The 66137-nt window shown below is 58.3% G+C and overlaps 2 protein-coding genes across 4 annotated transcripts in view; one reads left to right on the top strand and one right to left on the bottom strand.

Moving 5' to 3' along the window:
- The first annotated feature begins 7333 nt into the window (after nt 1-7333).
- On the top strand, nt 7334-38511 carry vps28 (VPS28 subunit of ESCRT-I). Of its 3 annotated transcripts, none has more exons than XM_085987223.1 (10): nt 7334-7400; nt 8437-8518; nt 9410-9438; nt 9759-9796; nt 14290-14379; nt 14969-15074; nt 15242-15343; nt 15449-15502; nt 36903-36994; nt 38102-38511. In XM_085987223.1, the coding sequence occupies exons 2-10, from the start codon at nt 8482-8484 to the stop codon at nt 38220-38222; spliced, it is 669 nt and encodes a 222-aa protein (XP_085843349.1). In that variant the 5' UTR covers nt 7334-7400; nt 8437-8481; the 3' UTR covers nt 38223-38511. The 3 variants fall into 3 exon arrangements, with proteins under 3 accessions (XP_085843349.1, XP_085843351.1, XP_085843350.1); XM_085987224.1 differs by lacking the exon at nt 7334-7400 and adding an exon at nt 7419-7437; XM_085987225.1 differs by lacking the exon at nt 14290-14379.
- Nucleotides 38512-58973: 20462 nt separating this feature from the next.
- Nucleotides 58974-66137, bottom strand: part of LOC147116801 (uncharacterized) — a 31786-nt gene continuing 24622 nt past the window's right edge. The window contains exon 5 of the mRNA XM_085987165.1: nt 58974-58979. Coding sequence (XP_085843291.1) covers nt 58974-58979 — 6 coding nt within the window. The remainder of the gene's footprint in view (nt 58980-66137) is intronic.

Here is a 66137-nt window from a genome sequence, read left to right as displayed (position 1 = left end):
GGCGGGGTCTGTCTGTCTCTGGGGGTGGGGTCTGGGGCTGTGGGCAGGGTCTCTCTGTCTCTGGGGGCTGGGGCTGCGGGCGGGGTATCTCTGTATCTGGGGGCGGGGTCTGGGGCTGTGGGCAGGGTCTCTCTGTCGCTGGGGCTGTGGGCGGGGTCTCTGTCTCTGGGGGCGGGGTCTGGGGCTGTGGGCGGGTTCTCTGTCTCTGGGGGCGTGGTCTCTGGGCTGGGGGCAGGGTCTCTCTGTCTCTGGGGGCTGGGGCTGCGGGCGGGGTCTCGCTGTCTCTGGGGGCAGGGTCTGGGGCTGTGGGCGGGGTGTCGGTCTCTCTGTCTCTGGGGGCGGGGTCTGAGGCTGTGGGCGGGGTCTGTGTGTCTCTGGGGGCGGGGTCTGGGGCTGTGAGCGGGGTCTCTCTGTCTCTGGGGGCGGGGTCTGGGGCTGTGGGCGGGGTCTCTTTGTCTCTGGGGGCGGGGTCTGGGGCTGTGAGCGGGGTCTGTCTGTCTCTGGGGTCTGGGGCTGTGGGCGGGGTCTCTCTGTCTCTGGGGTCTGGGGCTGTGAGCGGGGTCTGTCTGTCTCTGGGGTCTGGGGCTGTGGGCGGGGTCTCTCTGTCTCTGGGGTCTGGGGCTGTGAGCGGGGTCTGTCTGTCTCTGGGGTCTGGGGCTGTGGGCGGGGTCTGTCTGTCTCTGGGGTCTGGGGCTGTGAGCGGGGTCTCTCTGTCTCTGGGGTCTGGGGCTGTGAGCGGGGTCTGTCTGTCTCTGGGGTCTGGGGCTGTGAGCGGGGTCTGTCTGTCTCTGGGGTCTGGGGCTGTGAGCGGGGTCTGTCTGTCTCTGGGGTCTGGGGCTGTGAGCGGGGTCTCTCTGTCTCTGGGGTCTGGGGCTGTGAGCGGGGTCTGTCTGTCTCTGGGGTCTGGGGCTGTGGGCGGGGTCTCTCTGTCTCTGGGGTCTGGGGCTGTGGGCGGGGTCTGTCTGTCTCTGGGGTCTGGGGCTGTGGGCGGGGTCTCTCTGTCTCTGGGGTCTGGGGCTGTGGGCGGGGTCTCTCTGTCTCTGGGGTCTGGGGCTGTGGGCGGGGTCTCTCTGTCTCTGGGGTCTGGGGCTGTGAGCGGGGTCTGTCTGTCTCTGGGGTCTGGGGCTGTGGGCGGGGTCTCTCTGTCTCTGGGGGTGGGGTCTCTGTCTCTGGGTGCGGGGTCTCTCTGTCTCTGGGGTTGGGGTCTCTGTCTCTGGGGGCGGGGTCTGGGGCTGTGGGCGGGATCTGTGTGTCTCTGGGGCTGGGATCTGGGGCTGCGGGCGGGGTCTCTCTGTCTCTGGGGGTGGGGTCTCTGTCTCTGGGGGCGGGGTCTCTGGGGGCGGGGTCTGGGGCTGTGGGCGGGGCCTGTCTGACTCTGGGGGCGGGGTCTGGGGCTTGGGCGGGGTCTGTCTGTCTCTGGGGTGGGGTCTGGGGCTGTGGGCAGGGTCTCTCTGTCTCTGGGGGTGGGGTCTCTGCCTCTGGGGGTGGGGTCTGGGGCTGTGGGCGCGGTGTCGGTCTCTCTGTCTCTCGGGGTGGGGTCTCTGTCTCTGGGTGCGGGGTCTCTCTGTCTCTGGGGTTGGGGTCTCTGTCTCTGGGGGCGGGGTCTGGGGCTGTGGGCGGGGTGTCGGTCTCTCTGTCTCTGGGGGCGGGGTCTGGGGCTGTGGGAGGGATCTGTATGTCTCTGGGGCTGGGATCTGGGGCTGTGGGCAGGGTCTCTCTGTCTCTGGGGGTGGGGTCTCCCTGTCTCTGGGGTTGGGGTCTCTGTCTCTGGGGGCGGGGTCTGGGGGTTGTGGGCGGGGTGTCGGTCTCTCTGTCTCTGGGGGCGGAGTCTGGGGCTGTGGGCGGGGTCTGTCTGTCTCTGGGGTTGGGGTCTCTGTCTCTGGGGGCGGGGTCTGGGGCTGTGGGTGGGGTCTGTCTGTCTCTGGGGGCGGGGTCTGGGGCTTGGGCAGTGTGTGGGTCTCTGGGGGTGGGGTCTGGGGCTGTGGGCGGGGCCTGTCTGACTCTGGGGGTGGGGTCTGGGGCTGTGGGCGGGGTCTGTCTGTCTCTGGGGTGGGGTCTCTGTCTCGGGGCGGTGTCTGGGGCTGTCGGCGGGGTCTGTCTGTTTCTGGGGGTGGGGTCTGGGGCTGTGGGCGGGGTCTGTCTGTCTCTGGGTGTGGGGTCTGGGGCTGTGGGCGGGGTCTCTGTCTCTGGGGGCGAGGTCTCTGTCTCTGGGGGCGGGGTCTCTGTCTCTGGGGCGGGGTCTCTGGGCAGGGGGCGGGGTCTCTGTCTCTGGGGCAGGTGCTGTGGGCGGGGTCTCTCTGTCTCTGGGGGCGAGGTCTGGGGCTGTGGGCAGTGTCTGTCTGTCTCTGGGGGTGGGGTCTGGGGCTGTGGGCAGGGTCTCTCTGTCTCTGGGGGTGGGGTCTCTGTGGGCGGGGTCTCTCTGTCTGTGGGGGTGGGGTCTCTCTCTGGGGGCGGGGTCTGGGGCTGTGGGCGGGGTCTGTCTGTCTCTGGGGGTGGGGTCTCTGTCTCTGGGGGCGGCGTCTGGGGCTGTGGTCGGGGCCTGTCTGTCATTGGGGGTGGGGTCTGGGGCTGTGGGCGGGATCTGTCTGTCTCTGGGGGTGGGGTCTCTGTCTCGGGGCAGGGTCTGGGGCTGTGGGTGGGGTCTCTCTGTCTCTGGGGGTGGGGTCTTAGTCTCTGGGAGCGGGGTCTGGGGCTGTGGGCGGGGTCTGTCTGTCTCTGGGGGAGAGGTCTGGGGCTGTGGGCGGGGTCTGTCTGTCTCTGGGGGTGGGGTCTGGGGCTGTGGGCGGGGTCTCTGTCTCAGGGGGTGGGGTCTCTGGGCAGGGGGCCGGGTCTCTGCCTCTGGGGGTGGGGTCGCTGGGCAGGGGGCGGGGTCTCTGTCTCTGGGGGTGGGGCCTAGGGCTGTGGGCGGGGTCTCTCTGTCTCTGGGGGTGGGGTCTGGGGCTGTGGGTGGGGTCTCTGACTCTGGGGGCGGCGTCTCTGGGCAGGGGGCGGGGTCTCTGGGGGCGGGGTCTCTGTCTCTGGGGGCGGGGTCTGGTGCTGTGGGCGTGGTCTGTCTGTCTCTTGGGTGGAGTCTCTATCTCTGGGGGCGGGGTCTGGGGCTGTGGGCGGGGTCTCTCTGTCTCTGGGGGTGGGATCTGGGGCTGTGGGCGGGGTCTGTCTGTCTGGGAGTGGGGTCTCTGTCTCTGGGGGCGGGGTCTGGGGCTGTGGGCGGGGTGTCGGTTTCTGGGGATGGAGTCTCTGTCTCTCGGGGCGGGGTCTGGGGCTGTGGGCGGGGTCTCTCTGTCTCTGGGGGCGGGCTGTGGGCGGGGTCTCTCTGTCTCTGGGGGCTGGGGCTGTGGGCGGGGTCTCTGTCTCCGGGGGCGGGGTCTCTGGGCAGGGGGCGGGGTCTTTGTCTCTGGGGGTGGGGTCTCTGGGCAGTGTCTGGGGCTGTGGGCGTGTTCTCTGTCTCTGGGGGCGGGGTCTCTGGGGGTGGGGTCTGGGGCTGTGGGCGCAGTCTCTGGGCTGGGGGCAGGGTCTCTGGGCTGGGGGCGGGGTGTCGGTATCTCTGTCTCTGGGGGCGGGGTCTGGAGCTGTGGGCGGGGTCTGGGGCTGTGGGCGGGGTCGCGCTGTCTCTGTGGGCGGGATCTGGGGCTGTGTGCGGTGTCTGTCTGTGTCTGGGGGCAGGGTCTGGGGCTGTGGGCGGGGTCTCTCTGTCTCTGGGGGTGGGGTCTCTGTCTCTGGGGGCGGGGTCTGGGGCTGTGGGCGGGGTGTTGGTCTCTCTGTCTCTGGGGGCGTGGTCTGGGGCTGTGGGCGGGGTCTGTCTGTCTCTGGGGGTGGGGTCTGGGGCTGTGGGCAGGGTCTCTCTGTCTCTGGGGGTGGGGTCTCTGTCGGCGGGGTCTGGGGCTGTGGGCGGGGTGTCGGTCTCTCTGTCTCGGGGGTGGGGTCCCTGTCTCTGGGGGCGGGGTCTGGGGCTGTGGGCGGGGTGTCGGTCTCTCTGTCTCTGGGGGTGGGGTCTCTGGGGGTGGGGTCTCTGTCTCTGGGGGTGGGGTCTGGTGCTGTGGGCGGGGTGTCGGTCTCTCTGTCTCTGGGGGTGGGGTCTCTGTCTCTGGGGGCGGGGTCTGGGGCTGTGGGCGGGGCCTGTCTGTCTCTGGGGGTGGGGTCTGTGGCTGTGGGCGGGGTCTGTCTGTCTCTGGGGGTGGGGTCTCTGTCTCTGGGGGCGGTGCCTGGGGCTGCGGGCGGGGTGTCGGTCTCTGGGGTGGGGTCTGTCTGTCTCTGGGGGTGGGGTCTCTGTCTCTGGGGGCGGGGTCTGGGGCTGTGGGCAGGGTCTGTCTGTCTCTGGGGGTGGGGTCTGGGGCTGTGGGCGGGGTCTGTCTGTCTCTGGGGTTGGGGTCTGGGGCTGTGGGCGGGGTCTGTCTGTCTCTGGGGGTGGGGTCTGGGGCTGTGGGCGGGGTCTGTCTGTCTCTGGGGGTGGGGTCTGGGGCTGTGGGCGGGGTCTGTCGCTGTGGGCGGGGTCTGTCTGTCTCTGGGGTTGGGGTCTGGGGCTGTGGGCGGGGTCTCTGTCTCTGGGGGCAGGGTCTCTGGGCAGGGGGCAGGGTCTCTGTCTCTGGGGGCGGGGTCTCTGGGCAGGGGGTGGGGTCTCTGTCTCTGGGGGCGAGGTCTGGGGCTGTGGGCAGTGTCTGTCTGTCTCTGGGGGTGGGGTCTGGGGCTGTGGGCAGGGTCTCTCTGTCTCTGGGGGTGGGGTCTCTGTCTCTGTGGGCGGGGTCTCTCTGTCTGTGGGGGTGGGGTCTCTCTCTGGGGGCGGGGTCTGGGGCTGTGGGCGGGGTCTGTCTGTCTCTGGGGGTGGGGTCTCTGTCTCTGGGGGTGGGGTCTGGGGATGTGGGCGGGTTCTGTCTGTCTCTGGGGGTGGGGTCTCTGTCTGTGGGGGCGGCGTCTGGGGCTGTGGTCGGGGCCTGTCTGTCATTGGGGGTGGGGTCTGGGGCTGTGGGCGGGATCTGTCTGTCTCTGGGGGTGGGGTCTCTGTCTCGGGGCAGGGTCTGGGGCTGTGGGTGGGGTCTCTCTGTCTCTGGGGGTGGGGTCTTAGTCTCTGGGAGCGGGGTCTGGGGCTGTGGGCGGGGTCTGTCTGTCTCTGGGGGAGAGGTCTGGGGCTGTGGGCGGGGTCTCTGTCTCAGGGGGTGGGGTCTCTGGGCAGGGGGCCGGGTCTCTGCCTCTGGGGGTGGGGTCGCTGGGCAGGGGGCGGGGTCTCTGTCTCTGGGGGTGGGGCCTAGGGCTGTGGGCGGGGTCTCTCTGTCTCTGGGGGTGGGGTCTGGGGCTGTGGGTGGGGTCTCTGACTCTGGGGGCGGCGTCTCTGGGCAGGGGGCGGGGTCTCTGGGGGCGGGGTCTCTGTCTCTGGGGGCGGGGTCTGGTGCTGTGGGCGTGGTCTGTCTGTCTCTTGGGTGGAGTCTCTATCTCTGGGGGCGGGGTCTGGGGCTGTGGGCGGGGTCTCTCTGTCTCTGGGGGTGGGATCTGGGGCTGTGGGCGGGGTCTGTCTGTCTGGGAGTGGGGTCTCTGTCTCTGGGGGCGGGGTCTGGGGCTGTGGGCGGGGGTGTCGGTTTCTGGGGATGGAGTCTCTGTCTCTGGGGGCGGGGTCTGGGGCTGTGGGCGGGGTCTCTCTGTCTCTGGGGGCGGGCTGTGGGCGGGGTCTCTCTGTCTCTGGGGGCTGGGGCTGTGGGCGGGGTCTCTGGGCAGGGGGCGGGGTCTTTGTCTCTGGGGGTGGGGTCTCTGGGGGTGGGGTCTCTGTCTCTGGGGGTGGGGTCTGGTGCTGTGGGCGGGGTGTCGGTCTCTCTGTCTCTGGGGGTGGGGTCTCTGTCTCTGGGGGCGGGGTCTGGGGCTGTGGGCGGGGCCTGTCTGTCTCTGGGGGTGGGGTCTGTGGCTGTGGGCGGGGTCTGTCTGTCTCTGGGGGTGGGGTCTCTGTCTCTGGGGGCGGTGCCTGGGGCTGCGGGCGGGGTGTCGGTCTCTGGGGTGGGGTCTGTCTGTCTCTGGGGGTGGGGTCTCTGTCTCTGGGGGCGGGGTCTGGGGCTGTGGGCAGGGTCTGTCTGTCTCTGGGGGTGGGGTCTGGGGCTGTGGGCGGGGTCTGTCTGTCTCTGGGGGTGGGGTCTGGGGCTGTGGGCGGGGTCTGTCGCTGTGGGCGGGGTCTGTCTGTCTCTGGGGTTGGGGTCTGGGGCTGTGGGCGGGGTCTCTGTCTCTGGGGGCAGGGTCTCTGGGCAGGGGGCAGGGTCTCTGTCTCTGGGGGCGGGGTCTCTGGGCAGGGGGTGGGGTCTCTGTCTCTGGGGGTGGGGTCTGGGGCTGTGGGCGGGGTCTCTCTGTCTCTGGGGGCGGGGTCTGGGGCTGTGGGCGGGGTCTCTGCCTCTGTGGGCGAGGTCTCTGGGCAGGGGGCGGGGTCTCTATCTCTGGGGGCGGGGTCTCTGAACAGGGGGCGGGGTCTGGTGATGTGGGCGGGGTCTCCGGGGGCGGGGTCTCTGGGCAGGGGGCGGGGTCTCTCTGTCTCTGGGGCAGGGACTCTGTCTCTGGGGCGGTGTCTCTGTCTCTGTGGGCGGAGTCTCTCTGTCTCTGGGGATGGGGTCTCTGGGGGCGGGGTCTGGTGCTGGGGGCGGGGTCTTTCTGTCTCTGGGGGTGGGGTCTGGGGCTGTGGGCGGGGTCTCTCTGTCTCTGGGGGTGGGGTCTGGGACTGTAGGCGGGGTCTCTCTGTCTCTGGGGGTGGGGTCTCTGTCTCTGTGGGCGGAGTCTGGGGCTGTGGGCGGGGTCTCTCTGTCTCTGGGGAAGGTCTGGGGCTGTGGGCAGGGTCTCTGTCTCTGGGGGTGGGGTCTGGGGCTGTGGGCGGGGTCTCTCTGTCTCTGGGGGTGGGGTCTGGGGCTGTGGGCGGGGTCTCTCTGTCTCTGGGGGTGGGGTCTGGGGCTGTGGGCGGGGTCTCTCTGTCTCTGGGGAAGGTCTGGGGCTGTGGGCGGGGTCTCTGGGCATGGGGCGGGTTCTGGGGCTGTGGGCGGGGTCTGTCTCTCTGGGGGCGGGGTCTGGGGCTGTGGGCGGGGTCTGTCTGTCTCTGGGGGCGGGGTCTGGGGCTGTGGGCGGGATCTGTCTCTGGGGGCGGGGTCTGGGGCTGTGGGCGGGGTCTCTCTGTCTCTGTGGGCGGAGTCTGGGGCTGTGGGCGGGGTCTCTCTGTCTCTGGGGAAGGTCTGGGGCTGTGGGCGGGGTCTCTGTCTCTGGGGGCGGGGTCTGGGGCTGTGGGCAGGGTCTCTGTCTCTGGGGGCGGGGTCTGGGGCTGTGGGCGGGGTCTCTGTCTCAGGGGCGGGGTCTGGTGTTGTGGGCGGGGTCTGGGGCTGTGGGCGGGGTCTGTTACAGGGGGCGGGGTGTTGGTCTCTCTCTGACTGTCTCTCTCGGGCCGGGCTGAGGTGGGTGAGCGAGTCCCCGCGGGCCGGGCTGAGCGAGGTCTGTGGGTCAGGAGTGTGAGCGAGTCCCCGCGGGGCCCAGGCCGGACTCGGAGAGCCGCTCCCCGGGCTGAGTGTGAGGCTGGGCCCGGGATCCCCGCTCTCCCGTGTGCGGGCCGGGCCCCGAGTCAAAGGATCTCCGCCCGGGCCCGGGCCCAGAGAGCGGAGCCGGGAGCGGTGCGAGTCTGAGCGGACTCTCGCTTACTCGATCCGATGATTCTTGACTCTTTGAACAGCCGGAAGATCCGCTGCAACAACAGGCTGTTACTCAGCGTTAACCGCGCCAAACAAATCTACCGCTGGTGATGCCGCAATCTGTCAGTGTCCAGCGGTTGCAACTCCATCACTCCGGGTCGGGATCTCCGGGTCCGGGGTCTCCGGGGGTCGGGGTCCGGGGGTCGGTGTCCCGGGGGTCGGTGTCCCGGGGGTCGGTGTCCCGGGGGTCGGGGTCTCCGGGTCCGGGGTCTCCGGGTCCGGTGTCCCGGGGGTCGGTGTCCCGGGGGTCGGGGTCTCCGGGTCCGGGGTCTCCGGGTCCGGTGTCCCGGGGGTCGGGGTCTCCGGGGTCGGGGTCTCCGGTGTCCGGGGGTCGGTGTCCCGGGGGTCGGGGTCTCCGGGTTTCTGGGTCGGGGTCTCCAGGGTCTCCGGGGTCGGGGTCTCCGGGTTTCGGGGTCTCCGGGTCCGGTGTCCGGGGGTCGGTGTCCCGGGGGTCGGGGTCTCCGGGTCTCCGGGTCCGGGGGTCGGTGTCCCGGGGGTCGGGGTCTCCGGGTTTCTGGGTCGGGGTCTCCAGGGTCTCCGGGGTCGGGGTCTCCGGGTTTCTGGGTCGGGGTCTCCAGGGTCTCCGGGGTCGGGGTCTCCGGGTTTCTGGGTCGGGGTCTCCGGGGTCGGGGTCTCCGGGTCTCCGGGGGTCGGTGTCCCGGGGGTCGGGGTCTCCGGGTTTCTGGGTCGGGGTCTCCGGGTCGGGGTCTCCGGGTCTGATGCCTCTCTCTTTCTCTCAATCCAGGTTATCCGAGGTTTACAGGCAGCTGATAATTTGCAGTGAGACGGAATGTTTCAAGGCATCGCAGCCAATCCCGCTGTCGGAGGTGAGAGGTCAAACTTACATTTCTGGGATATGGTCGGCAACAGAAACAATTCAACACTGGGACTAGCTCAGTCCAAACGTGTTGGATCAAATCAGTCAACAAATGGAGGGAGCGCAGCGAGTTTTTTATTTATTCATTCTTGGGATGTGGGTGTCGCTGGCAAGACCGGCATTTATTGCCCATCCCTAGTTGCCCTTGAGAAGGTGGTGTTGAGCCGCCTTCTTGAACCGCTGCAGTCCGTGTGGTGAAGGTGCTCCCACAGTGCTGTTAGGGAGGGAGTTCCAGGATTTTGACCCAACGACAATGAAAGATCAGCCGATATACTTCCAAGGCAGGATGGTGTGTTACCTCACCCCTGGAATTCAGCTCCTTTGTCCATGTTTGGACCAAGGCTGTAATGAGGTCGGGAGCCGAGTGGTCTTGGCAGAACCCAAACTGGGCATCAGTGAGCAGGTTATTAGTGAGTAAATGCTGCTTGATAGCACTGTCGATGACACTTTCCATCACTTTGCTGATGATTGAGGGTAGACTGATAATTGGCCAGGTTGGCTTTGTCCTTTTTGTGGACAGTACATACCTGGGCAGTTTTCCACATTGTCGGATAGATGCCAGTGTTGTAGCTGTACTGGAACAGCTTGGCTAGAGGCGCGGCTAGTTCTGGAGCACAAGTCTTCAGTTGTGTCCAGCTGGTGACGGTGATCTGATATCACTTCGATCAATCACTTGAAACTGAGGCCCTCGTTATCTGGGGGCTCTGAGCTCGGGGCTGAGCCCAGTCGGGTGGGCTGGGGGTTGGGTGCAGGGGGTGTTGATCTGCAGATCTCTCCTCCCCCAGCAGGTTCAGGATTTAATCTCTGCCGTGTATAACATTCTGTTCATTTGTTGTTCCAGGACAAGGGAACAAACCCGAACTATACGAGGTGAGAAATAAACGAGCGGAGGTCGGTGGAGGGGGAGGTAGGGGGAGGTGGAGGGGGAGGTAGGGGTGGAGGGGGAGGGGGGCGTTGGTGGAGGGGGAGGTCGGTGGAGGTAGGGGTGGAGGGGGATGGGGGAGGGGAGGGGGAGGGGATGTCAAGATGCTCGCTGTGTGCTGATTGGCTCTCTGGGCTGATTGACTCTGATTCACTCTGTGTGCTGATTGGCTCTCTGGGCTGATTGACTCTGATTCGCTCTGTGTGCTGATTGGGTGTTTCCTGTTTCCTGTTCCCTCTACACTGAATTTTTATTCTATTTATTTCAGGAAGTCAAGTTATACAAAAATGCCAGGGAGCGAGAAAAGTGAGTAATATTGAAGTGCCGTGGTCTGATTACACAGGGGGACTCCACAGAGCGGGGTGGTAAGTGGAGACCAAGGTGGGAGGGGACGGGAAGAGGGCAGCAGTGGGCCAAAGCAGTCGGAACGGAGGGCCTGAAGGAGGGAGGCAGCCATACTGAGGGATAGAGGGAGCTAACACAGGTCAGTGATGGTGGTGAGAGCGGGGCAAGAGTAGGCCAGAGTGAGAACTGTGAATTAGGCATGAATGGGTGCGGGGATAGTGGAGATCATGGGAAACTAGTGGGGGTGCGGGGAGTGACAGGGTCGCAGGTCGGAGTGTATCCCGGAGACAGGGGCACAGGTCGGAGTGTCCCCCAGAGACGGGGTCGCAGGTCGGAGTGTATCCCGGAGACGGGGTCGCAGGTCGGAGTGTCCCCCGGAGACAGGGTCACAGGTCGGAGTGTATCCCGGGGACAGGGTCGCAGGTCGGAGAGTCCCCCGGAGACAGGGTCGCAGGTCGGGGTGTCCCCCGGAGACAGGGTCACAGGTCGGAGTGTCTCCCGGAGACGGGGTCGCAGGTCGGAGTGTCCCCCGGAGACAGGGTCGCAGGTCGGAGTGTCCCCCGGAGACAGGGTCGCAGGTCGGGGTGTCCCCCGGAGACGGGGTCGCAGGTCGGGGTGTCCCCCGGAGACGGGGTCGCAGGTCGGAGTGTCCCCCATGGACAGGGTCGCAGGTCGGAGTGTCCCCCGGAGACAGGGTCGCAGGTCGGAGTGTCCCCCATGGACAGGGTCGCAGGTCGGAGTGTCCCCCGGAGACAGGGTCGCAGGTCGGAGTGTCCCCCATGGACAGGGTCGCAGGTCGGAGTGTCCCCCGGAGACAGGGTCGCAGGTCGGAGTGTATCCCGGAGACAGGGTCGCAGGTCGGAGTGTCCCCCGGAGACAGGGTCACAGGTCGGAGTGTCCCCCGGAGACAGGGTCACAGGTCGGAGTGTCCCCCGGAGACAGGGTCGCAGGTCGGGGTGTATCCCGGAGACAGGGTCACAGGTCGGGGTGTCCCCCGGAGACAGGGTCACAGGTCGGGGTGTCCCCCGGAGACAGGGTCACAGGTCGGGGTGTCCCCCGGAGACAGGGTCACAGGTCGGGGTGTCCCCCGGAGACAGGGTCACAGGTCGGGGTGTCCCCCGGAGACAGGGTCACAGGTCGGGGTGTCCCCCGGAGACAGGGTCACAGGTCGGGGTGTCCCCCGGAGACAGGGTCGCAGGTCGGAGTGTCCCCCGGAGACAGGGTCACAGGTCGGGGTGTCCCCCGGAGACAGGGTCACAGGTCGGAGTGTCCCCCGGAGACAGGGTCACAGGTCGGGGTGTCCCCCGGAGACAGGGTCACAGGTCGGGGTGTCCCCCCGGAGACAGGGTCACAGGTCGGAGTGTATCCCGGAGACAGGGTCACAGGTCGGGGTGTCCCCCCGGAGACAGGGTCACAGGTCGGAGTGTATCCCGGAGACAGGGTCACAGGTCGGAGTGTATCCCGGAGACAGGGTCACAGGTCGGAGTGTATCCCGGAGACAGGGTCACAGGTCGGAGTGTCTCCCGGAGACGGGGTCGCAGGTCGGAGTGTCCCCCGGAGACGGGGTCGCAGGTCGGAGTGTCCCCCGGAGACGGGGTCACAGGTCGGAGTGTCCCCCGGAGACAGGGTCGCAGGTCGGAGTGTCCCCCGGAGACAGGGTCACAGGTCGGGGTGTCCCCCGGAGACAGGGTCGCAGGTCGGAGTGTCCCCCCGGAGACAGGGTCACAGGTCGGAGTGTCCCCCCGGAGACGGGGTCACAGGTCGGAGTGTCCCCCGGAGACGGGGTCGCAGGTCGGAGTGTCCCCCGGAGACGGGGTCACAGGTCGGAGTGTCCCCCGGAGACGGGGTCGCAGGTCGGAGTGTCCCCCGGAGACAGGGTCGCAGGTCGGAGTGTCCCCCGGAGACAGGGTCGCAGGTCGGGGTGTCCCCCATGGACAGGGTCGCAGGTCGGAGTGTCCCCCGGAGACAGGGTCACAGGTCGGGGTGTCCCCCATGGACAGGGTCACAGGTCGGGGTGTCCCCCGGAGACAGGGTCGCAGGTCGGAGTGTCCCCCGGAGACAGGGTCACAGGTCGGAGTGTCCCCCCGGAGACAGGGTCACAGGTCGGAGTGTATCCCGGAGACAGGGTCACAGGTCGGAGTGTCCCCCGGAGACAGGGTCACAGGTCGGAGTGTCCCCCGGAGACAGGGTCACAGGTCGGAGTGTCCCCCGGAGACAGGGTCACAGGTCGGAGTGTCCCCCATGGACAGGGTCACAGGTCGGAGTGTCCCCCGGAGACAGGGTCACAGGTCGGAGTGTCCCCCGGAGACAGGGTCGCAGGTCGGGGTGTCCCCCATGGACAGGGTCGCAGGTCGGAGTGTCCCCCGGAGACAGGGTCGCAGGTCGGAGTGTCCCCCGGAGACAGGGTCACAGGTCGGAGTGTCCCCCCGGAGACAGGGTCGCAGGTCGGAGTGTATCCCGGAGACAGGGTCACAGGTCGGAGTGTCCCCCCGGAGACAGGGTCACAGGTCGGAGTGTCCCCCGGAGACAGGGTCACAGGTCGGAGTGTCCCCCGGGGACAGGGTCACAGGTCGGAGTGTATCCCGGAGACAGGGTCACAGGTCGGGGTGTCCCCCGGAGACAGGGTCGCAGGTCGGAGTGTCCCCCGGAGACAGGGTCGCAGGTCGGAGTGTCCCCCGGAGACGGGGTCGCAGGTCGGAGTGTCCCCCGGAGACAGGGTCACAGGTCGGACTGTCCCCCCGGAGACAGGGTCACAGGTCGGAGTGTCCCCCCCGGAGACAGGGTCACAGGTCGGGGTGTCCCCCGGAGACAGGGTCACAGGTCGGAGTGTCCCCCGGAGACGGGGTCACAGGTCGGAGTGTCCCCCCGGAGACAGGGTCACAGGTCGGAGTGTCCCCCCGGCGACAGGGTCGCAGGTCGGAGTGTCCCCCCGGAGACAGGGTCGCAGGTCGGAGTGTCCCCCGGAGACAGGGTCACAGGTCGGAGTGTCCCCCGGAGACAGGGTCACAGGTCGGAGTGTCCCCCGGAGACAGGGTCGCAGGTCGGAGTGTCCCCCCGGCGACAGGGTCGCAGGTCGGAGTGTCCCCCGGAGACGGGGTCACAGGTCGGAGTGTCCCCCGGAGACGGGGTCGCAGGTCGGAGTGTCCCCCGGAGACAGGGTCGCAGGTCGGGGTGTCCCCCGGAGACAGGGTCACAGGTCGGAGTGTCCCCCGGAGACAGGGTCGCAGGTCGGAGTGTACCCCCCGGAGACAGGGTCACAGGTCGGAGTGTCCCCCGGAGACAGGGTCACAGGTCGGAGTGTCCCCCGGAGACAGGGTCACAGGTCGGAGTGTCCCCCGGAGACAGGGTCACAGGTCGGAGTGTCCCCCGGAGACAGGGTCGCAGGTCGGAGTGTACCCCCCGGAGACAGGGTCACAGGTCGGAGTGTCCCCCGGAGACAGGGTCACAGGTCGGAGTGTCCCCCGGAGACAGGGTCGCAGGTCGGAGTGTATCCCGGAGACAGGGTCGCAGGTCGGAGTGTCCCCCGGAGACAGGGTCACAGGTCGGAGTGTATCCCGGAGACAGGGTCACAGGTCGGAGTGTCCCCCGGAGACAGGGTCACAGGTCGGAGTGTCCCCCCGGAGACAGGGTCGCAGGTCGGAGTGTATCCCGGAGACAGGGTCGCAGGTCGGAGTGTATCCCGGGGACGGGGTCACAGGTCGGAGTGTCCCCCCGGAGACAGGGTCACAGGTCGGAGTGTCCCCCGGAGACGGGGTCACAGGTCGGAGTGTCCCCCGGAGACGGGGTCGCAGGTCGGAGTGTCCCCCGGAGACAGGGTCGCAGGTCGGGGTGTCCCCCGGAGACAGGGTCACAGGTCGGAGTGTCCCCCGGAGACAGGGTCGCAGGTCGGGGTGTCCCCCGGAGACAGGGTCACAGGTCGGAGTGTCCCCCGGAGACAGGGTCGCAGGTCGGAGTGTATCCCGGGGACGGGGTCACAGGTCGGAGTGTCCCCCCGGAGACAGGGTCGCAGGTCGGAGTGTATCCCGGAGACAGGGTCGCAGGTCGGAGTGTATCCCGGGGACGGGGTCACAGGTCGGAGTGTCCCCCGGAGACAGGGTCACAGGTCGGAGTGTATCCCGGGGACGGGGTCACAGGTCGGAGTGTCCCCCGGAGACAGGGTCACAGGTCGGAGTGTATCCCGGAGACTGGGTCGCAGGTCGGAGTGTATCCCGGGGACGGGGTCACAGGTCGGAGTGTATCCCGGGGACGGGGTCACAGGTCGGAGTGTCCCCCGGAGACAGGGTCACAGGTCGGAGTGTATCCCGGAGACTGGGTCGCAGGTCGGAGTGTATCCCGGAGACTGGGTCGCAGGTCGGAGTGTCCCCCGGGGACGGGGTCACAGGTCGGAGTGTCCCCCCGGAGACAGGGTCACAGGTCGGAGTGTACTGGTTGCTAATGCTGTCCCTCTCTCTCAGGTTTGATAACATGGCTGAGCTGTTTGCCGTAGTGAAGACCCTTCAGGCCCTGGAGAAAACCTACATCAAGGACTGCGTCACCCCGACAGAGTGAGTGTCTCTGGGGGTCCGCATCGTGTGGTGCAAGGGGGGAGGAGGAGGGGGCAAATTACGTCACAGGAAGAAGCTGCTCCCCCACCCTGGAACTCTCTGATCCTGATCCCCCTCCGTTTCCCTTCAGCGATTTCACCATTCCCTTTGAATCGCCATCTGCCTCGGCTCCAGTTGCAGATGTCCTGATATTCCTTTCCTGCACTTTCCAAATCCAGGCTGCATCGCCCCGTGTGACATTCCCCAATCCCGGGAAGGGTGAGAGTCTCTGAGTGTGGGGGGGTCGGGGGGGAGAGGCGGGGGGTAGAGGGAGGGCGTGGGAGAGCGGGGGGGGGCGCGGCTGGGGAGGGAGAGCGGGGGGGTGAGGGGAGGTAGAGCCGGGGGGGAGAGGGAGGGAGAGAGAGAGAGGGGGGCTCCCGGGAGAGCTGTGTGTTAAATGCTGATTGGATACAAGTTAAACCAGACTTTGTGAGATTAGAATATTGTTCCCCAGCAGTTGCACGATGTGCAGGAGAAGTGTGTGCTGTGAATCCCGGCCAGTTCCCCTTCTCTTCTCTGCTCCTGCTCACAGTCTTCCTTCCCTTCCCAGGTACACTGCTGCCTGCTCCCGCCTGCTGGTTCAGTACAAAGCCGCGTTCAAACAGGTCCAGGGCTCTGACGTCTCCTCCATCGATGAGTTCTGTAGAAGGTACAGGGTAAGTGAGTGTGAGGGTTGGGATGGGGGATTGGGAGTGGGCAGGTGGGGGGATAGGTGATGGGGGTTGTGGGTATTGGGGGGGGTGCGGAAGGGTGAGGGGCGGATTGGGGGTGGGGGGACGGGGGGTCGGCAGTGACCGGTTTAATGTATTTTCTTATTTTGCAGCTGGATTGCCCATTGGCAATGGAGAGGATTAAGGAAGACCGTCCGATCACAATCAAGGATGACAAGGGCAATCTGAACCGCTGTATTGCAGATATTGTTTCGGTGAGTCTGACCTCAGCCAGCGGTCAGTGGAGCCCGGGAGGGACCAGTATCTCCCTTACCCATGGTTTACACTCACATTAACTCTGCCTATCTCCCTCTCCCCAGCTCTTCATCACTGTCATGGACAAGCTGCGTTTGGAGATCCGAGCCATGGATGAGGTAAGGAGCCGGTGACTGTATTTCCGGGGCGAGTTGCTTCGGGATACGGTGTGTCAAGCGCTGGAAGGTTTGTGGTTATGTCCTGAGAGATACGGTAACGAGAAAGTGAACCCAGGACAGCAGAGGTAGGGCAGGACAAGGAGACACGGGGTCAAAGGGCGGCAGGACAAGGGGGCACGGTGTCAGAGGGCGGCAGGACAAGGGGGCACGGGGTCAGAGGGCGGCAGGACAAGGGCACGGGTTCAGAGGGCGGCAGGACAAGGGGGCATGGGGCCAGAGGGCGGCAGGACAAGGGAGCACGGGGGCAGTGGGTGCTAGAACAAGAGGGCATGGAGTCAGGGCGGCAGGACAAGGGGGCACGGGGTCAGAGGGCGGCAGGACAAGGGCACGGGTTCAGAGGGCGGCAGGACAAGGGGGCATGGGGCCAGAGGGCGGCAGCACAAGGGAGCACGGGGTCAGAGGGCGGCAGGACAAGGGAGCACTGGGGCAGTGGGTGCTAGAACAAGAGGGCATGGAGTCAGGGCGGCAGGACAAAGGGGCACGGGGTCAGTGGGCGGCAGGACAAGGGAGCACGGGGTCAGTGGGTGCTAGAACAAGGGGGCACGGGGTCAGAGGGCGGCAGGACAAAGGGGACACGGTCAGTGGGCGACAGGACAAGGGGGCACGGAGTCAGAGGGCGGCAGCACAAGGGGGCACGGGGTCAGAGGGCGACAGGACAAGGGGGCACGGGGTCAGCGGGTGGCAGGACAAGGGGACACGAGGTCAGAGGGCGGCAGCACAAGGCACGGGGTCAGCGGGCGGCAGGACAAGGGGGCACGGGGTCAGAGGGTGGCAGGACACGGGCTTGGGGTCGGGGAAGTGTGTCCAAATTTGCAGACTAAATCATTCTGAGGAAGCTGCCTGGAGATATGCTAGAGTCCATTATAAAAGATGTAATAGCAGAGCACTTGGAAAACAGTGACAGGATTGGACAAAGTCAACATGGATTTCCAAAAGGTAAATCATGCTTGATTAATCTACTGGAATTTTTTGAGGATGTAACTGGTAGAATAGATAAGAGGGAACCAGTGGATGTGATGTATTTGGACTTTCAGAAGGCTTTCGACAAGGTCCCGCATAAGAGATTAGCGTGCAAAGTTAAAGCACATGGGATTGGGGGTAAGGTACTGACTTGTTAGAGAACTGGTTGGCAGACAGGAAGCAAAGAGTTGGAATAAACCGGTCTTTTTCCAAGTGGCAGGCAGTGACTAGTGGGGTACCGCAGGGATCGGTGCTAGGACCCCAGCTATTCACAATATATATTAATGATGTAGACGAGGGAACTAGATGTAACATCTCCAAGTTTGCAGACAACACAAAGCTGGGTGGGCATGTGTGCTGTGAGGCGGATGCAGAGAAACTCCAGTATGATTTGGACAGGTTGGGTGATATGGCAGATGCAGTATAATGTGGATAAATGCGAGGTTATCCACTTTGGTGGCAAAAACAGGAAGGCAGATTATTATCTGAATGGCAATAGATTGGGAGAAGGGGAAGTGCAACGAGACCTGGGTGTCCTTGTGCACCAGTCGCTGAAGGTAAGCATGCAGGTGCAGCAGGCGGTTAAGAAGGCAAATGGTATGTTGGCCTTCATAGCGAGAGGATTCGAGTACAGGAGCAAGGATGTCTTGCTGTAGTTGTACAGGGCCTTGGTGAGGCCACACCTTGAGTATTGTGTGCAGTTTTAGTCACCTTATCTGAGGTAGGACGTTCTTGCCATGGAGGGAGTGCAGCGAAGATTCACCAGACTGATACCTGGGATGGCAGGAATGACGTATGGGGAGAGATTGGGTCGATTGGGCTTATCTTCGCTGGAGTTTAGAAAAATGAGAGGGAATCTCATCGAAACCTATAAAATTCTAACAGGACTAGACAGACCAGATGCAGGAAGGATGTTCCCGATGGCCGGGGGTTCCAGAACCAGGGTCACAGTCTAAGGATAAGGGGTAAGCCATTTAGGACAGAGATGAGGAGGAATTTCTTCACCCAGAGAGTGGTGAATCTGTGGATTTCTCTACCACAGAAGGCAGTAGCGGCCAATTCATTAAATATATTCAAGAAGGAGTTAGATATATTTCTCACGGCTAAAGGGATCAAGGGATATGGGGAGAAGGCAGGGACAGGTTACTAAATTTGGAGGATCAGCCATGATCTCATTGAATGGCGGAACAGGCTCGAGGGGCCGAATGGCCTACTCCTACTCCTATCTTCTATGTTTCTATTGATAAAATGGGGGAATGGGGAAAGGGGGCAGACGGAGTTCAGTGTCAGTAAGTGTGAGGTTGTGCTTTTAGGTAAAGAAGGTAGTTCTGGTTTGGAAGGTTGGAAGAGCAAGAGAGATTTGGGGGCTCAGGTCCACAAGATGTGAAAGGCCTCACAAGTGGATAAGGCTATAAAACGCTGATGGGTTTTATGACGAGGTATCTATATCTATCTATCTTCTATCTATCTTCTATCTATCTATATATATAAAGGAATCGATCTGTCTGTCTGTCCTTCTGTCTGTCTGTCCTCGGGTGTGCGTCTGTCCAGCTATGCGCTCGAAAGTTATACGGCGTACCTACGCGTGCGTTACCTCCGAAGAAAGCTTATGCTTCCGGGACGCTCGTAAGCGTATTTACTTTTCGGTCGGACCAAAATTGTTCGTGCCTTATGCAAAAAACCTTCAAAATTAAACTCATTATCTGCTACTTAGCATTGATTGACTGACGTCAAGGCTCCACCAATCCTGTGCCGTCACGATTGACCAATCCTACAGTACGGTCCCCTGATGGTTGGCCAATCGGTGTGTGTGTGTGTGGGCGGGACTAAGCGTTTTCATCTCGGGGATCTGGCAGCCATTGTTTCACTGCCATTACTTCAGCTTCCAGCTCAAACTACTTTGATCATCCAGCTTTGAAAAAGTTAGTATCTCTTTTAAAAATAACATAAGATTTACCAAAAACGTTTTATAAGTACTTTCACTTTCATCTTTCAAGGTATTAAAAGGTAGAAATGTTGCCCGGCAGCAGATTCACAAAGGGACACAGACAGGGCCCAAAAGCCTGGGACTCGATTTAAAATGTTGCCCGGCACCAGATTCACAGAGAGGCCCCAAAGCCTGGCACTCGATTTAAACCGCCCGGCCCAAAACAGCCCTGGCAAAGCCGGGCTCCCCCCAGCTAGTAGACTATAAAGGTGGAGCGGTAACGGTGAATCCATATAAAACCTCAGTTAGAGGATTGTGGGCAGTATTGGGCTCCACACTATAGGAAGGATGTTGAGGTGATCGAGGATCCAGCACTGATTCACTGCCTGGTCTGAGGAAAGAGCGGTGTTTAAACTTGTGAAGGGATGGGGATAGACTGTTTCCAGTGGCTGAACGGTTAGAACAAGTGTTCATCGATATAAGATTAAAACCAAGAGATTTAGGAGAGGGGCGAAGCAGACATTGCTATCGGGAGAGGAGTGTGAAATATTAGATGAAATAAACATAGTGAGAGAGGAAGTATTAAGGGGTTTAGCAGCTTTAAAAGTGGATAAATCCCCAGGCCCGGATGAAATGTATCCCAGACTGTTAAACAAAGCAAAAGAGGAAATAGCAGAGGCCCCGACCATCATTTTCCAATCCTCCCTGGCTTCAGGTGTGGTGCCGGAGGACTGGAGGACTGCTAATGTGGTACCCTTGTTTAAAAAGGGAGAAAAAGATAGACCGAGTAATTACAGGCCAGTCAGCCTAACCTCGGTGGTGGGAAAATTATTGGAAAGAATTCTGAAGGACAGGATAAATCTTCATTTAGAAAGACACGGATTAATCAAGGATAATCAGCACGGATTTGTTAAGGGAAGGTCGTGTCTGACAAACTTGATTGAATTTTTTGAGGAGGTAACGAGGGTAGATGAGGGTAGTGCGTTTGATGTAGTGTATATGGACTTTAGCAAGGCTTTTGATAAGGTTCCACATGTCAGACTGGTCACAAAGTTAAAAGCCCATGGGATCCAGGGCAAAGTGTCAAGTTGGATTCAAAACTGGCTCGGAGACAGGAAGCAGAGGGTAATGGTTGATGGGTGTTTTTGTGACTGGAAGGCTGTTTCCAGTGGGGTTCTGCAGGGCTCAGTACTGGGTCCCTGCTTTTTGTGGTATATATCAATGATCTAGACTTGAATATAGGGGGTATGATTAAGAAGTTTGCAGATGATACTAAAATCAGCTGTGTGGTTGATAATGAAGAAGGAAGCTGTAGACTGCAGGAAGATATCAATAAATTGGTCAGGTGGACAGAACAGTGGCAAATGGAATTCAATCCGGAGAAGTGTAAGGTAATGCATTTGGGGAGGGCTAACAAGGAAAGGGAATACACATTAAATGGTAGGACACTGAGTAGTGTAGAGGAACAAAGGGACCTTGGAGTGCATGTCCACAGATCCCTGATGGTAGCAGGCCAGGTAGATAAGGTGGTTAAGAAGGCATACGGAATGCTTGCCTTTATTAGCCGTGGCATAGAATACAAGAGCAGGGGGGTTATGCTTCAACTGTATAAATCACTAGTTAGGCCTCAGCTAGAGTACTGCGTGCAGTTCTGGTCACCACATTACAGGAAAGATGTGATTGCACTAGAGAGGGTACAGAGGAGATTTACAAGGATGTTGCTGGGAGTAGAGAATCTTAGCTATGAGGAAAGACTGGATAGGCTGGGTCTGTTTTCCTTGGAACAGGAGGCTGAGGGGAGACCTTATTGAGGTGTGTAAAATTATGAAGGGCACAGATAAAGTGGATAGAAAGGAACTTTTTCCCTTAGCAGAGGGGTCAAAAACCAGGGGCCACAGATTTAAAGTAATTGATGGAAGGTTTAGAGGGGATTTGAGGAGAAATTTCTTCACCCAGAGGGTTGTGGGGGTCTGGAACTCACTGCCTGAAAGGGTGGTAGAGGCAGGAACCCTAACCACATTTAAAAAGTACTTGGATGCGCACTTGGGATGCTGTAACCTGCAGGGCTACGGACCAAGAGCTGGGAAGTGGGATTAGGCTGGAGAGCTCTTTGTTGGCCGGCGCGGACACGATGGGCTGAATGGCCTCCTTCCATGCTGTAACTTTCTATGATTCTAGGACAGAGAGCAGGAGAAACTATTTCACCCAGAGGGGTGTGAGGCTGTGGAATTCACTCTCGGGGTTAGTGGTCGAAGCAGAGACCAGGCCAACATTTACAGGTTAGAGAGCTGGTGGAATGAAAGGGGGGATAACGGGATCTGCGAACAGGGCGCGACACGAGATTAGGTACTACTAGTGTGGGATAAACACCATGGACTGGTTGGGCTGAATGGCCTGTGTGCATGTTGTAATTTCTGTGGAATTCCATGGAGTTGTGTAAAGGGATCATTGCGTTGGAATGCTGAGTGGTTCGAGGACCTGTCTGCTCACCTCTCCCTCCGTGTCTGTGCTAATGATTTGATATATTAGTGGACCTCCTGTGGCACTGCTCATGGTTAGTCAGGTGACAGGAGTAACATCATGTGATGCTGAATGGCCTCTTTCTGGGATGTATATTCTATGTAAGATTCTGCTAAGGTGAGGCTGTGTCCAGTGGAGGCCACAAACTCCGACTGTTCAGAAATCAGTGGCTTGGGTCAGTCAGAGTTTAATTGTTGTTTGTCCTGGGAACTGAGCACGGTGCTGTGCCGATACTGTACGGTGCTCTCTGTGATGGGACAGTGGGGGTGAGCAGGGAGCTGTGCTGATCCTGTACGCTGTGGGCCAGTGGGGGTGAGCAGGGAGCTGTGCCGATCCCGTACGCTGTGGGACAGTGGGGGTGAGCAGGGAGCTGTGCTGATCCCGTACGCTGTGGGACAGTGGGGGTGAGCAGGGAGCTGTGCCGATCCCGTACGCTGTGGGACAGTGGGGGTGAGCAGGGAGCTGTGCTGATCCCGTACGCTGTGGGACAGTGGGGGTGAGCAGGGAGCTGTGCTGATCCCGTACGCTGTGGGACAGTGGGGGTGAGCAGGGAGCTGTGCTGATCCCGTACGCTGTGGGACAGTGGGGGTGAGCAGGGAGCTGTGCTGATCCCGTACGCTGTGGGACAGTGGGGGTGAGCAGGGAGCTGTGCTGATCCCGCACGCTGTGGGACAGTGGGGGTGAGCAGGGAGCTGTGCTGATCCCGTACGCTGTGGGACAGTGGGGGTGAGCAGGGAGCTGTGCTGATCCCGTACGCTATGGGACAGTGGGGGTGAGCAGGGAGCTGTGCTGATCCCGTACGCTGTGGGACAGTGGGGGTGAGCAGGGAGCTGTGCTGATCCCGTACGCTGTGGGACAGTGGGAGTGAGCAGGGAGCTGTGCTGATCCCGTACGCTGTGGGACAGTGGGGGTGAGCAGGGAGCTGTGCTGATCCCGCACGCTGTGGGACAGTGGGGGTGAGCAGGGAGCTGTGCCGATCCCGCACGCTGTGGGACAGTGGGGGTGAGCAGGGAGCTGTGCCGATCCCGTACGCTGTGGGACAGTGGGGGTGAGCAGGGAGCTGTGCTGATCCCGCACGCTGTGGGACAGTGGGGGTGAGCAGGGAGCTGTGCTGATCTCGTACGCTGTGGGACAGTGGGGGTGAGCAGGGAGCTGTGCTGATCCCGTACGCTGTGGGACAGTGGGAGTGAGCAGGGAGCTGTGCTGATCCCGCACGCTGTGGGATAGTGGGGGTGAGCAGGCAGCTGTGCTGATCCCGTACGCTGTGGGACAGTGGGGGTGAGCAGGGAGCTGTGCTGATCCTGTACGCTGTGGGACAGTGGGGGTGAGCAGGGAGCTGTGCTGATCCCGTACGCTGTGGGACAGTGGGGGTGAGCAGGGAGCTGTGCTGATCCCGTACGCTGTGGGACAGTGGGGGTGAGCAGGGAGCTGTGCTGATCCCGTATGCTGTGGGACAGTGGGGGTGAGCAGGGAGCTGTGCTGATCCCGTATGCTGTGGGACAGTGGGGGTGAGCAGGGAGCTGTGCTGATCCCGTACGCTGTGGGACAGTGGGGGTGAGCAGGGAGCTGTGCCGATCCCGTACGCTGTGGGACAGTGGGGGTGAGCAGGGAGCTGTGCTGATCCCGTACGCTGTGGGACAGTGGGGGTGAGCAGGGAGCTGTGCTGATCCCGTACGCTGTGGGACAGTGGGGGTGAGCAGGGAGCTGTGCTGATCCCGTACGCTGTGGGACAGTGGGGGTGAGCAGGGAGCTGTGCTGATCCCGTACGCTGTGGGACAGTGGGGGTGAGCAGGGAGCTGTGCTGATCCCGCACGCTGTGGGACAGTGGGGGTGAGCAGGGAGCTGTGCCGATCCCGTACGCTGTGGGACAGTGGGGGTGAGCAGGGAGCTGTGCTGATCCCGTACGCTGTGGGACAGTGGGGGTGAGCAGGGAGCTGTGCTGATCCCGTACGCTGTGGGACAGTGGGGGTGAGCAGGGAGCTGTGCTGATCCCGTACGCTGTGGGACAGTGGGGGTGAGCAGGGAGCTGTGCTGATCCCATACGCTGTGGGACAGTGGGGGTGAGCAGGGAGCTGTGCTGATCCCGTACGCTGTGGGACAGTGGGGGTGAGCAGGGAGCTGTGCTGATCCCGTATGCTGTGGGACAGTGGGGGTGAGCAGGGAGCTGTGCTGATCCCGTACGCTGTGGGACAGTGGGGGTGAGCAGGGAGCTGTGCTGATCCCGTACGCTGTGGGACAGTGGGGGTGAGCAGGGAGCTGTGCTGATCCCGTACGCTGTGGGACAGTGGGGGTGAGCAGGGAGCTGTGCTGATCCCGCACGCTGTGGGACAGTGGGGGTGAGCAGGGAGCTGTGTCGATCCCGTACGCTGTGGGACAGTGGGGGTGAGCAGGGAGCTGTGCCGATCCCGTACGCTGTGGGACAGTGGGGGTGAGCAGGGAGCTGTGTTGATCCCGTACGCTGTGGGACAGTGGGGGTGAGCAGGGAGCTGTGCTGATCCCGTACGCTGTGGGACAGTGGGGGTGAGCAGGGAGCTGTGCTGATCCCGTACGCTGTGGGACAGTGGGGATGAGCAGGGAGCTGTGCTGATCCCGCACGCTGTGGGACAGTGGGGGTGAGCAGGGAGCTGTGCTGATCCCGTACGGTGCTCCCTGATGGGACAGTGGGGGTGAGCAGGGAGCTGTGCTGATCCCGTACGCTGTGGGACAGTGGGAGGGAGCTGTGCTGATCCCGTACGCTGTGGGACAGTGGGGGTGAGCAGGGAGCTGTGCCGATCCCGTACGCTGTGGGACAGTGGGGGTGAGCAGGGAGCTGTGCTGATCCCGTACGCTGTGGGACAGTGGGGGTGAGCAGGGAGCTGTGCTGATCCCGTACGCTGTGGGACAGTGGGGGTGAGCAGGGAGCTGTGCCGATCCCGTACGCTGTGGGACAGTGGGGGTGAGCAGGGAGCTGTGCTGATCCCGTACGCTGTGGGACAGTGGGAGTGAGGAGGGAGCTGTGCTGATCCGTACGCTGTGGGACAGTGGGGGTGAGCAGGGAGCTGTGCTGATCCCGTACGCTGTGGGACAGTGGGGGTGAGCAGGAAGCTGTGCCGATCCCGTACGCTGTGGGACAGTGGGGGTGAGCAGGGAGCTGTGCTGATCCCGTACGCTGTGGGACAGTGGGGGTGAGCAGGGAGCTGTGCTGATCCCGTACGCTGTGGGACAGTGGGAGTGAGCAGGGAGCTGTGCTGATCCCGTACGGTGCTCCCTGATGGGACAGTGGGGGTGAGCAGGGAGCTGTGCTGATCCCGTATGCTGTGGGACAGTGGGGGTGAGCAGGGAGCTGTGCTGATCCCGTACGCTGTGGGACAGTGGGGGTGAGCAGGGAGCTGTGCTGATCCCGTACGCTGTGGGACAGTGGGGGTGAGCAGGGAGCTGTGCTGATCCCGTACGCTGTGGGACAGTGGGGGTGAGCAGGGAGCTGTGCTGATCCCGTACGCTGTGGGACAGTGGGAGTGAGCAGGGAGCTGTGCTGATCCCGTACGCTGTGGGACAGTGGGGGTGAGCAGGGAGCTGTGCTGATCCCGTACGCTGTGGGACAGTGGGGGTGAGCAGGGAGCTGTGCTGATCCCGTACGCTGTGGGACAGTGGGGGTGAGCAGGGAGCTGTGCTGATCCTGTACGCTGTGGGACAGTGGGGGTGAGCAGGGAGCTGTGCTGATCCTGTACGCTGTGGGACAGTGGGGGTGAGCAGGGAGCTGTGCTGATCCTGTACGCTGTGGGACAGTGGGGGTGAGCAGGGAGCTGTGCTGATCCCGTACGCTGTGGGACAGTGGGGGTGAGCAGGGAGCTGTGCTGATCCCGTACGCTGTGGGACAGTGGGGGTGAGCAGGGAGCTGTGCTGATCCCGTACGCTGTGGGACAGTGGGGGTGAGCAGGGAGCTGTGCTGATCCCGTACGCTGTGGGACAGTGGGGGTGAGCAGGGAGCTGTGCTGATCCCGTACGCTGTGGGACAGTGGGGGTGAGCAGGGAGCTGTGCTGATTCCGTACGCTGTGGGACAGTGGGGGTGAGCAGGGAGCTGTGCTGATCCCGTACGCTGTGGGACAGTGGGGGTGAGCAGGGAGCTGTGTTGATCCCGTACGCTGTGGGACAGTGGGGGTGAGCAGGGAGCTGTGCTGATCCCGTACGCTGTGGGACAGTGGGGGTGAGCAGGGAGCTGTGCTGATCCCGTACGCTGTGGGACAGTGGGGTGAGCAGGGAGCTGTGCTGATCCCGTACGCTGTGGGACAGTGGGGGTGAGCAGGGAGCTGTGCTGATCCCGCACGCTGTGGGACAGTGGGGGTGAGCAGGGAGCTGTGCCGATCCCGCACGCTGTGGGACAGTGGGGGTGAGCAGGGAGCTGTGCCGATCCCGTACGCTGTGGGACAGTGGGGGTGAGCAGGGAGCTGTGCTGATCCCGCACGCTGTGGGACAGTGGGGGTGAGCAGGGAGCTGTGCTGATCCCGTACGCTGTGGGACAGTGGGGGTGAGCAGGGAGCTGTGCTGATCCCGTACGCTGTGGGACAGTGGGGGTGAGCAGGGAGCTGTGCTGATCCCGTATGCTGTGGGACAGTGGGGGTGAGCAGGGAGCTGTGCTGATCCCGTATGCTGTGGGACAGTGGGGGTGAGCAGGGAGCTGTGCTGATCCCGTACGCTGTGGGACAGTGGGGGTGAGCAGGGAGCTGTGCTGATCCCGTACGCTATGGGACAGTGGGGGTGAGCAGGGAGCTGTGCTGATCCCGTACGCTGTGGGACAGTGGGGGTGAGCAGGGAGCTGTGCTGATCCCGTACGCTGTGGGACAGTGGGGGTGAGCAGGGAGCTGTGCTGATCCCGTACGCTGTGGGACAGTGGGGGTGAGCAGGGAGCTGTGCTGATCCCGTACGCTGTGGGACAGTGGGGGTGAGCAGGGAGCTGTGCTGATCCCGTACGCTGTGGGACAGTGGGGGTGAGCAGGGAGCTGTGCTGATCCCGCACGCTGTGGGACAGTGGGGGTGAGCAGGGAGCTGTGCCGATCCCGTACGCTGTGGGACAGTGGGGGTGAGCAGGGAGCTGTGCTGATCCCGTACGCTGTGGGACAGTGGGGGTGAGCAGGGAGCTGTGCTGATCCCGTACGCTGTGGGACAGTGGGGGTGAGCAGGGAGCTGTGCTGATCCCGTACGCTGTGGGACAGTGGGGGTGAGCAGGGAGCTGTGCTGATCCCATACGCTGTGGGACAGTGGGGGTGAGCAGGGAGCTGTGCTGATCCCGTACGCTGTGGGACAGTGGGGGTGAGCAGGGAGCTGTGCTGATCCCGTATGCTGTGGGACAGTGGGGGTGAGCAGGGAGCTGTGCTGATCCCGTACGCTGTGGGACAGTGGGGGTGAGCAGGGAGCTGTGCTGATCCCGTACGCTGTGGGACAGTGGGGGTGAGCAGGGAGCTGTGCTGATCCCGTACGCTGTGGGACAGTGGGGGTGAGCAGGGAGCTGTGCTGATCCCGCACGCTGTGGGACAGTGGGGGTGAGCAGGGAGCTGTGTCGATCCCGTACGCTGTGGGACAGTGGGGGTGAGCAGGGAGCTGTGCCGATCCCGTACGCTGTGGGACAGTGGGGGTGAGCAGGGAGCTGTGTTGATCCCGTACGCTGTGGGACAGTGGGGGTGAGCAGGGAGCTGTGCTGATCCCGTACGCTGTGGGACAGTGGGGGTGAGCAGGGAGCTGTGCTGATCCCGTACGCTGTGGGACAGTGGGGATGAGCAGGGAGCTGTGCTGATCCCGCACGCTGTGGGACAGTGGGGGTGAGCAGGGAGCTGTGCTGATCCCGTACGCTGTGGGACAGTGGGGATGAGCAGGGAGCTGTGCTGATCCCGCACGCTGTGGGACAGTGGGGGTGAGCAGGGAGCTGTGCTGATCCCGCACGCTGTGGGACAGTGGGGGTGAGCAGGGAGCTGTGCTGATCCCGTACGCTGTGGGACAGTGGGGGTGAGCAGGGAGCTGTGCTGATCCCGTACGCTGTGGGACAGTGGGGGTGAGCAGGGAGCTGTGCCGATCCCGTACGCTGTGGGACAGTGGGGGTGAGCAGGGAGCTGTGCTGATCCCGTACGCTGTGGGACAGTGGGGGTGAGCAGGGAGCTGTGCCGATCCCGTACGCTGTGGGACAGTGGGGGTGAGCAGGGAGCTGTGCTGATCCTGTACGCTGTGGGACAGTGGGGGTGAGCAGGGAGCTGTGCTGATCCCGTACGGTGCTCCCTGATGGGACAGTGGGGGTGAGCAGGGAGCTGTGCTGATCCCGTACGCTGTGGGACAGTGGGAGGGAGCTGTGCTGATCCCGTACGCTGTGGGACAGTGGGGGTGAGCAGGGAGCTGTGCCGATCCCGTACGCTGTGGGACAGTGGGGGTGAGCAGGGAGCTGTGCTGATCCCGTACGCTGTGGGACAGTGGGGGTGAGCAGGGAGCTGTGCTGATCCCGTACGCTGTGGGACAGTGGGGGTGAGCAGGGAGCTGTGCCGATCCCGTACGCTGTGGGACAGTGGGGGTGAGCAGGGAGCTGTGCTGATCCCGTACGCTGTGGGACAGTGGGAGTGAGGAGGGAGCTGTGCTGATCCGTACGCTGTGGGACAGTGGGGGGTGAGCAGGAAGCTGTGCCGATCCCGTACGCTGTGGGACAGTGGGGGTGAGCAGGGAGCTGTGCTGATCCCGTACGCTGTGGGACAGTGGGGGTGAGCAGGGAGCTGTGCTGATCCCGTACGCTGTGGGACAGTGGGAGTGAGCAGGGAGCTGTGCTGATCCCGTACGGTGCTCCCTGATGGGACAGTGGGGGTGAGCAGGGAGCTGTGCTGATCCCGTATGCTGTGGGACAGTGGGGGTGAGCAGGGAGCTGTGCTGATCCCGTACGCTGTGGGACAGTGGGGGTGAGCAGGGAGCTGTGCTGATCCCGTACGCTGTGGGACAGTGGGGGTGAGCAGGGAGCTGTGCTGATCCCGTACGCTGTGGGACAGTGGGGGTGAGCAGGGAGCTGTGCTGATCCCGTACGCTGTGGGACAGTGGGGGTGAGCAGGGAGCTGTGCTGATCCCGTACGCTGTGGGACAGTGGGAGTGAGCAGGGAGCTGTGCTGATCCCGTACGCTGTGGGACAGTGGGGGTGAGCAGGGAGCTGTGCTGATCCCGTACGCTGTGGGACAGTGGGGGTGAGCAGGGAGCTGTGCTGATCCTGTACGCTGTGGGACAGTGGGGGTGAGCAGGGAGCTGTGCTGATCCTGTACGCTGTGGGACAGTGGGGGTGAGCAGGGAGCTGTGCTGATCCTGTACGCTGTGGGACAGTGGGGGTGAGCAGGGAGCTGTGCTGATCCCGTACGCTGTGGGACAGTGGGGGTGAGCAGGGAGCTGTGCTGATCCCGTACGCTGTGGGACAGTGGGGGTGAGCAGGGAGCTGTGCTGATCCCGTACGCTGTGGGACAGTGGGGGTGAGCAGGGAGCTGTGCTGATCCCGTACGCTGTGGGACAGTGGGGGTGAGCAGGGAGCTGTGCTGATCCCGTACGCTGTGGGACAGTGGGGGTGAGCAGGGAGCTGTGCTGATTCCGTACGCTGTGGGACAGTGGGGGTGAGCAGGGAGCTGTGCTGATCCCGTACGCTGTGGGACAGTGGGGGTGAGCAGGGAGCTGTGTTGATCCCGTACGCTGTGGGACAGTGGGGGTGAGCAGGGAGCTGTGCTGATCCCGTACGCTGTGGGACAGTGGGGGTGAGCAGGGAGCTGTGCTGATCCCGTACGCTGTGGGACAGTGGGGGTGAGCAGGGAGCTGTGCTGATCCCGTACGCTGTGGGACAGTGGGGATGAGCAGGGAGCTGTGCTGATCCCGCACGCTGTGGGACAGTGGGGGTGAGCAGGGAGCTGTGCTGATCCCGTACGCTGTGGGACAGTGGGGATGAGCAGGGAGCTGTGCTGATCCCGCACGCTGTGGGACAGTGGGGGTGAGCAGGGAGCTGTGCTGATCCCGCACGCTGTGGGACAGTGGGGGTGAGCAGGGAGCTGTGCTGATCCCGTACGCTGTGGGACAGTGGGGGTGAGCAGGGAGCTGTGCTGATCCCGTACGCTGTGGGACAGTGGGGGTGAGCAGGGAGCTGTGCTGATCCCGTACGCTGTGGGACAGTGGGGGTGAGCAGGGAGCTGTGCCGATCCCGTACGCTGTGGGACAGTGGGGGTGAGCAGGGAGCTGTGCTGATCCTGTACGCTGTGGGACAGTGGGGGTGAGCAGGGAGCTGTGCTGATCCCGTACGGTGCTCCCTGATGGGACAGTGGGGGTGAGCAGGGAGCTGTGCTGATCCCGTACGCTGTGGGACAGTGGGGGTGAGCAGGGAGCTGTGCTGATCCCGTACGCTGTGGGACAGTGGGAGGGAGCTGTGCTGATCCCGTACGCTGTGGGACAGTGGGAGTGAGCAGGGAGCTGTGCTGATCCCGTACGGTGCTCCCTGATGGGACAGTGGGGGTGAGCAGGGAGCTGTGCTGATCCCGTATGCTGTGGGACAGTGGGGGTGAGCAGGGAGCTGTGCTGATCCCGTACGCTGTGGGACAGTGGGAGGGAGCTGTGCTGATCCCGTACGCTGTGGGACAGTGGGGGTGAGCAGGGAGCTGTGCTGATCCCGTACGGTGTGGGACAGTGGGGGTGAGCAGGGAGCTGTGCTGATCCCGTACGCTGTGGGACAGTGGGAGGGAGCTGTGCTGATCCCGTACGCTGTGGGACAGTGGGGGTGAGCAGGGAGCTGTGCTGATCCCGTACGCTGTGGGACAGTGGGGGTGAGCAGGGAGCTGTGCTGATCCTGTACGCTGTGGGACAGTGGGGGTGAGCAGGGAGCTGTGCTGATCCCGTACGGTGCTCCCTGATGGGACAGTGGGGGTGAGCAGGGAGCTGTGCTGATCCCCGTACGCTGTGGGACAGTGGGGGTGAGCAGGGAGCTGTGCTGATCCCGTACGGTGCTCCCTGATGGGACAGTGGGGGTGAGCAGGGAGTTGTGCTGATCCCGTACGCTGTGGGACAGTGGGTGTGAGCAGGGAGCTGTGCTGATCCCGTACGCTGTGGGACAGTGGGGGTGAGCAGGGAGCTGTGTTGATCCCGTACGCTGTGTGTGGTAAACCACTGTTTGTATCCCTGTTTGTCCTGTTTGTATTCCACTGTGTACATGCCTGGACATGCCTCGGCTGACTCCTCCCACAGGTCCTCGTATAAAGGTGACTGCTCCCCAGCCCTTTGTATCCTGGACCGGTCGACCACGCGAGGCAGACCTCCATTCTGTTGTTAATAAAAGCCTTCAGTTACTCTTCTAACTCTCAGTCTTTTATGAGTAATTGATAGCGCATCAATTTTATTAACAACATTTTTATAATGGAGAAGATCCTCACACCAGCATGCCTGGACTTAGATCATCGGGAGGCGGACTCATCCACCAAGTTTACTCACTGGCTTAAGTGTTTCGAAAAATTCCTGACCGCCTCCGAAGCAATCAAATCAGACGAGGACAAACTGGATGTCCTGACCTCCAAAGTGAACCACCGAGTGTACTCGGTCATCCAAGACGCGACCTCGTACGCGGACGCTATCAAGCTCCTCAAGGACCAGTACACGCGCCCAGTGAACGAAGTGTACGCCAGGCACCTCCTGGGGAGTCGTAAACAACAACCTGGGGAATCGACCGTGGAATACCTTCAGGCACTGTCTGTGCTTGGCCGGGCCTGTGGTTGTAAGGATGTAAAGGCCGCCGTGTACACAGAGGAACTTATCCGGGACGCTTTTGTAGCGGGCCACAGATCCAATTACACCCGACAGCGACTGTTGGAGCAGAGTGACCTCGACCTCAACAAGGCCTCTGAACTCGCACTATCGTTGGATGCAGCCTACCAGGGCATGGATGCCTACTCCTCTGCACCGTGGACGCCGCGGGGAATGACAGCCTGGGACACGGTAGGACCGCCTCATAGCGCCGTGCCACCCCAGCCACACCCCAACAACGGCCCAACTACCGCAGCAGTGTCCCAAGGCCAGACAGCAGTGCCCCAAGGCCAGAAATGCTACTTCTGTGGCCAGGCAAAACACCCCAGAGCGCGCTGCCCGGCGAAAAACGCGATCTGCTCGGGCTGCGGGAAGAAGGGACACTACGCTAGCGTCTGCAGGGCCAAAGCCACCCCGAACCCCAGCAGCGCCGCGTGTGGGCCATGCGGGCCGCCATCTTGGACCTCCCCGGCCATGTGCGAATCACCGGTACAGCAGCCATTTTGGACGCCTCCAGCCACATGGGGATCATGGACGCCGCCATCTTGGACGACAGCCGGGACGCAGCAGGCCCCCGACACCGCCTCATCTGATACCCGCAGCGACACACCGACCCCTACGCTGGCATCCGTTACACTGGACCAAGCGAGACCGCACCAACTGGCCAGTTCCACAATGGACATTAAGGTAAATGGTCACGATACAATCTGCCTTTTTGACTCTGGGAGCACGGAGAGCTTCATCCACCCCGACACGGTGCGGCGTTGCTCTCTCCCAGTCCTGCCTGCGCAACAGCGGATTTCTATGGCCTCCGAGTCCCAGTCGGCGGACATCGGCAGCTACTGCGTGATGACACTCGTAGTAGACGGGACCGTGTACGATCATTTTAAACTTCTGTTCCTGCCCGACCTCTGCGCTGCCGTCCTGCTGGGGTTAGATTTTCAGTGCCACCTTAAAAGTGTTACGATGGCGTACGGTGGACCCCTACCCCCACTCACAGTCCGCAGCCAGCAGCTTCCAAATTGCCCGCCGCGCACCAGGTGCAACCTCTCCACACTCAGAGTCACCCCCCCACCACTGTTTGCTAACCTCACCCCCGACTGTAAGCCCATCGCCACAAAGAGCAGGCGATACAGTGCCGGGGACAGGGTTTTCATTAAAACCGAAGTGGAGCGGCTCCTGAAGGAAGGGATTATTGAGGGCAGCACCAGCCCCTGGCGAGCCCAGGTTGTGGTCGTTAAGACCGGCGAGAAGCAGCGCCTGGTCATCGACTACAGCCAGACAATAAATCGCTACACCCTGCTGGACGCCTACCCACTCCCCCGCATAGCTGATATGGTCAACCAGATCGCGCAGTACCGCGTCTTCTCGACCATTGACCTGAAATCAGCGTACCACCAGCTCCCCATCCGCCCTGAGGACCGCCAGTACACTGCCTTTGAGGCAAACGACCGCCTCTATCACTTCCTTAGGGTTCCCTTTGGCGTCACCAACGGGGTCTCCGTCTTCCAAAGGGAGATGGACCGGATGGTAGATCAAAATGCGTTGCAGGCCACTTTCCCATATCTGGACAATGTGACCATCTGCGGCCGTGACTTGCAGGACCATGACGCAAACCTCGAAAAATTCCTCCGCACCGCCCAACTCCTAAACCTGACATATAAGAAGGAGAAGTGCATATTCCGCACAAACCGCCTCACCATCCTTGGCTGTGTTGTGGAACACGGAGTCATCGGCCCCGACCCCGACCGGATGCGTCCCCTTATGGAACTTCCACTGCCCCACTGCCTCAAGGCCCTGAAGAGGTGCCTAGGGTTTTTCTCCTATTACGCCCAGTGGGTCCCCTACTATGCGGACAAGGCCCGTCCGCTGATCAAGTCCACCTCTTTTCCCTTGACGGCAGAGGCCCGCTTAGCCTTCCACCGTATCAAGGAGGACATTGCCAAAGCCACCATGCACGCAGTGGACGAATCCATCCCCTTCCAGGTGGAAAGCGACGCGTCCGACTTTGCCCTGGCTGCTACCCTCAATCAGGCGGGGAGACCCGTGGCCGCCTTTTCACGAACCCTCCAAGGCCCGGAGACCAGACACTCCGCTGTTGAGAAGGAGGCCCAGGCGATTGTGGAGGCTGTGCGTCATTGGAGGCACTACCTGGCCGGAAAACGATTTACCCTGCTCACTGACCAGCGTTCAGTGGCTTTTATGTTTAACAACAAGCAGAGGGGCAAAATCAAAAATGACAAGATCTTGAGGTGGAGAATCGAACTTTCCACTTACAACTACGAGATCTTGTACCGGCCCGGGAAGCTAAATGAACCCCCGGATGCGCTATCGCGTGGCACCTGCGCCAGCGCGCAGATCGATAGACTGCGGGCCCTCCACAATGACCTCTGCCACCCGGGGGTCACCAGGTTCTTCCACCTCATCAAGGCCCGCAACCTGCCTTACTCTATTGAGGAGGTCAGGACCATGACCAGGAACTGCCAAGTCTGCGCTGAGTGCAAACCGCACTTTTATAGACCAGACAGGGCCCACCTGATAAAAGCCACTCGCCCCTTCGAGCGCCTGAGCGTTGATTTTAAAGGGCCTCTCCCCTCCTCCGACCGCAATGTGTACTTCCTCAATATTATTGATGAGTACTCCCGTTTCCCGTTCGCCTTCCCCTGCCCGGACATGACCAGTGCCACGGTCATTAAATGTCTGAACGACCTCTTCACCCTGTTCGGCTTCCCCAGCTATATCCATAGTGACCGGGGCTCATCGTTTATGAGCGACGAACTCCATCAGTACCTGCTAACTAGGGGTATTGCCACAAGCAGGACCACCAGTTACAACCCCCGGGGGAACGGACAGGTGGAAAGAGAAAATGCGACAGTGTGGAAGGCCGCCCTGCTAGCTTTAAAGTCTAGGGGCCTTCCAACCTCCCGCTGGCAGGATGTGCTCCCCGATGCGCTCCACTCTATTCGGTCACTGCTCTGCACTGCCACTAACGCCACCCCTCATGAGAAAATGTTTGTCTTCCCAAGGAAGTCCACATCGGGGACATCGCTACCGCCATGGCTGACGTCCCCAGGGCCGGTCCTACTGAGAAGACACGTGAGGACCCATAAAACGGACCCCCTGGTCGAGAGGGTCGACCTCCTCCACGCCAACCCCCAGTATGCTTACATCGCATACCCGGACGGGCGGGAGGACACAGTCTCCATACGAGACCTCGCACCCTCGGGGGCCGCAGTAACCCACTACCCACTACCACCCCCCCCCCCCCCACGATCCGATATCCAGACCCAGCAGACGGCAGGCCTGGGCCCCGCGACCCGCTCGACATCTACGAGGACGACACGCCTGTGCCACAGCCCACGCAGGACTCGACGCCGGAAGCTTCACTACCCCTGCCGTCGCCACGCCGATCACAGCGGCAGACAAGACCTCCGGAGAGACTCCAATACACTAACTTTTAATACACTTCACCCCGCCGGACTCAATTTTAAACAAGGGGTGAATGTGGTAAACCACTGTTTGTATTCCTGTTTGTCCTGTTTGTATTCCACTGTGTACATGCCTGGACATGCCTCGGCTGACTCCTCCCACAGGTCCTAGTATAAAGGTGACTGCTCCCCAGCCCTTTGTATCCTGGACCGGTCGACCACGCGAGGCAGACCTCCATTCTGTTGTTAATAAAAGCCTTCAGTTACTCTTCTAACTCTCAGTCTTTTATGAGTAATTGATAGCGCATCACTGTGGGACAGTGGGGGTGAGCAGGGAGCTGTGCTGATCCCGTACGCTGTGGGACAGTGGGGGTGAGCAGGGAGCTGTGCTGATCCCGTACGCTGTGGGACAGTGGGAGGGAGCTGTGCTGATCCCGTACGCTGTGGGACAGTGGGGGTGAGCAGGGAGCTGTGCTGATCCCGTACGCTGTGGGACAGTGGGGGTGAGCAGGGAGCTGTGCTGATCCCGTACGCTGTGGGCCAGTGGGGGTGAGCAGGGAGCTGTGCTGATCCCGTACGCTGTGGGACAGTGGGGGTGAGCAGGGAGCTGTGCTGATCCTGTACGCTGTGGGACAGTGGGGGTGAGCAGGGAGCTGTGCTGATCCCGTACGCTGTGGGACAGTGGGGGTGAGCAGGGAGCTGTGCCGATCCCGTACGCTGTGGGACAGTGGGGGTGAGCAGGGAGCTGTGCTGATCCCGTACGCTGTGGGACAGTGGGGGTGAGCAGGGAGCTGTGCTGATCCCGTACGCTGTGGGACAGTGGGAGGGAGCTGTGCTGATCCCGTACGCTGTGGGACAGTGGGGGTGAGCAGGGAGCTGTGCTGATCCCGTACGCTGTGGGACAGTGGGGGTGAGCAGGGAGCTGTGCTGATCCCGTACGCTGTGGGACAGTGGGGGTGAGCAGGGAGCTGTGCTGATCCCGTACGCTGTGGGACAGTGGGAGGGAGCTGTGCTGATCCCGTACGCTGTGGGACAGTGGGAGGGAGCTGTGCTGATCCCGTACGCTGTGGGACAGTGGGGGTGAGCAGGGAGCTGTGCTGATCCCGTACGCTGTGGGACAGTGGGAGTGAGCAGGGAGCTGTGCTGATCCCGTACGCTGTGGGACAGTGGGGGTGAGCAGGGAGCTGTGCTGATCCCGTACGCTGTGGGCCAGTGGGGGTGAGCAGGGAGCTGTGCTGATCCCGTACGCTGTGGGACAGTGGGGGTGAGCAGGGAGCTGTGCTGATCCTGTACGCTGTGGGACAGTGGGGGTGAGCAGGGAGCTGTGCTGATCCCGTACGCTGTGGGACAGTGGGGGTGAGCAGGGAGCTGTGCCGATCCCGTACGCTGTGGGACAGTGGGGGTGAGCAGGGAGCTGTGCTGATCCCGTACGCTGTGGGACAGTGGGGGTGAGCAGGGAGCTGTGCCGATCCCGTACGCTGTGGGACAGTGGGGGTGAGCAGGGAGCTGTGCTGATCCCGTACGCTGTGGGACAGTGGGGGTGAGCAGGGAGCTGTGCTGATCCCGCACGCTGTGGGACAGTGGGGGTGATCAGGGAGCTGTGCTGATCCCGTACGCTGTGGGACAGTGGGGGTGAGCAGGGAGCTGTGCTGATCCTGTACGCTGTGGGACAGTGGGGGTGATCAGGGAGCTGTGCTGATCCCGTACGCTGTGGGACAGTGGGGGTGAGCAGGGAGCTGTGCTGATCCCGTACGCTGTGGGACAGTGGGGGTGAGCAGGGAGCTGTGCTGATCCCGCACGCTGTGGGACAGTGGGGGTGATCAGGGAGCTGTGCTGATCCCGTACGCTGTGGGACAGTGGGGGTGAGCAGGGAGCTGTGCTGATCCCGTATGGTGCTCCCTGATGGGACAGTGGGGGTGAGCAGGGAGCTGTGCTGATCCCGTACGCTGTGGGACAGTGGGGGTGAGCAGGGAGCTGTGCCGATCCCGTACGCTGTGGGACAGTGGGGGTGAGCAGGGAGCTGTGCTGATCCCGTACGCTATGGGACAGTGGGGGTGAGCAGGGAGCTGTGCTGATCCCGTACGCTGTGGGACAGTGGGGGTGAGCAGGGAGCTGTGCTGATCCTGTACGCTGTGGGACAGTGGGGGTGAGCAGGGAGCTGTGCTGATCCTGTACGCTGTGGGACAGTGGGGGTGAGCAGGGAGCTGTGCTGATCCCGTACGCTGTGGGACAGTGGGGGTGAGCAGGGAGCTGTGCCGATCCCGTACGCTGTGGGACAGTGGGGGTGAGCAGGGAGCTGTGCTGATCCCGTACGCTGTGGGACAGTGCGGGTGAGCAGGGAGCTGTGCCGATCCCGTACGCTGTGGGACAGTGGGGGTGAGCAGGGAGCTGTGCCGATCCCGTACGCTGTGGGACAGTGGGGGTAAGCAGGGAGCTGTGCTGATCCTGTACACTGTGGGACAGTGCGGGTGAGCAGGGAGCTGTGCCGATCCCGTACGCTGTGGGACAGTGGGGGTAAGCAGGGAGCTGTGCTGATCCCGTACGCTGTGGGACAGTGGGGGTGAGCAGGGAGCTGTGCCGATCCCGTACGCTGTGGGACAGTGGGGGTAAGCAGGGAGCTGTGCTGATCCTGTACACTGTGGGACAGTGCGGGTGAGCAGGGAGCTGTGCTCCTGATCCTGTATGTTGCTTCTTTTCTGTAATCTGTGTGCAGCACAGCATTCCTCCTAATTTTATCTCCTTCCTCAGATCCAGCCTGACCTCCGGGAGCTCATGGAGACAATGAATCGGATGAGTAACCTGCCACCGGATTTTGAGGGAAAGGAGAGAGTGGACCAGTGGTGAGTTTTCACAGAGTGAACATGGACAGACTATCTCCTCTGGCTATGTGGGATCATCAATTCAAAATGGTCACAGAGAGTGAGGAGAGCGATCAGGAGAAATTGATTTACACAGAGTTGTTGTTGGAGCAGGGAATGATTCACCACAGCGAGTGGGTGAGGCATGGACTATTGCAACTTTTACGGGAAACTTTGGATAAAGATCTGAAGCAGAGAAAGATATCGGGACAGTGGGATTAGTTTGGGATTGATACAGGACTATGGGGAGAGAGCGGGACAGTGGGATTAGTTTGGGATTGATACAGGGCTATGGGGAGAGAGCGGGGCAGTGAGATTAGTTTGGGATTGATACAGGGCTATGGGGAGAGAGTGGGGTTGTGGGATTAGTTTGGGATTGATACAGGGCTATGGGGAGAGTGCGGGCAGTGGGATTAGTTTGGGATTGATACAGGGCTATGGGGAGAGAGCGGGGCAGTGGGATTAGTTTGGGATTGATACAGGGATATAGGGAGAGCGGGACAGTGGGATTAGTTTGGGATTGATACAGGGCTATGGGGAGAGAGCGGGGCAGTGGGATTAGCTTGGGATTGATACAGGGCTATGGGGAGAGAGCAGGGTAGTCGGATTAGTTTAGGATTGATACAGGGCTATGGGGAGAGAGTGGGGCAGTGGGATTAGTTTGGGATTGATACAGGGCTATGGGGAGAGAGTGGGGCAGTGGGATTAGTTTGGAATTGATACAGGGCTATGGGGAGAGTGGGGCAGTGGGATTAGTTTGGGATTGATACAGGGCTATGGGGAGAGAGTGGGGCAGTGGGATTAGTTTGGGATTGATACAGGGCTATGGGGAGAGAGTGGGGCAGTGGGATTAGTTTGGGATTGATACAGGGCTATGGGGAGAGACCGGGGCAGTAGGATTAGTTTGGGATTGATACAGGGCTATGGGGAGAGAGTGGGGCAGTGGGATTAGTTTGGGATTGATACAGGGCTATGGGGAGAGAGCGGGGCAGTGGGATTAGTTTGGGATTGATACAGGGCTATGGGGAGGGAGCTCTGTTGTGATGATGGAATCACTCCCCTTTATGCCAGCCTTGCTGTGTTTTGCAGGTTACAGAAGCTCAGTGGAATGTCAGCCTCCGATGAGCTGGACGATGCCCAGGTGCGTCAGATGCTCTTTGATCTGGAGTCTGCCTATAACTCGTTCAACAGGTTCCTGCACTCTTCATAAAGGACCGTTTGAGGAGTGCAGTTCTGGAAATAGTACTTTGGGACAGCTTCCTGCAATCCTCCAGCTCGCTTGATGGTCTTTTCTAACTGCTGAATGAAACTTCCACCAAAACTGCTTCTTCCTCTTTCCCCAATTCCTATCTTTCACAAGGAATGGGAGGTGTCCGTGTCCGTGTCTTTGTTTAGACACAGTATCTGGTTTAAGAGAGATTTACTTTGTTCTTTCCTGGTCCCTGTATGATTGTTTTTTTTATGTCTCTGAATAAAATGGTACCTAAGTTGAAATGTCATTCTCAGTATGTTGGCATGTTTGCCCCACTCTGAATGGTCACTGAACGGCGTTGGTGTTCAGTAAATATCACCTGTGAAGCGCATTTACCTGGGTGGTGAATCACCTGTGAAGTGCATTTACCCGGGTGGTGAATCACCTGTGAAGTGCATTTACCCGGGTGGTGAATCACCTGTGAAGTGCATTTACCTGGGTGGTGAATCACCTGTGAAGTGCATTTACCCGGGTGGTGAATCACCTGTGAAGTGCATTTACCCGGGTGGTGAATCACCTGTGAAGTGCATTTACCTGGGTGGTGAATCACCTGTGAAGTGCATTTACCTGGGTGGTGAATCACCTGTGAAGTGCATTTACCCGGGTGGTGAATCACCTGTGAAGTGCATTTACCTGGGTGGTGAATCACCTGTGAAGTGCATTTACCTGGGTGGTGAATATCACCTGTGAAGTGCATTTACCTGGGTGGTGAATCACCTGTGAAGCGCATTTACCTGGGTGGTGACTCACCTGTGAAGCGCATTTACCCGGGTGGTGAATCACCTGTGAAGCGCATTTACCTGGGTGGTGAATCACCTGTGAAGCGCATTTACCTGGGTGGTGAATATCACCTGTGAAGCGCATTTACCTGGGTGGTGAATATCACCTGTGAAGTGCATTTACCTGGGTGGTGAATATCACCTGTGAAGTGCATTTACCTGGGTGGTGAATATCACCTGTGAAGTGCATTTACCTGGGTGGTGAATCACCTGTGAAGTGCATTTACCTGGGTGGTGAATCACCTGTGAAGTGCATTTACCTGGGTGGTGAATCACCTGTGAAGTGCATTTACCTGGGTGGTGAATCACCTGTGAAGTGCATTTACCTGGGTGGTGAATATCACCTGTGAAGTGCATTTACCTGGGTGGTGAATCACCTGTGAAGCGTATTTACCTGGGTGGTGAATCACCTGTGAAGTGCATTTACCTGGGTGGTATGAGGCGATTTCTGCTAAAATGAGTGCATGTGGCCACACCAACAGTAGGCTTTTTGGCCCTTCAAGCCTGCTCCGACATGCAATAAGATCATGGCTGATCTTCTACCTCATCTCCTCTTTCCTGCACTATCCCCATATCCCTTGATCCCCTTAATATTCAGAAATCTATCGATCTCTGTCTTGAATATACTCAACGACTGAGCCTCCACAGCCCTCTGGGGTAGAGAATTCCAAAGATTCACCACCCTCTGTGTGAAGAAATTTCTCCTCATCTCAGTCCTAAATGGCCGACCCCTTATTCTGAGACTGTGACCCCTGGTTCTAGACTCCCCAGCCAGGGGAAACATCCTCCCTGCATCTACCCTGTCAAGCCCTGTAAGAATTTTGTATGTTTCAATGAGATCACCTCTCATTTTTCTAAACTCTAGAGAATATAGGCCTAGTCTACTCAATCTCTCCTCATAGGACAATCCCCCCATCCCAGGAACCAGTCTGGTGAACCTTCGCTGCACTCCCTCTATGGCAAGTATATCCTTCCTTAGGTAAGGAGACCAAAACTGTGCACAATACTCCAGGTGTGGTCTCACCAGGGCCCTATATAATTGCAGTAAGATGTTTTTACACTTGTACTCAAATCCTCTTGTAATAAAGGCCAACATACCATTTGCTTTCCTAATTGTTGCTGTACCTGCATGTTAACTTTCAGTGATTCATGTACAAGGACACCCAGGTCCCTCTGAACACCAACATTTCCCAATCTCTCACCATTTAAAAAATACTCTGCTTTTCTATTTTTCCTACCAAAGTGGATAACTTCACATTTCTCCACATTATATTCCATTTGCCATGTTCTTGCCCACTCACTTAGTCTGTCTATATCCCCTTGAAGCCTCCTTGCATCCTCCTCACAACTTACATTCCCACCCAGCTTTGTATCAGCAGCAAACTTGGATATATTACATTTGGTCCCCTCATCCAAATCATTGATGTAGATTGTGAATAGCTGAGGCCCAAGCACTGATCCTTGTGTTACCTGACTAGTCACCGCCTGCCAACCCAAAAATGACCCATTTATTCCAACTCTCTGTTTTCTGTCCATTAACCAATCTTCTCTGGTATATTACACCCTATCCCATGAGCCGGCAAGGCCAGCATTTATCACCCATCACTAATTGCCCTCAAGTGCGGCAGCGGCTGGAGGCGGAGCAGAGCGGCAGAGCAACTACAAAAGGCCCCAGAGGCTCAGGTGGGCCTCAGTGCGGCATCGGCAGTGGCTGGAGGCGGAGCAGAGCGGCAGAGCAACTACAAAAGGCCCCAGAGGCTCAGGTAGGCCTCAGTGCGGCAGTGGCTGGAGGTGGAGCGGCAGAGCGACTACAAAAGGCCCCAGAGGCTCAGGTAGGCCTCAGTGCGGCATCGGCAGCGGCTGGAGGCGGAGCAGAGCGGCAGAGCGACTACAAAAGGCCCCAGAGGCTCAGGTAGGCCTCAGTGCGGCATCGGCAGTGGCTGGAGGCGGAGCAGAGCGGCAGAGCGACTACAAAAGGCCCCAGAGGCTCAGGTAGGCCTCACCAATCTCCAATCTCAGGCAAGGAGAGAGGTAAAAAGTATTCGAGGTGTGACATCACCACAAAACAGGTAGGTGATTGGAGTATTTCTCGTTTTAAAACTTTAAGTCTGTGGTTTATAGTTTTTAAGGTCTCTGTGGTGTAGCGGGGACAGTTTGTAAACCAGGGCCCTTAAATATATAATTTAACTGTAGTGAAATTGGTGGGATTCATTTAATTTTAATTAATTAGTTAAAGGGTGATGCGCTATCAATTCTAATAAAAGGCGAGGCAGAGTTCAGAACGACAGGCTTTTATTAACTACTGAATTGCACTTCAGACAGATCAGGACTATGCCTCTAGTGGACGACCGAATGCCAGGAGCTGCCATGCGGCCACTCTTATACTCGGTAGCCCAGGGGCGGAGTCAGCTGAGGCATAGTCAGGCACAACAGTGAAACAAGAGTGAACGACAACAACAACAACAACAACAGTGAACTACAGTGGTTTACCACATTCACCCCTCGTTTAAAATTAAGTCCGGCGGGGTGAAGTGTATCAAAAGTTCAAGTAGGCGAGTCTGTCGGGCGGCCTCGTTTGCCGTCGAGATCTTCGTGGCGACGGTTGCGATGGTACAGCTTCCCACGACGCGTCTTGAGCGGGGTCCAGCACCGGCGTATCGTCCCCTTTGGTGTTGGGTGGGCGAGTGGGCTCCGGCTGGTCCTGGGGGCGCGGCATGCCGTCTACTGGGGTGGAATGGACAGGGGTGAGAATTGGGTCTACTGAATTTTGGGCCGTGTCGGAGGGGGTCGTGGTGGGGGGCAATGGTGGCGGGTCAGTGGACCCCGAGGGTGCCAGATCTCTAATGGAGACTGTGTCCTCCCGCCCGTCCGGGTATGCCACGTAGGCGTACTGGGGGTTGGCATGGAGGAGGTGAACCTTCTCTACCAGGGGAGCCGTTTTGTGGGACCTTACATGCTTCCTCAGCAGGACGGGCCCTGGGGACGTCAGCCAGTGTGGTAGTGAGTTACCGGATGTGGACCTCCGGGGAAAAACAAACATTCGCTCATGGGGGGTTGCGTTGGTGGCTGTACACAGCAGTGACCGGATGGAGTGGAGTGCATCGGGTAGGACATCCTGCCAACGGGAGGTCGGAAGGCCCCTAGATTTTAAGGCTAGGAGGGCCGCCTTCCAGACCGTCGCGTTCTCTCTTTCAACCTGTCCGTTCCCCCGGGGGTTGTAGCTGGTGGTCCGGCTTGAGGCAATACCTCTCATGAGCAGGTACTGACGGAGTTCGTCGCTCATGAAGGACGAGCCCCGGTCGCTATGAATATAGCTGGGAAAACCGAACAGAGCAAAGAGGTTGTGCAGGCATTTAATGACCGTAGCGGTGGTCGTGTCCGGGCAGGGGATGGCAAAAGGGAAACGGGAGTACTCCAACTATGTTGAGGAAGTACACATTGCGGTCAGAGGAGGGGAGGGGCCCTTTAAAGTCGATACTCAGGCGCTCAAAAGGGCGGGTGGCCTTGATCAGGTTTGCTCTGTCAGGCGTATAGAAGCGCGGCTTGCACTCTGCACAGACTGGGCAGCTCCTGGTCATGGTCCTGACCTCCTCGATGGAGTAAGGCAGGTTGCGGCCCTTAATGAAATGGAAGAACCTGGTGACCCCCGGGTGGCAGAGGTCGTTGTGGAGGCCCCGTAGTCTATCGATCTGCGCGGTGGCGCATGTGCCTCGCGATAGAGCGTCTGAGGGTTCGTTGAGTTTCCCTGGCCGGTACAAGATGTCGTAATTGTAGGTGGAAAGTTTGATTCTCCACCTCAAAATCTTGTCATTTTTGATTTTACCCCTCTGCTTGTTGTTGAACATGAAAGCAACTGAACGCTGGTCAGTAAGCAGGGTAAATCGTTTTCCAGCCAGGTAGTGCCGCCAGTGGCGCACCGCCTCCACAATGGCCTGGGCCTCCTTTTCCACAGAGGAGTGTCTGAGTTCGGAGCCCTGGAGGGTTCGTGAAAAGAAGGCCACGGGTCTTCCCGCCTGGTTAAGGGTAGCGGCCAGGGCGAAGTCGGATGCATCGCTCTCCACCTGGAAGGGGATGGACTCGTCTACCGAGTGCATGGTGGCCTTGGCAATGTCATCTTTTATACGGTGAAAGGCTAAGTGGGCCTCCGCCGTCAGGGGGAAGGAAGTGGACTTGATAAGTGGACGGGCTTTGTCCGCATAATGAGGGACCCACTGGGCGTAATAGGAAAAGAAGCCCAGGCACCTTTTGAGGGCCTTGAGACAGTGGGGCAGGGGAAGTTCCATCAACGGGCGCATCCGGTCAGGGTCAGGACTGATGACTCCGTGTTTCACCACGCAACCAAGGATAGCGAGGCGGGCTGTGCGGAATATGCACTTTTCCTTGTACGTGAGGTTTAGGAGTTGGGCCGTGCGGAGGAACTTATCAAGATTGGCGTCATGGTCCTGCAGGTCATGGCCGCAGATGGTCACGTTGTCTAGGTAGGGAAACGTGGCCTGTAACGCATTCTCGTCGACCATCCGGTCCATCTCCCTCTGGAAGACGGAGACACCGTTGGTGACGCCAAAAGGAACCCTGAGGAAGTGAAAAAGGCGGCCGTTTGCCTCGAAAGCTGTGTACTGGCGGTCCTCAGGGCGGATAGGGATTTGGTGGTATGCTGCCTTGAGGTCAATGGTCGAGAAAACGCGGTATTGCGCTATCTTATTAACCATGTCGGCTATGCGGGGGAGGGGGTATGCGTCCAACTGGGTGTACTTGTTGATAGTCTGGCTGTAGTCGATGACCAGGCGCTGCTTGTTGCCAGTCTTAACGACTACCACCTGGGCTCGCCAGGGGCTGGTACTATCCTCAATAATCCCCTCTTTCAGGAGCCGCGTCACCTCAGATCTTATGAAGGATCTGTCCCCGGTGCTGTATCGCCTGCTCTTTGTGGCGATAGGCTTGCAGTCGCGGGTGAGGTTGGCGAACGGGGGGGGGGGTGTGATTTTGAGGGTGGAGAGACTACAGGTGGGGCGTGGCGGGCAGTTTAAAAACTGCTGGTTGCAGACAGTGAGTGGGGGAAAAGGTCCACCGTATGTCAAGGTGACACTCTTAAAGTGACAATGAAAGTCCAACCCCAGTAGAACGGCAGCGCAGAGATGTGGCAGGACGAAGAGCTTTACATTTTTATATACGGAGCCCTTCACCGAGAGGGTCACTACGCAGTAGCCGCCGACGTCTGCTGAGTGGGATTTCGAGGCCATGGAGATCCGATGGCGCGTTGGCCGGACCGAGAGAGAATAGCGCCGTACTGTATCAGGGTGTATGAAGCTCTCCGTGCTCCCGGAATCAAAAAGGCAAGTTGTGGCGCGGCCATTTACCTGGATGTCCATCGTGGACCTGGCTAGCTGATGGGGTCTGGATTGATCCAGCGTGATGGAGGCCGCTGTGGAGTCGGTAGCGTCACTGTAGAACCCCGGTGAGGTGGCGGTGGGTGAGTCGGGGGCCCGTTGGCAGAATGGCAGACAAGATGGCGGCGTCGGAGAGGAAGGACAAAATGGCGGCGCCCATGACGATCCCGATCCCCACGAGGCTGGAGGGAGGCAAGATGGCCGCTCCCATGAATCACACGCGGCGCTGCTGGAGGTAGGGGTCTTCTGACTTCTGCAGACGCCAGCGTAGTGTCCCTTCTTACCGCAGGCAGAGCAGACCGCGTTTTTCGCCGGGCAGCGCGCCCTGGGGTGTTTGGTTTGGCCACAGAAATAACATTTCTGGCTCGGGCGGGACATCGCTGCAGCAGTTGAGGCCAGGGCCCGTGGCGGCGCCGTGTCCCAAGGTGGCGGCGGCTGCGGCATCCATGAGGCGGCCGCGCGGTCCGGGGAGTAGGCCTCCATGTTCCGGTGGGCTACGTCCAACGAGAGGGTGAGTGAAATCGCCGCCTTCAGGTCGAGCTCGCTACTTTCCAGCAGTCGCTGCCGTGTGTGAGTGGACCTGAGGCCCGCCACGAGGGCGTCCCGGATGAGCTCCTCCGTATGTTCCGTGGCTGTTACTTGCTTGCATTCGCAGGCTCGGCCGAGTTCCTTCAGCGCCCGTATGTATGCTTCTGTGGGTTCCCCGGGCTGTTGTTTGCGAGACCCCAGGAGATGTCTTGCGTAAACATAGTTGACCGGGCGTGCGTATTGCTCCTTCAAGATGTCGATAGCCCCCTGGTAGCTCGTAGCGTCCCGGATAAGGGCAAAAGCTCGGTGGTTTACTTTAGAGTTCAGCACCCTGAGCTTGTCGGCATCGGCGGCGACGGTCTCGCCGGATGCAGTCAGAAAGGACTCAAAACAGTGCAGCCAGTGCGAGAACTTAGCAGTCGAGTCCGGTTCTTGCGGGTCGAGTTCCAGGCACTTGATCTTAAGAATCTGCAGCATCGTTTTTTTTTTTCAGTAGTTAATAAAATTGATGCGCTATCAATTCTAATAAAAGGCTAGGCAGAGTTCAGAACAACAGGCTTTTATTAACTACTGAATTGCACTTCAGACAGATCAGGACTATGCCTCTAGTGGACGACCGAATGCCAGGAGCTGCCATGCGGCCGCTCTTATACTCGGTAGCCCAGGGGCGGAGTCAGCTGAGGCATAGTCAGGCACAACAGTGAAACAAGAGTGAACGACAACAACAACAACAACAGTGAACACAGTGAACTACAGTGGTTTACCACAAAGGGTAAGTCATGGCAGGACAGCCCAGCCCCGTAGTGTGCTCCTCCTGCTCTGTGGGAAATCAGGGATGCTTCCTGCGTCCCTGACGACCATGTGTGCGGGAAGTGTGTCCAGCTGCAGCGACTGACAGACCGCATTGCGGCACTGGAGCTGCGGATGGATTCATTTTGGAGCATTCGCGATGCTGAGGGTGTCGTGAATATCACATATAGCGAGTTGGTCACACCGCAGGTAAAGGGTGTACAGGCAGGAAGGGAATGGGTGACCAAATCAAATCAAATCAACTTTTATTGTCATTGTTAGTGCACAAGTGCAGTACAACGAAATGTAGGCTTGCAGCTCCCGAGAGTGTACATTTAGATTAAGACATTTAAACATTCAACATACATTTGGCTTGTAATACATTAACATAAGCATAACCATAATAAAGTGCATTGGCAGATGTGCAGGCTTTAGAGTTTATTTGTGGAGTTCAGTAGGATGACAGCCCTGGGAAAGAAGCTGTTCCTAAATCTGGTCGTACGGGTGCAAATGCATCTGTAGCGTCTCCCAGATGGCAGGAGGGCGAACAGACTGTGGCTGGGGTGGGTAGGGTCTTTGATGATGGACCGTGACCTCCGTAAACAGCGTTTCTGGTATATGTGCTCTATGGTCGGTAGCCGGGTGCCAGTAATGCGTTGGGCAGTTTTGACTACCCACTGCAGGGCTTTCCGGTCATAGTAACTACAGCTGCCATACCATACTGTGATACAGTTCGTCAGGATGCTCTCTATTATGCAGCGGTAAAAGTTAGAGAGGATCAGGGGTGACAGGTTACATCCCTTCAGCCTCCTTTGGAAATATAGGCGCTGCTGGGCCTTCTTCACCAGAGAGGAGGTATTGAGGGACCAGGAGAGGTCTTCCGTGATGTGGACTCCGAGGAACTTAAAGCTGTCCACCCTTTCCACCACAGCCCCATTGATGTGGAGGGGGGTGTGACTTCCGCCTTTAGACTTCCTGAAGTCCACAATGATTTCTTTGGTTTTCTTGATGTTCAGGGTCAGGTTGTTATCGGCGCACCACTTCACGAGATGCTGGACCTCCTCCCTGTAGGCTGACTCATCGTTGTTGGTGATCTGGCCTACTACCGTGGTATCATCCGCAAACTTGATGATGGTGTTGAAACCATGAACAGCCACACAGTCGTGGGTGAAGAGGGAGTAGAGGAGGGGGCTCAGCACACATCCTTGTGGGGCCCCCGTGTTCAGGGTCGGGTGGGGGGGAAAGAGGTGTGGTTACCTAATTTGACAGACTGGGGTCTGTTTGTTAGGAAATCCAGGGTCCAGTTGCAGAGGGAAGTGTTCAGGCCAAGAGTTTGGTGGCCAGCTTGTTGGGGACGATAGTGTTGAATGCTGAGCTGTCGTCTATGAACAGCATTCTGATGTAGGTCTCTTTATCATCTAAGTGATTCAGTGCCGAGTGTAGAGCAGTTGTGATTGCATCCTCTGTTGATCTGTTTGCACGATAGGCAAACTGGTGTTGGTCAAGAGAGGCGGGAACACTGGCTTTGATGTGAGCCAGGACCAGTCTCTCGAAACACTTCATTACGATGGGTGTGAGTGCGACAGGTCGATAGTCGTTCAGGCACGTCACAGCCGTTTGTTTTGGCACAGGAATAATGGTAGCGGTCTTGAAGCATGTAGGGACTACTGCCTGGGCCAATGACAGATTGAAGATTGCGGTGAAGACATCAGCCAGCTGATCACATTCCTTGAGTACTCGTCCAGGGATGCTATCCGGTCCAGCAGCCTTTCGTGTGTTCACTCCGCGTAGAACACCCCTTACGTCGGAGGTTGACAGAGTGAGCACCTGGTCTTCCGGGGGTGGCAAGGCTTTGGTAGCCAGCAGGCAGAGTAAGAGGCGCAGGCAGGTAGTGCAGGAATCCCCTGTGGCCATCCCCCTCTCCAACAGATATACCACTTTGAATACTGTTGGGGGGGATGACTCATCAGGGGAAGGCAGCAGCAGCCAACTTCCTGGCACCATGGGTGGCTCTGCTGCACAGGCTGGGAGGAAAAAGAGTGGAAGAGCTATAGTGATAGGGGACTCAATTGTAAGTGGAATAGATAGACGTTTTTGCGGCCGCAATCGAGACTCCAGGATGGTGTGTTGCCTCCCTGGTGCAAGGGTCAAGGACGTCTCGGAGCGGCTGCAGAACATTTTGGAGGGGGAGGGTGAACAGCCAGTTGTCGTGGTGCACATAGGCACCAATGATATAGGTAAAAAACGGGATGAGGTCCTAAAAGCAGAATATAGGGAGTTAGGAGGTAAATTAAAAAATAGGACCTCAAAGGTAGTAATCTTAGGATTGCTACCAGTGCCACGTGCTAGTCAGAGTAGAAATAGGATATTTCAGATGAATACGTGGCTAGAGGAATGGTGCAAGGAGGAGGGATTCAAATTCCTTGGACATTGGAACCGGTTCTGGGAGAGGTGGGACCAGAACAAACGGGACGGTTTGCACCTGGGCAGGGCCGGGACCGATGTCCTAGGGGGAGTGTTTGCTAGTGCTGTTCGGGGGGGTTTAAACTAAAATGGCAGGGGATTGGGAACCTGAGCATGGAGACAGAGGAAAGGAAAACAGGGATAAAAGCAAAAGATAGGAAGGAGAAAAACAAAAGTGGCAGTCAGAGAAATCAACGGTTTAAATCAAACGTGGCCACAGTAAATAATAATTCTAATAGGTCTAAGAGCGTTAAAAAAACAAGCCTGAAGGCTTTGTGTCTTAATGCGAGGAGCATTTGTAATAAGGTGGATGAATTGGCTGCGCAAATAGAGGTAAACGGATATGATTTGGTTGGGATTACGGAAACGTGGCTTAAGGATGGCCAAGACTGGGAACTCAACATCCAGGGGTATTCGATATTCACAGAATCACAGAAACCCCACAGTGCAGATAGAGGCCAATTTGGCCCATCGAGCCTGCACCGACACATATCCCACCCGATCCCCGTAACCCCTACACCAACACATATCCCACCTTATCCCTGTAACCCCACGTATTTAATCCCCCTAACACTAAGGGTCAATTTATCATAGCCAATCAACCTAACCCGCACATCTTTGGACTGTGGGAGGAAACCGGAGCACCCGGAGAAAACCCACGCAAACACGGGGAGAATGTGCAAACTCCACACAGACAGTCGCCCGAGGCCGGATTCGAACCCGGGTCTCTGGCGCTGTGAGGCAACAGTGCTAACCACTATGCCACCGTGCTGCCCTATTCAGGAAAGATAGGCAAAAAGGAAAGGGAGGTGGGGTAGCATTACTGGTTAAAGAAGGGATTAATACAATTGTAATGAAGGATATTAGCTCTGATGACGTGGAATCTGTATGGGTAGAATTGAGAAATACTAAAGGGAAAAAAACATTAGTGGGAGTGGTATATAGACCTCCAAACAGTAAGGCGGAGGTTGGGGATGGCATTAAAAGGGAAATTAAAGAAGCGTGCAATAAGGGCACAGCAGTCATCGTGGGTGACTTTAATCTACATATAGATTGGGCCAACCAAATTAGTAACAATACTGTGGAGGAGGAATTCCTGGAGTGTTTATGGGATGGTTTCCTGGACCAATATGTCGAGGAACCAACCAGAGATCAGGCCATCTTAGACTGGGTATTATGTAACGAGAAAGGATTAATTAGCAATCTTGTACGAGGCCCCTTGGGTCGGAGCGATCATAATATGATCGAATTCTTCATTAAGATGGAGAATGAAGTAGTTGACTCAGAGACAAGGGTCCTCAATTTAAATAAAGGAAACTACGATGGTCTGAGGAGCGAGTTGGGTAGGATTGATTGGGGAATGGCACTCAAAGGGTTGACAGTGGATAGGCAATGGCAAACATTCAAAGATCGAATGGATGAGCTACAGAATTTGTTCATCCCAGTTTGGCATAAAAATAAAACAAAAAAGGTGACTCAACCGTGGCTAACAAGGGAAATTAGGGATAGCATAAGATCCAAGGAGAGGACATATAAATTGGCTAGAAAAAGCAATAATCCTGAGGATTGGGAGCAGTTTAGGAGTCAAAGGAGGACAAAGGGATTAATTAAGAAAGGGAAAATAGAATATGAGAGTAAGCTAGCAGGGAACATAAAAACTGACTGTAAAAGCTTTTATAGATATGTGAAGAAAAAAAGATTGGTGAAGTCAAGCGTAGGTCCCTTACAGTCAGAATCAGGGGAATTTATAATGGGAAACAAGGAAATGGCAGACCAACTAAATACATACTTTGGTTCTGTCTTCACAAAGGAGGACACAAATAACCTCCCAGAGATGTCGGGGAACATAGGGTCTGATGAAAGGGAGGAACTGAAAGAAATCAGTATTTGTAGGGAAATGGTGTTAGGAAAATTGATGGGACTGAAGGCTGATAAATCCCCAGGGACTGATGGTCTACATCCCAGGGTACTTAAGGAAGTGGCCCTCGAGATAGTAGATGCATTGCTGGTCATCTTCCAGAACTCGATCGACTCTGGAACGGTACCCATGGATTGGAGGGTAGCTAATGTTACCCCACCATTCAAAAAAGGTGGTAGAGAAAAAGCGGGGAATTATAGACCGGTAAGCCTGACATCGGTAGTGGGGAAAATGCTGGAGTCTATTATAAAAGATGTAATAGCAGAGCACTTGGAAAGCAGTGACAGGATCGGACAAAGTCAACATGGATTTACAAAAGGTAAATCATGCTTGACTAATCTACTGGAATTTTTTGAGGATGTAACTGGTAAAATAGATAAGGGAGAACCAGTGGATGTGGTGTATTTGGACTTTCAGAAGACTTTCGATAAGGTCCCACATAAGAGATTAGCGTGCAAAATTAAGGCACATGGGATTGGGGGCAAGGTATTGACTTGGATATAGAACTGGTTGGCGGCCAGAAAGCAAAGAGTTGGAATAAACGGGTCGTTTTCCGAGTGGCAGGCAGTGACTAGTGGGGTACCGCAAGGATCGGTCCTTGGACCCCAGCTGTTCACAATATATATTAATGATCTGGACGAGGGAATTGGATGTAATATCTCCAAATTTGCAGACGACACAAAGCTGGGTGGGAGGGTAAGCTGTGAGGAGGATGTCATGAAACTCCAGTACGATTTGGACAGGTTGGGTGATTGGGCAGAAACATGGCAAATGCACTATAATGTGGATAAATGTGAGGTTATCCACTTTGGTGGCAAAAACAGGAAGGCAGATTATTATTTGAATGGCAATAGATTGGGAGAAGGGGAAGTGGAAAGAGACCTGGGTGTTATTGTGCACCAGTCGCTGAAGGTAAGCTTGCAGGTGCAGCAGGCGGTTAAGAAGGCAAATGGTATGCTGGCCTTCGTAGCAAGAGGGTTCGAGTAGAGGAACAAGGATGTCTTGCTACAGTTGTACAGGGCCTTGGTGAGACTGCACCTTGAGTATTGTGTGCAGTTTTGGTCACCTTACCTGAGGAAGGACGTTCTTGCCATGGAGGGAGTGCAGCGAAGATTCACCAGGCTGATACCTGGGATGGCAGAAATGACGTGTGAGGAGAGATTGTGTCGATTGGGCTTATACTCACTGGAGTTTAGAAGATTGAGAGGGGATCTCATCGAAACCTATAAAATTCTGTCAGGTCTGGACAGATTAGATGCAGGAAGGATGTTTCGGATGGCCGGGGAGTCCAGAACCAGGGGTCATAGTCTAAGGATAAGGGGTAAGCCATTTAGGACTGAAATGAGGAGGAACTTCTTCACCCAGAGAGTGGTGAACCTGTGGAATTCTCTGCCACAGAGGGCGGTGGAGGCCAGTTCATTAAATATATTCAAGAAAGAGTTGGATATATTTCTTGAGGCTAAAGGGATCAAGGGATATGGGGAGAAGGCAGGGACAGGGTACTGAATTTGGATAATCAGCCATTATTATGTCTGTGTATAATTGAGACACGGACTGCAGGAGTTGATTATAACAAGTCTTTACTGAATGGAGACAACCTGGAAACTGAAACTACAGAAGCCTGCTAGGGCCTTTTATACAGGGGTGGTCACTGCCGGTACTGCAGTCTGAGACCAGTTATTCCCTTAAAGGTACATACACAACAATTCCTCCCCTTTTAGATAAACAGTACATAACATTCATTTAACAACTAAATAATAACTAATGACAATTACGGTTGCTAGATACATTGGTTAAAGTTAAGCAATTATAAGTTCAGTCTTTGAGGAGGCTTCCTGATTCTGTCTGGATAACGCCTCTTTGGGATATCAGGTTCTTCTGGCAAGGTTGCATCGGGATCAATGTCGTTGTTTGGTTCGTCTGCTTCCAATATCACCGATTCTGCGGTAGATGCAATTGGTACTTTGGTTTCATCGCCAGGTGTATCAGATCGTGGTGTGGAGTTGACGTTTTCCAGTGACTCTAGAATCTGGTCGGCATGGCGTCTTACAATGCTCTCTCCAACGTCCACGGTATACATTAGAGGTCCTTGCCATGTACAGATCGTTCCTGGCTGCCATTTCTCTGTGCGGTAGTCCCGGGCCAAAACTGGTTGACCTATCTTAAAACTCCTGGTCGGCCTTTCATTCATATTCTGAAACTGCCTGTTCTCCACATCTCTTCTGATGTTTGGCTTAACCATATCCAAGCGGCATCGTAGTCTTCGATTGAAGAACATCATGGCTGGAGTTTGGTTGGTAACCGCATGTGTCGCATTCCGGTAGGCAAACAAGAAGTTATCCACCTTGTGTTGTAAGGGTATATCTTCATTACACATTGCCTTGATAGCCGCCTTGAGTGTTTGAACAAACCTCTCGGCCAATCCATTAGTGGCTGGATGATATGGGGCAGATGTGTAATGCTTAACACCATTGTTCTTTAAGAACCTCCGGAACTCTTCAGACACAAACTGTGGTCCATTGTCAGAGCAAATCTGTTCAGGCAGCCCATTCCTGGCGAATATGGTTCGTAAGACTGTGATAGTTTTTTCTGTGGTGGTTGAGGACATTTTTATTACCTCTGGCCACTTTGTGCATCCACCGCAATTAAAAACATCGAGTCCATAAAGGGACCAGCAAAATCAATGTGCACCCTTTGCCATGGAGATGAGGGCCACTCCCATGGATGTAGAGGGGCTTGTGGTGGGGCGTTTTGGACCTTCTGGCATCCTGTACAGCTCTTGGTCATCTCTTCGATTTCTCTATCGATTCCCGCCACCACACAAACGCTCTGGCTAAGTTCTTCATTTTTACCCCTCCCAGATGACCCTCATGAAGCTCATTGAGCACTCTATCCTTCAATTTGGGTGGAATTACTACTCTGGATCCACACATCAAGGTTCCTCTGCACACTGACAGCTGTTCTCTTCTCGGTGAGAATGCTGGCAGCAGTGGTTCGCCATGTGCTGGCCATCCCTTCACCGTTAAATCATAGACCCAGGAGAGTGTCGGGTCATTTCGTGTTTCCTTTTCTATGTTTGCATTCGTCACGGAGACATTCAACAATAGTCGAGTGGAATAACTCCACTGGATCCACTGCCAGTTCTTCTTCCACCGTTGGCAACGGTAGGCGCGACAATCCATCAGCATTCCCATGCTGTTTAGTTCCTTTGTACTCGATGTCATATTGGTGTGCCCCTAGGAAAAGGGACCACCTCTGTAGCCGTTGTGCCGTCGTTATCGGTACGCCCTTCTGAGGGTTGAAAATGGAGACGAGAGGTTGATGATCAGTTAGTAGAGTAAATTTCTGACCGTGCAGGTAGTGATTGAACTTCTTCACCCCCACACCAGGCTGAGGGCCTCTCTGTCAATCTGGGCGTAGTTACGCTCGGCTGAAGTTAACGAGCGTGACGCAAAAGCTATCGGCCTCTCTGAACCATCAAGGAATTTATGTGACAGTACCGCCCCAATGCCATAGGGAGACGCATCACACGCCAGTCTTTGGCATCTTGAAAATCTAAGATGGCGCCTCCCGCGCTTTGCCTTCGTCCCCGATGGATCAAAATGGCGCCTCCCGCGCTTTTCCTTCTTCCCCGCCGAGTTAAGATGGCGCCTCCCGCGCTTTCCCGCTGCTGCCAACGCTGTTGCTGGCGATTATATTTATTTTACTATCCTGTAATGGTGACGCCCTATGGTCTTCTCGCCTCCCCGATCGCTGCTGCCAATGCCGCGCTCCGCGGTATTTTTATTTTTCTATCGCGCTTCAATATTTGCTTCGTTAATTGAAGAACCGTTCCCGTCATGGAGCGGACCCTCTGGGATACTTCCCTCCCTCTTCTTAGGTCCGAACGCTGCCCGGCTTCGAAGCACCGGCCGCGCCCTGTGTGCTCCACCCTCTCTCTCTCTCTTTGCTTCCCGACTCGCTGCCCGGCCCCGTTGCAGAGCCACCCGATCGAGCTCTAGCCCGCCGCAGCCCAGGAAGGATCAGTGCACTACCTGCCACCAGCCCGATTAGCTGGGAAACCACAGACTGGAGAACCAAGCCTGGCTCTCGACAGTCTCTCCTGCACTTTTCAATTCGATGATTTGGAGGGCGGTTGCCCACGGTTGACGCCTGTTTCTCGAGTTTCTTTGGATTATTATTATTTATTTATTTTCTTCTGGCTTCGACCTTCAATAACGTCGCCTGAGGTGCTGCCGAGTTGCAGGTAAGTCCGTTTCTTACTCGTCGCCAGTATTATGTCCGTGTATAATTAAGACACGGACTGCAGGAGTTGATTATAACAAGTCTTTACTGAATGGAGACAACCTGGAAACTGAAACTACAGAAGCCTGCTAGGGCCTTTTAGACAGGGGTGGTCACTGCCGGTACTGCAGTCTGAGACCAGTTATTCCCTTAAAGGTACATACACAACAGCCATGATCTCACTGAATGGCGGAGCAGGCTCGAAGGGCCGAATGGCCTACTCCTGCTCCTATCTTCTATGTTTCTATGTAAGGTGGTGGTGAGCTACCTTTTGAACCGCTGTTTGGTACGACTGAGTGACTTGCTGGGCCACTTCAGAGGGCAGTTAAGCGTCAACCACATTGCTGTGTGTCTGGAGTCACATATAGGACAGACCAGGTACGGACGGCAGATTTCCTTCCCTAAAGGACATTAGGGATGTGTTTTTACAACAATCCGGTAGCTTCATGGTCACCAGTACTGATGCAAGCTTTTTTATTCCAGCTTTATTTAATGAACTGAATTTAAATTCCACAGCTGGGATTTGAATTCCAGTCTCTGAATCATTAGTCCAGGCTTGGATTACGAGTCCAGGCTCAACCACTGCTACCATTTCCAATGTAAGAATGGCTCCAGTGATGAGGGACTTTAGCTAGACTGGAGAAACTGGGGTTGTTCTCCTTGGAGCGGAGAAGGTTGAGATTTGATCGAGGTGCTCAATATCATGAGGGTCTGGACAGAGCAGAGAAACTGTTCCCATTGGTGGAAGGGTCGAGAACCAGAGGACACAGATTTAAGGTCATTGGCAAAAGAACCAAAAGCGACAGGAGGAGAACCATTCCCAGGCAGCGAGTGGTGATGTGGAAGGCGCTGCCTGAGGGCGGTGGGGGCAGATTCAGCCACAGCTTTCAAAAGGGAGCTGGAGAAGCAGCTGAAGGAAATAATGTTCAGGGCTGTGGGGAAAGGGCGGGGGGTGGGACTGACTGAAGCTCTTGCAGAGAGCCGGCACTCAATTCAATTCAAATCGCTTTATTGGCATGATAAGGTACATCTTATGTTGCCAAAGCATCAAAATACATTTATGGTTGAACACATAAACGCAGTTCTATTCATACAGTGTATAAACAGGTATATCCCTGAGTGTATAAATATACATTCGCATTGTTTATATATACTCTTTTCTTAGTTTACTGGTTGTCCCTCTGTTCATGGCAAGCTGTAACATAGTGTGCCGCCAGTGCTACACAGCTTCTCTCCTCCCCCAGTAGGTATGGGAGTTTTTGGTTGTCATTCAGATTTCTGAATTCAGGGCATATTTGTGAGAATTTTTGGTAGAAATTCTCCCTGATGCCCTGATATTTTCCACAGGCTGTGAGGAAGTGCATCTCTATCTCCACTACTCCCTGACTGCAGTGAGAGCATATCCTGTCCTCTCTTGGCAGCCTGGTCTGCCTGCGTCTGCCTTTTTCGATCGCTAGGCTATGTTCGCTAAGTCTGTACCTTGTCAAGGTTCTTCTCAGTTTGTTATCCTTTACCATGGTCAGGTAATCAGCTATGTTGTATTGTCTGTTTAGGGCCAAGTAGCAATTGAGTTTGCTTTGGGTTTTTGTTGTTTCTGCCCAATATGTCAGAGATTTTTCCTTTTGCTTAGCGACGATTGTGTTGGGTCGAATTCTTTGTGTTACGCTGTCACTGTCCTGGGGCTGGTTATTGTTAGTAGTGTTAGTAGTTACTTCACTGAGTCCCAGGACTAGTTGACTGAGGGTATTCTTCTTTATGGTCAGCTCTTGGCATTTCAGGGTGTCGTAGTGATAGCATTGGGGGTTGCTCATTTGTAGGTGATTCCAAAATTTGGTGGCTCTTTTTTGGATAGTGATTATTAATGGATATTGGCCTAGTTCCGCCCTGCATGCATTGTTTACTGTTTTCCTTTGAGTCCGGAGGATACTTTTACAGAATTCTGCATGTAGGATCTCAATTGGGTGTTTGTCCCATTTTGCAAATTCTTGTTGCGTTAGCGGTCCCCATACCTCACTGCCATAGAGTGCAATTGGTTCAATTACTGATTTGAAAATTTTTAGCCAAATGCTAATTGGGATTTCTATTTGGATTGATTTTTTAATGGCATAGAAAGCCCTTCTTGCTTTCTCTTTCAGTTCATTCACAGCCAGTTTGAAGTTTCCCGTAGAACTGATTTTTAAGCCCAAGTATGTGTAGTTAGTGGTTTGTTCAATTTTGGTTGTTCCTAGTGTGAAATTTATTTTGGGTCCCTGATGTTTGGATCTTTGCTGGAACACAAGGACTTTGGTTTTTTGGGGATTTATTGTCGGGGCCCAAGTCTGGCAGTACGACTCCAGCAGATCCAGGTTCTGCTGTAGACCCTCCTTAGTTGGTGACAGCAGAACCAGGTCATCTGCATAGAGGAGGAATTTAACCTTGGATTCATATAGGGTGAGGCCGGGTGCTGTAGATTGTTCAAGTAGATTTGCCAATTCATTTATGTAAATATTAAAGAGTGTCGGTGAGATTGGCGAGCCCTGCGTCACCCCCCGCCCCTGTGGGAAGTATTTTGTTTGTTTGTCTCCAATTTTAACTGCACATTTGTTGTTTGTATACATTGATTTAATTACATCATATGTTTTCCCCCCACCCCGCTTTCGATAAGTTTCAGGAATAAACCGTCATGCCAGATGGAATCGAAAGCCTTCTGGAAATCTATAAAGCATGCGTAGATTTTGCTTTTGTTATGGTGAACGTGTTTGTCAATTAGGGTCTGTAGGGTGAAGATATGATCTGATGTTCTATAGTTTGGCAGGAATCCAATTTGGCTTTTACTCAAGACATTGTGCTCCTCAAGGAAGTTTATAAGTCTTTTGTTTATGATACTACAGAATACCTTCCCCAGGTTACTGTTTACACAGATGCCTCGATAGTTATTTGGGTCGACTTTGTCCCCACTTTTGTATATGGGCGTTATGAGTCCTTTGTTCCAGATATCAGGGAAGTAACCGACACTCAGAACCAAGTTGAAGAGTTTTAGGATAGCCAGTTTCATTTTGTTGTCTGTGTGTTTAATCATCTCGTTTAGTATGCCGTCTGCCCCGCAAGCTTTTCCTGGTCGCAGGTCCTTGAGTTTTTCAAAAAGTTCTTTTTCTGTTATTATGGCGTCTAGCGGGTTTTGGTTATCTTTTATGGCCATTTCTAGCTTTTCCAGTTTTTTGCACATTTGGTGTTGCTCTGGCCTTAGTGTGTTTTTCTGGTATAATTTTTCAAAGTGGTTTACCCATGTGTCCCCATTTTGAATGGCCAATTCGTCGTGTTGTTTTTTGTGTAGTGTATTCAAGTTGTCCCAGAAACAATTGGAATCAATGGATTCCTCCATGGAGCTGAGTGTATTCTTAATAAATTGATCTTTTTTGGTTCCGAGTGTGTTTCTGTATTGTGTTAGTGTCTGACAATAAGTAAGGCGTAATTCCTCGTTTTCTGGATGTCTGTGTTTTTGGTTTGATATTTTTCTAAGTTTTTTCCTCATGTTATGGCAATCATGGTCAAACCATTTTTCATAGTTTTTTGTTTTGGGTTTGTTCTTGCGAGCTTTCAAGTTTGCCCTTGTTGCCAAATTATCGAAAATATTGTTTAGGTTATTTACTGCCCGGTTTACGCCTTCTTTATTGTGAGTGTATATGTTATCCAGAAAGGTGTCCAAGAGAGCTTGAGTTGATGCATTGCTAATTGTTTTCTGGTATTTTTCCATGTCGTTTTTGGCCCATCTGTACGATTTTTTGGTGTTGTACAGTTTACTGGGTTGTGTTTCTATGTTGTTTGTTTCTGTCTTTTTGAGATACATAGTAATTTGACTGTGATCTGACAGTGTTGTTTGTGGTTTGACTGTGAATGCTCTGAAAGAGGATGGGTCCAAATCTGTAATCATATAGTCTACTGTGCTGCAGCCAAGAGGTGAGCAATAGGTCGATCTTCCTAGGAGGTCTCCTATGAACCTACCATTGACAATGTACAGACCCAGGCTTCGACAGAGCTGTAGTGGCTGTTTTCCGTTGGTATTTGTCTGCTTGTCGCAGTTATGCCTGTATGGAAGGGAAGGGATATCAAAGTGGTTATTCCCGAATACGTAATTGTTTCCCTGATTATTGGTGAAGTCTGGTTCTTCGCCCGTTCTTGAATTGAGGTCCCCACAGATCAACACGTTCCCCTGGGCCTGGTATTGGATAATTTCCCCCTCTATGTTGGAGAAGGTGTCCTCTTTAAAGTACGGGGAATCCATTGGAGGGATATAAAGTGCGCAAATGTAAACATCTTGGGTGTTTGAGATAATCTCCCTCTCAATTTTGAGCCACATGTGGTTTTCGCCCTTTTTATAAATTTGATGTAATTCTTAAGTTCTGTTTTAAACCAGATCAGTATGCCTCCGGAGTCTCTGCCTTGGGTTACACTTGGTAATTTATTGGAGGGGACCACCAGCTCAGTGTACAGCCAGTGTGTCCTTTTCCTTTATACCAAGTTTCCTGTAAAATGATAATATCTAGATCTTTAGTTTCATCTATGAACTCTGGGGTCCTACTCTTCATGTCTAGCACCAAAGAGCGTAGACCTTGGATATTCCAGGTCGAAATATATAAGGATTTCATGTTAAGTTTGATCTTTTACTATGATAGGTTAAAGAGTGGTACGTGTTTGTCGTGTCTAAGTGTGGGAAAAAAAGATCATCTCAGTTGTCTATAAAAGTTAATACTATTTGGTTACAGTTCTTTCTATTAATTAGTCCTTGATCCATAAGGCGGAAGTAGATGCTGCTGCACATCTGCTTATTGTCTCTTAATGGATTGTCTCTGTCTGAGGTATTGCGTACGTCCTGTGCATCTCTCCCTCTGTCTGGCTGGGAGCGGTCCTGTTCCCCTGTGGGACAGGAGTGGTGCAGGTCTGATGTTGTTGTGCATGGGGATCCTCTCTGGTCTCGGTTGGTGTGGTGGTGGTCTTTGTAGTTGTCCTGATATGTACCCCGCTGATCTCTGGTGGTCGGGGGGGGGTCCTCTTGGAGTCTGGGTATGGACCCGGTTAAAAGCGACGTCCTTCAGGGCTTTAGCAAAGATCGATATTCTTTTCCTTTGGATGTGGTCGTAAAGACATTCCTCATCGAGGGTGGGGTGTTGGGCCAGGTGCACGTTGTGTTTTGATTCGCAGTCTCTTGCTATGCTGGCATTTATCGCATGAATTGTGTTGTTGTTGAAGTCTGTTCTCGGCAATATTGTGGAAACAGTGATTCTAGTGTTTGGAAATGTACTGCTTGCCTTCCTAATCACTGCTCTGAGCGATGTTGCTACCTCTTTCTGTTGGGCCTTTAGGTCATTTGTGCCCGTGTGTATTATTATGTGTTGGGGGGAGCCTAATCGGGCTTTGGTCAGCCATCCCATGGCTCTGTCTGTTGTTGGGCACCAGATCTTTTCTACTTTACTTCTAGGGAAGAGCTTTTTCTCCCATAGAAATTTCCCATTTGAGTCTATGAGTATTACGATGTCAGCCTTGTTTGTGTTTACTGTCTGGTGGCTTTCGCCTGGACTCATAGTGTGTGTGTTGGGCTGGGGTGTCTGGTGTTTGCGTTCCTCTTGTGAGCGGCTCGCTTGTGGTTCCACGGTGGTGGGGGAAGATTGAAATCCAGTATGCTGGTCGGTCTGTGTGGCACCCCTTGTATTGTGTGTCTGCTGCTGTTGTTCCGTGTGGGAGTGCAGCCGTTCCGTCGGGCTCTGTCTTGTCTTATCTCTAGCCTCTGGTTGCTGGTCTAATGGTGTTATCTCTCCTCTATGGCTCTCTTCGTTTTCCTGCAGCTCTTTCAGCCGATTCCCAAGTAGATTCACCTGGTTCTCAAGTAGATTCAGCTCTCTCTTGTGTCTCTCCCTCTCCTGCTTTTGTTCGTGAATCATTTTAAGGAACTCCTCTCTAAGTTTAACCATCTCTATCTCTAATTGATTAAATTTATCTTTTAGTTGTATCTGGCTGTGTGATCCCGGGGTATGTGTCTGGTCGACCCTGGAAGGCTCACTCACTTCCTGGCTATGCTGCTCTTCTCTTGGTGAGCTGGAATTGGTAGGGGGACTATGTGTGGCTTCCTCCCTGGTAGTTATGCTGGGGTTTGTCAGTTGTATCATGTGGCTGTGGGTCCCCGGGGTTAGTGTCTGGTTTGAACTGTGTGGCTCGTTTACCTCCTGACCAGGCTGATTTCCTCCTGGTAAGTTGTCAATGTTGGGGGGAGTGCGGGTCGCTTTTACCCTGTTAGCCACTCTGGGGCTGTTCCTTCCCCTCTCAGTTATTCCTTTCAGTGTCTTGAAGGCCGTTGCAAAGTTGTCGAGGTTGCCTTGCACTAATATTGTTCCGGTATTGTACATGTTGACAGTCGTGGTTGCCCTGTCTCCTGGTGTGTTAATTTTCAATTTGGTCCCATTAGCGGTTTTTTCTAGCTTAACACTGGTATAGTGTGATTTTATTGTTGTGATCCAAGCCGCTGGCTGATCTGAGTAGAAAATGAGGTTACATTTTGTCCCAGTGTTGTACCAGTCAGCAAAAAGAGTTCCTGGTTTTTCTCTCATCTGCTCATGCTTGATCGATTTTATAGCATTTTTTGTGGTGTTGGGGGGAATCTGGAAACGGTTGCTCTCAGTGTCCCTCGGGGGCTGTTGTGGCTCTTCTGATTCGCTCATTATTGGTAGTGTAGAGAAAGTATTGTTGATCTTAGAATAAGCTTTTCTGGGGTCCCGGGTTTGGTGTTGCCCTCTCCTAGTTCGCAACCTTTCCTGGTCCCCCTCTCCGACCCCGTGGTCCCTGGGCCTCGGCTCCTGGGTTCACCCTTCCCAGGTCTGAGTCTGCGAGCCGCTGTTTCCCGGTGCCTTCGGGCTGTTCCCCCTCCCCCTCAGAGGTCTCTGGGCCTCTGTCTCGGCCTGGCTCCTCGGACCTTTCCCTGGCTTCAGTCTCCCTCCCTGGGCCCTGTACTCACAGTCTTGGTTGGGAGCACTCACTGAATGGGCTCTTCCTGTGCTGTGGGGGCAGGGCTAACCCTCCCTCACCTCTCACCCCTGACCCCGCCGCTGCCCCAGTGCGCACGCGTCCCTCCGGCCTAACCGTTTCTATGACAACCGGACACCTGCCGGAGAGCCGGGCCCGACAGACCGAGAGAGAGACCGGCCGGAGAGAGACCGAGCGTGAGACAGGCCGGAGAGAGCCCGAGAGAGAGAGAGACCGAGCGTGAGACAGGCCGGAGAGAGCCCGAGCGTGAGACAGGCCGGAGAGAGCCGAGCCCGGGGCCCGCCGCAGGATGAGCGTGCCGGAGGTGGACGAGCACATCAACCGCAAATACCAACTGAAGAGGCGGCTGGGGAAAGGGGTGAGAGGGAGGCTGGGGGGAGAGGGAGGCTGGGGGAGAGGGAGGGAGGCTGAGGGAGGGAGGGAGGCTGACTGAGGGAGAGGGAGGCTGGGGGAGAGGGGAGGAGGGGGGGAGGCTGGGGGGAAAGGGAGGGATGTTGGGGGGAGAGGGAGGGAGGCTGGGGGAGAGGGTGGGAGGCTGGGGGAGAGGGAGGGAGAGGTTGGGAGGCTGGGGGGGGGACGGAGGCTGGGGGAGGGAGGGAGGCTGGGGGGGAGGGACGGAGGCTGGGGGAGAGGAGGGAGGGAGGCTGGGGGAGAGGGAGCGAGGCGGGGGGAGAGGGAGGGAGGCTGGGGGGAGAGGGAGGGAGGCTGGGGGAGGGACGGAGGCTGGGGGAGAGGGAGGAGGGAGGCTGGGGAAAGGAGGGACGGAGGCTGGGGGAGAGGGAGGGAGGCTGGGGGAGAGGAGGGAGGGAGGGAGAGGGTGGGAGGCTGGGGGAGGGAGGTTGGGAGAGGATGGGAGGCTGGGGGAGAGGGAGGGAGGGAGAGGGTGGGAGGCTGGGGGAGAGGGAGGGAGGGAGAGGGTCGGAGGCTGGGGGAGGGAGGGACGGAGGCTGGGGGAGGAGGGAGGCTGGGGGAGAGGGGGGCAGGGAGGGAGGCTGGGGGAGAGGGAGGGGGCAGGGAGGGAGGCTGGGGGAGAGAGGGAGGGAGGCTGGAGGAGAGGGGGGGAGGCTGGGGGAGAGGGAGGAGGAAGGGAGGCTGGGGCAGAGGGAGGTTGGGGGAGAGGAAGGGAGGCTGGTGGGGGGGAGGGAGGCTGGGGGAGAGGGGAGGAGGGAGGGAGGCTGGGGGGAAAGGGAGGGAGGCTGGGGGAGAGGGAGGTACGTTGGGGGGAGAGGGAGGCTGGGGGAGAGGGAGGGAGGCTGGGAGTGAGGGAGGCTGGGGGAGAGTGAGGGAGGGAGGCTGGGAGAGAGGGAGGGAGGTAGGCTGGGGGAGAGGGAGGGAGGGAGGCTAAGGGAGGGGGGGAGGGAGACTGGGGGGAGGGAGGCTGGGGGAGAGGGGGGGAGGGAGGCTGGGGGAAGGGGGGAGGGAGGGGGCGGAGGGAGGCTGGGGGAGGGGGGAGGGAGGCTGGGGGGGAGGGAGGCTTGGGGAGAGGGGGGTAGGGAGGCAGGGGGAGAGGGGAGGAGGGAGGCTGGGGGAGAGGGGGGAGGGGGGTGGGAGGATGGGGGAGAGGGGGGAGGGAGGCTGGGGGAGAGGGGGGGAGGGAGGCTGGGGGAGAGGGGGGGAGGGAGGCTGGGGGAGAGTGGGGGAGGGAGGCTGGGGGAGAGGGGGAGGGAGGTTGGGGGAGAGGAAGGGAGGCTGGTGGGGGGGAGGGAGGCTGGCTGAGGGAGAGGGAGGCTGGGGGAGAGGGGAGGAGGGAGGGAGGCTGGGGGGAAAGGGAGGGAGGCTGGGGGAGAGGGAGGGACGTTGGGGGAGAGGGAGGGAGGCTGGGGGAGAGGGAGGGAGGGAGAGGGTGGGAGGCGGAGGGAGAGGGTGGGAGGCTGGGGGGGAGGGAGGGAGGCTGGGGGAGAGAGGGAGGTTGGGAGGGAGGCTGGGGGGGGACGGAGGCGGAGGGAGGCTGGGGGGGGAGGGAGGGAGGCTGGGGGAGAGGAGGGAGGGAGGCTGGGGGCGAGGGAGGGAGGCTGCGGGAGAGGGTGGGAGGCTGCGGGAGAGGGAGGGAGGCTGCGGGAGAGGGAGGGAGGCTGGGGGAGAGGAGGGAGGGAGGCTGGGGGAGAGGGAGGGAGGCTGGAGGAGAGGGGGGAGGCTGGGGGAGAGGGAGGCTGGGGGAGAGGGAGGAGGAAGGGAGGCTGGGGCAGAGGGAGGTTGGGGGAGAGGAAGGGAGGCTGGTTGGGGGGGAGGGAGGCTGGGGGAGAGGGGAGGAGGGAGGGAGGCTGGGGGGAAAGGGAGGGAGGCTGGGGGAGAGGGAGGGACGTTGCGGGGAGAGGGAGGCTGGGGGAGAGTGAGGGAGGGAGGCTGGGGGAGAGGGAGGGAGGGGAGAGGGAGGGAGGCTGGGGGGAAAGGGAGGGAGGCTGGGGGAGAGGGAGGGAGGGGAGAGGGAGGGAGGCTGGGGGAGAGGGAGGGAGGGAGGCTGGGGGAGAGGGAGGGTGGCTGGGGGAGAGGGAGGGCACTGGGGGAGAGGGAGGGAGGTAGGCTGGGGGAGAGGGAGGGAGGGAGGGAGGCTGGGGGAGAGGGAGGGTGGCTGGGGGAGAGGGAGGGAGGCTGGGGGAGAGGGGGGAGGGAGGCTGGGGGGGAGGGAGGCTTGGGGAGAGGGGGGTCGGGAGGCAGGGGGGGAGGGAGGCTGGGGGAGAGGGGAGGAGGGAGGCTGGGGGAGAGGGGGGGAGGGAGGCTGGGGGAGAGGGGGGGGGAGGGAGGCTGGGGGAGAGTGGGGGAGGGAGGCTGGGGGAGAGGGGGGGAGGGAGGCTGGGGGAGAGGGGGGTCGGGAGGCAGGGGGAGAGGGGGGTCGGGAGGCTGGGGGAGAGGGGGGGGGAGGGAGGCTGGGGGAGAGGGGGGGGAGGGAGGCTGGGGGAGAGTGGGGGAGGGAGGCTGGGGGAGAGGGGGGGAGGGAGGCTGGGGGAGAGGGGGGGGAGGGAGGCTGGGGGAGAGGGGGGAGGGAGGCTGGGGGAGAGGGGGGGGAGGGAGGCTGGGGGAGAGGGGGGGAGGGAGGCTGGGGGAGAGGGGGGGGAGGGAGGCTGGGGGAGAGGGGGGGGAGGGAGGCTGGGGGAGAGGGGGGGGAGGGAGGCTGGGGGAGAGGGGGGGAGGGAGGCTGGGGGAGAGGGGGGAGGGAGGCTGGGGGAGAGGGGGGGAGGGAGGCTGGGGCAGAGGGAGGTTGGGGGAGAGGAAGGGAGGCTGGTTGGGGGGGAGGGAGGCTGGGGGAGAGGGGAGGAGGGAGGGAGGCTGGGGGGAAAGGGAGGGAGGCTGGGGGAGAGGGAGGGACGTTGCGGGGAGAGGGAGGCTGGGGGAGAGTGAGGGAGGGAGGCTGGGGGAGAGGGAGGGAGGGGAGAGGGAGGGAGGCTGGGGGGAAAGGGAGGGAGGCTGGGGGAGAGGGAGGGAGGGGAGAGGGAGGGAGGCTGGGGGAGAGGGAGGGAGGGAGGCTGGGGGAGAGGGAGGGTGGCTGGGGGAGAGGGAGGGCACTGGGGGAGAGGGAGGGAGGTAGGCTGGGGGAGAGGGAGGGAGGGAGGCTGGGGAGAGGGAGGGCACTGGGGGAGAGGGAGGGAGGCTGGGGGAGAGGGGGGAGGGAGGCTGGGGGGGAGGGAGGCTTGGGGAGAGGGGGGTCGGGAGGCAGGGGGGGAGGGAGGCTGGGGGAGAGGGGAGGAGGGAGGCTGGGGGAGAGGGGGGGAGGGAGGCTGGGGGAGAGGGGGGGGGAGGGAGGCTGGGGGAGAGTGGGGGAGGGAGGCTGGGGGAGAGGGGGGGAGGGAGGCTGGGGGAGAGGGGGGTCGGGAGGCAGGGGGAGAGGGGGGTCGGGAGGCTGGGGGAGAGGGGGGGGGAGGGAGGCTGGGGGAGAGGGGGGGGAGGGAGGCTGGGGGAGAGTGGGGGAGGGAGGCTGGGGGAGAGGGGGGGAGGGAGGCTGGGGGAGAGGGGGGGGAGGGAGGCTGGGGGAGAGGGGGGAGGGAGGCTGGGGGAGAGGGGGGGGAGGGAGGCTGGGGGAGAGGGGGGGGAGGGAGGCTGGGGGAGAGGGGGGGAGGGAGGCTGGGGGAGAGGGGGGGGAGGGAGGCTGGGGGAGAGGGGGGGGAGGGAGGCTGGGGGAGAGGGGGGGGAGGGAGGCTGGGGAGAGGGGGGGAGGGAGGCTGGGGGAGAGGGGGGAGGGAGGCTGGGGGAGAGGGGGGGAGGGAGGCTGGGGGAGAGGGGGAGGGAGGCTGGGGGGGAGGGAGGCTGGGGGGGAGAGGGAGGGAGGCTGGGGGAGAGGAGGGAGGGAGGCTGGGGGGAGAGGGAGGGAGGCTGGGGGAGAGGGAGGGAGGGAGAGGGTGGGAGGCTGGGGGAGAGGGAGGGAGGCTGGGGGAGAGGGAGGGAGGCTGGGGGAGAGGAGGGACGGAGGCTGGGGGAGAGGAGGGAGGGAGAGGGTGGGAGGCTGGGGTAGAGGGAGGGAGAGGGAGGAACGGAGGCTGGGGGAGGGGGGCAGGGAGGGAGGCTAGGGGAGAGGGAGGGGGGCAGGGAGGGAGGCTGGGGGAGAGGGAAGGAGGGAGGCTGGAGGAGAGGGGGGGAGGCTGGGGGAGAGGGGAGGGAGAGGGAGGCTGGGGGAGAGGGAGGAGGGAGGGAGGCTGGGGCAGAGGGAGGCTGGGGGAGAGGGGGGGGAGGGAGGGAGGCTGGGGGAGAGGGGAGGGAGAGGGAGGAGGGAGGGAGGCTGGGG

Source organism: Somniosus microcephalus, chromosome 5 (genome assembly GCF_052327205.1).
Source record: "Somniosus microcephalus isolate GS21.2 chromosome 5, FLI_Smic_1.0, whole genome shotgun sequence".
Lineage (NCBI taxonomy): Eukaryota > Metazoa > Chordata > Chondrichthyes > Squaliformes > Somniosidae > Somniosus > Somniosus microcephalus.
The sequence above is the reverse complement of the archived record's forward strand: the minus strand, read 5'-3'. Positions and strand labels throughout refer to the sequence as shown.

Excerpts from the sequence above, each read along its gene's own strand:
- vps28 (XM_085987223.1), top strand. The coding sequence starts at position 8,482 with ATGTTTCAAGGCATCGCAGCCAATCCCGCTGTCGGAG. Across the intron at positions 9,439-9,758 it reads ACAAACCCGAACTATACGAG|GAAGTCAAGTTATACAAAAA; the intron begins GTGAGAAATAAA and ends TATTTATTTCAG. Across the intron at positions 9,797-14,289 it reads AATGCCAGGGAGCGAGAAAA|GTTTGATAACATGGCTGAGC; the intron begins GTGAGTAATATT and ends CCTCTCTCTCAG.